Source organism: Ixodes scapularis, unplaced genomic scaffold (assembly GCF_016920785.2).
Source record: "Ixodes scapularis isolate PalLabHiFi unplaced genomic scaffold, ASM1692078v2 PGA_scaffold2__306_contigs__length_199485367, whole genome shotgun sequence".
In the NCBI taxonomy this organism is placed as follows: Eukaryota; Metazoa; Arthropoda; class Arachnida; order Ixodida; family Ixodidae; genus Ixodes; species Ixodes scapularis.
The window spans coordinates 6,368,838-6,438,548 of record NW_024609857.1 but is presented as its reverse complement, the minus strand read 5'-3'; the positions used below and the strand labels follow the sequence as shown (position 1 = coordinate 6,438,548).

At 48.3% G+C, this 69,711-nt stretch overlaps 2 protein-coding genes across 2 annotated transcripts; both read left to right on the top strand.

The window, feature by feature from the left end:
- The first annotated feature begins 10,392 nt into the window (after positions 1-10,392).
- Positions 10,393-44,013, top strand: LOC121836871 (T-box transcription factor TBX19-like). Its single transcript, XM_042292156.1, has 5 exons — positions 10,393-10,610; positions 30,436-30,703; positions 31,189-31,317; positions 35,189-35,258; positions 43,493-44,013. The coding sequence occupies exons 1-5, from the start codon at positions 10,393-10,395 to the stop codon at positions 44,011-44,013; spliced, it is 1,206 nt and encodes a 401-aa protein (XP_042148090.1).
- A 15,263-nt stretch (positions 44,014-59,276) lies between these two features.
- LOC121836870 (PR domain zinc finger protein 13-like) lies at positions 59,277-63,862 on the top strand. Its single transcript, XM_042292155.1, has 5 exons — positions 59,277-59,619; positions 60,954-61,042; positions 61,075-61,102; positions 61,227-61,272; positions 63,634-63,862. Exons 1-5 carry the CDS (start codon positions 59,277-59,279, stop codon positions 63,860-63,862), a joined length of 735 nt encoding a protein of 244 aa, XP_042148089.1.
- The last annotated feature ends 5,849 nt before the right edge of the window (positions 63,863-69,711 follow it).

Here is a 69,711-nt window from a genome sequence, read left to right as displayed (position 1 = left end):
TTTGGCCAGCTGCAGTAGCTAGGGACGATTAGGCAGAATCCTTCGAGCGGCGGCAGACTGTTGCCTTCTGAACAGATGTCTCTTTCCAACGAGACGGCTGTTCCTTCAAAGCACGGCTACGGTGGTCTTAGCAGCTTCGATACAAAGACTGCACCAAGGACGATTACGAATTTCGCAAAGCGATAATCTCGCGTCTTTTGGGCCCGGTCGTGGGAAAGTTGAAACTGTCTTCTGAGGGGGTTTGAAATGACGCCTTTTATGCATAGCTTTGTTGGGGTTTCTTTGCCACTTTGTAGTGCGCAGAATAAAAATTATTTTTGCTTTTAAACAATCATGTGGTCATTTTTAATAAAAAGTAACGAGTAACGGCTAACGTAATTTGATAGCAGATACCGTAAAATAGTAACGACATTACTTTACTCGTTACTCATTTGGAATTCTAACGAGCACGTTAGTTAAAAAAACTAACGCGTTACCAGTAACGTCGTTACTTGTAACGCGTTAGTTCCAACACTGCACATACGGCCAACACAATTAAACTGAACCAATGATAGATATTCGCACATAAGGCTCAAAACCCCAGTCGCTTGACGGCCATTGGTGCCCCGTCTGGCGACTGGTTTCGCATGTTGCACCAAGGGCCCTTCCACCACCCCTCTCCCCCCTTGCAGAAAATAAAGAAACTGAAACCGAAGAAAAGGAAAGACGTTTACAGTTCTCCGTAATGCCGAATTAGAGCGCAGCTTTTGACGAGAAGGAGGGGAGGGGATGCCCCTCCTCCCTCTCCATACCTTCCCCCTTCTCTCCTGCTCCCCTCCCATTTCGCAGGAAATTTTCGCTCAATTCCCCGCTAAAGTTAGTGGGGAAATTTTTCTGCTAGATTTAGCGGTGAAGATTTCCCGCTAAATTTAGCGGGGAATTTCTTCCGCTAGAGTTAGCGGGGCAATTTTTCCGCGAAATTTATCGCAAAAATTTCCCCGCAAAATTTAGGCGCCGCGTGACGTCACGAGGGCCCTCGTGACGTCATTCGTGACCCTCGTGACGTCACGTGTGATGTAATTATGGGAACTTCCATAATGCAACGCGCGGTGATGGCGACGGCGACGGCGACGCTGCTCAAGCCGGAAATGGCCGCCTAAGAGCTGCGTTTTCAAAACATATACACCCGCACCTACTCAAACGTGATTAGATGACCAGACTAAAACCCCATTCACACGATCATAAAGGGACCTTTAGCCAAGGAACCTTTATTCTCCGCGGCGAATCAATTCACGATTCCGCGTGGCCTCTGCTCGCGACCCAAGAGCGGGGCTTGATTCGCTGATTGCAGAGGGTGGTACCTTCGTGATGGCCGTGTGAATGAGGGACAAGCCTGTCTACTCACTCCGTTCATCCTGAGACTGAAAGCTCTGCCTTCGGCCCAAGCTCTCTGCCCTTGTTAACACAAGTGTGAACGTGCAGGCACGAGCAACCAAGGCACTGCAAAAGCCAGCGAGCTCGCGCTTCAAGTCTCAGCTTAATGGTGAACTGAGTATAGACGCTTTACACACGCGCCAAATTACAGCCGCCATGGCTGACCTTCTCTTGTCTTACCAAGATGCCGAGCAACTGAAACGGTAGTTGACGATCCTCTACAAAAGCCGATGCTTTAGAAAAGAACACAGTTGAATCTAATCTGGCAATAACCTGGCCTGCTATGGTAATGATGAAGTGAAATAAACGAAATAAGAGGTAACAAAATCTGAAGGTCAGTTATGGCGGCGTCCATGCACAGCTGCTGCAAAGTGTCTATAGATAGGGGAATCGGGTAGGCCGAGTGGGTTAGCGCACCTCAGCTCGGAGCATGTGGAGCAGAAGCTCGCGCTACAGAGCCCAGGGAACCCGGGCTCAACCCCACCCCTGCCCATTTCAATTTGAATGAACATCGTACCGGCGTGCGGTCGTGTATCACTACTGTGTAATGCACATTAAAAAGCCCAGGTTAGCGGTTGTATACCGCACTGGCTAAATTTCGCCTCTAGAGCTGAGACACCAGGCGCACATTAAGGTTGTCTAACTTCCGGCTGTATAAACATACATAAAATACACTTAATATTATTACACGACTAAATGTGTTCACATGTTATAAGGTACATAATTTGTCATGAAAGGTTACATGCGGCCCGACTTGAGAATGTTGACCTTTCCCGGAATGGTATACCTGCTGTAATATTATAGCAAGTATAGCAATGGAAGAAGGAGTATAGCAATGGAAGTTACCAACAATCTCAATTAACAGCCCGGAATTCTAGTCTGTATGTTTACATTTTGGTTGGATTATCTCTGAAAATGTGGGGGGGGGGGGGGGGGGGTGCGCTTGTTTGGTATTTTTTTCGGTAATCGAAGCGCTGCGCTACAAGATGTTAAAACGAGAGCATAAATACGTGGATGATAATGAATCGCTGAAGTATAGACCTGCCAATGAAATGTGAAGGAAGCACATATTGTGCTCTAAATTTTCCTACCTGTTTCAACCTATCCAACACTTCGGACAATTGCCAGACATATACAGACGATGGCATTTCAGATGTTTCTTGGCTGATAGTAGAGCGAAAGAAATATAGAACAGACAATCTGGCCGTAGTTTTTACATTTTTGTATTTTGGATGAATACCCCAAACAAGCTTTGACTTCTGAATTGGGCGGCAGCTTGCGCCATCTATCTAGAGTTGTCACATTTTCACATTGTCATGGAAAAACATAGTAAGCTCTGACTTTTTACGTCGTCTATTAGCGGCGAGATGTTTGGATGGCGCCCGCCTATGGTTACCTCTCGTGACGTCATTACCCTGTAAACAACAAGTTCGATGGTGTTTGTAATTAGCATGGCGGAAGCTGGAAATCATTGCGCTTTTAAAGCAATAATGCCAGCACCGTCAAAATCGAAGTTCTTAGATTAATTTTATTTCCGTCGATGAGGAATCCTTTGCTGACGTCAAAGTCAGCATTCGGCCAATCGTGGAATTAAATTCCTCGCCTCAATATGTAAGTCAAGAAGAGATGAAGTCGTCTCCCCAAAACGCCAACTCAAGCAATTGCAGTTGCTACGCCGAAAACCCAGGTGAACCAAGCCACTTCAATCACAGCGCCACCAGGCCAACTTCACCAACTTTCCACATTCTGAGCTTCAAGTCAAGTGAAAGAATGAGCGGAGCATGTAGCTCGCCCCCCACTCAATCATTTCTAGTTCGCTGTACCTTGGAAGCTAATGACGGCTGAGCATGCACCGCTCGTATCACGTGTCTCGCGCGTTTCCAGAACAATGGTTCGCAATACTTGTAAAAAAAAAAAAAGTTTTTATCAAGAGTTTTTTTTTTTTTTTTACTTGTGGAAGCGGCGCACCTAGGGTGCCTTCACGTGCGCTTTGCTTAGGGTGGTGGCATCTCGCCATTTTATCACACACGTTTATTTATATTTTTTGTTCAGAAGCGCGTGAAAGAGCGTGTCCCTGCACGCACTTGTGGCGCTGACTGTGCTATGGCGACATTTTGTTTTCGTCGATTTCTTTGTATTTTTCCCGTGAGCGCGTGCTGTCGGCATCTGGTACTACAAAGGGTGGCATCACCCTAAACAGAAGGACATTGAGGCACCCTAGGCGCACCCTTCTGGTGATAGCTGACAACAGGCGATTGGGCAGACATTTTCAGTAACACGTAATTCTCTTACTTGTACGTTACACCTGTAGATGAGAAATGTAGCCAGTGCGGTACAACCGCTAACCTGCAGGGTCTTTAACGTGCGCCACGCAGTGGTGATTACACGAACGACATTATCAGTATACAGGGGGCTCTAATTAGAGTAACGTCGAACTCTCAACTTTGACGGCGTTTATTTTATGCACACGATGGCTTCATGCTTTTGCCGTGTTCGTCACACATACTGGCGATCTTGCCGTTCACTTTCGATAATCCTAGTGGTGGATGGAGTCACATTGCTCGCACATAATACAAAAGACAGGTGTTAACTGCAGACGTGATGAAAGAATAATCTACAGAAAACTCAGTCACGTTCGAAACATCCCAGGTATGGTTGGAACCAGACCGTTTTTGTATGGCCAAAGTCACCGTCATGTATCTGCAGACTGTCTTTTGTACGTGCAGTGTGAGCCTGACGTACGCTCCCGAAATCCCAACAGGGACAGCTCGCTGTAGACACTCCCGAGGTCTCAAAAAGGGGGCTTGCATTTTTCTTTGGACGGCCATGCCTTCAGCATAAATGCCCCTTGAAACACCCTTGAAACAGAGGTATCCGAGGCGGAAAGGTGTGCTCTTTTTGCCACTAAGGTTACGGCCACGCACGGCTGTTGGAGCACAATACCTACTGTCGTTACCATTGGCGGAAGGGATTAAAGCGAAACCTACGATCGCTGCTCGGGGTTCATCGTGGGAAAGTATGCGAGCGGGAACTCAGGACTCAGGAGACGGCACTGAGGGAGGCGTCCACGTCTCCGTGCATGGAGGACCCACACGAAGACGCCCCGGGCGCCTTTGCCCCCGCTTCTGCAGGCGACAACCCCCCCCCCCCTCCCCCCCCCCCCCCCCCCCCCCCACACACACACACACACGCACACACAAACGAGCAAAAAAGTAATATTTTGCGAACTGCGAATGGGGCTTGCACCGTGAAGGTCGTCTCGTTCATTCCTTTCATCGCCGGGACCCGATTCGAACAAGATGCCGGTGTCCAGCGCGTCCAGTCCTTGAGCGCGGCCATATGCGCGTGTCTGTCCTGGAGGAAAGACTTCCGCGAAACAGGGTAAAGCGGCTCGAAGCCAGGCGGTCACCGTGTCCGGCGGCACGTTGGGGGGGGGCCTCGCCCTCTCGCCGAAATCTTCCTTTGTTTTGGGCCAGACGTCGGCGGCGAGCTTCCGCAGGGACACGATGTCGGCGTCCACCAGTACCGCTTGGAAGACAAGGCCCGAGTTGTTCTTCCCTAAACGTCATTCATAGTGGTTCCACGCAGCAGCAACATCGCCGCGAGCGCAGCTAGCAGCGTCTCACAACGAAAGCCACGCTAACATGCAGCGGCGCTAAGGCGGGCGCGTCTGCCACTTTACGGCGTCTCTCGATGAGCTTTAGCGTGTTTCCCGCTTGAGACAGGTGGGGGGTACGCTAACGATGACGTCACACGGGGGCCTTGTCTTCTAGGTGGCATTGCGCCCACCCAGTGGCGTCTGGCCCCTCCTCCGGTGGTGAGAGGACAAGCTTTGGCGGGGGTTGCCATTGGGCGCCGAAACATTTTACGGAGGGAGACGATGCGGCTTTCGAGCGCGACCTTCTCTCTCTACGCCCTGCCCAGGCCGCGGCGATGCCTCCCACAGGTAAAGACCAGAACGCTGGCTGAGCTCCCCTGGGGGGGCACGACGTCTATTCGGTGGCGACGGCAGGGTCTTGGCTTTGATCTCGCCGGACTAAGCTCAGCTCATCACGTGGTCGGGCCTGAAGCTGGACAGCAGGTGCACGCAGCACACCAGGACGACGTGCTTGGAGTTGAGGCTGGTCGCTGGTGCAACGCATGATTGAACTGAACTCGTAAGTAACAGTTCTTTCTTCGATATATTACGTAAGCGTCATTAATTCAAATGAAGTACTTTTTTTTTATTTGAAACGAAAGTAGAGTTAAAAGTAAATCATGATATGATTCTTTTTTTGTTTTGTTTTTAAGTTGAAATGAATTACGTAAGTGCTGTGCTAGCTTTCATATCCTGTATGTGGTGCCCCGCAATGAACTCGGAACTGGGGACGAAGAGTAATAATTGGTCGTTTTTTAATCTGCCACTCAGAAGGGCTATCGCCTCAGTAAAAAAAAAGATAAACATTCTTTCTTTTTTTGTTATCGAGCCGAGGTGATTATTACAGCATAATACCGACCACCTTTCTTATTGGTTGAACTGACTAAAGTAGCACCGGTAATTGATATTTCGAGTTCTTTGTGTGCAGCATACATGCAGGAAGGTTTGAAAAACATTTGATATTTTTGCATTTTTTTTTTATTAAGTATAACTTTTAGAGGCAGTGACAGGTTTTCAATCATATAATTTGTTTCCATGGATTCGGCCTTTCAATGGCAGAACAAAATAAGCTGAGAGAATCAAAACATACGCCTTGCGTATTGCGCACATCGCTAAACCCTTCTTTCGAGACGGCTTCCAGAAACGTCGCTGTGGCCAGTCTTTCATAATTGGTCAAACCTTCAATAGGACGTCTTTATTAACATTAATCACTGTTTCATCGTCAGAAATAAGACCAATGTCAGACAGTCAATTTCGACAGTGTTGATTTAAGAACGTTATGACTATATGATTCCAAGAATAAATAAAAAATAACAAAAACGACGAAGATAGGACAAGCACGTTTTGTAAATAGTCAGAATGTTCGTGCTACCGTGGAAAGGTGACTCGTCCTCTCTTTGTTCTTTTTGTTGCATTCTGTTTATTCTTGCAACAAGATTCTGCCGTTCATTATTTACACACTGTCGAACCTTTCGTTTGCAACTGGTTATCTTGCTCGTGACGTCACCAAGGGTAAGAACTGAAAAGGGGCGCCACCGAGGCGTCTCGTTCGATATGCCATCTGACGCTTCTGCAAATTTGATCAATCAATTAATTAATTAATTAATTAATCAATTTTATTTGTAAGAGGCACTGACTCTTGCGGTTTTTCATGGGAGGAATACGGCTCTGCCAAGCTTCATTATCACTTTATCTTGGGAGAGTTCCTTGAGGACGCTTCAGCGCGTAGGCATTGGACTCCAAGACACTTGATCGCAGGGACCTTCCATACCACTGGAATTTTTTTCGCCAGAAAAATGTGTAATTATAGAATATAGGCATTTTTTTATGTATGAAACATTTGGTGTTTATGTGATGTCAGTGGTCTGGAGCGGTTTGGAATGGGATATTTTTGAGAAAACCGTTTTGGGGATTTAGTGAGCGGACTTCGAGAAATATACTGCTGCACGAGTGGTACCTTGAGTGCCCCACTGCGCTTCCCACGAGCTCAAAGTCTTTCTAAAAATTAAGAATTTAGTGGTTTTCGACGACGCTCAGCAAGTTCCTATTTGGAATCGCAAGTTTATTCTTACTAATGAAAAAGTGATTTAACGAATTTTAGTTAATCGTTCGACTTTTAGTACCGATTAGCCCCTATATTATCTGCCCCTGACCGTATATAACTCACCTGTACGTACCCCATTGGTGTAACTTTCACGGTTTTTATAAATCAAATCTGCATAGCCTAAAAGCAGTAGTTGTCAGATGTCCGGAAGAGTCTTTGCAGACTGCGAAAATATTTTACTAAGAGTAAATTTAGCTTATACTTTAAGTACTTTATACTTTAACTTTAAGCTGGCGTTGTATAAGAGACATTGGTGCCATGTTTTAAGCGACACGCAGTCTCAGTGACAAGGAGGCCCGTCCACCGCCTTTGCTACTGAGATCACGTGGGCTCGGCTGAACAGATGGACAGCATTGGCAGGTGGCGTGTGACGTCGAGTCTGACGAGCATTGACTTCACCAAAAAGCGGAGGAAGCGAGGAGGAAAGTCGTGATGTTGGCTCGGTGGTGTGCAAACAGACATCGGACTGCCGGACTGCCGGATGCTTCAACTTTTACACGTGTCTCCTCACGTTTTATGAAGTGTCCTGTTTGCACAGGCCTTTACGCGGTCACGTGCGAGAGATCAATCAGGGGTCAAGAAAAGCACGGGTGCACGTCTTGTCAATTCTTGATGTTGATAGGCGATTAGTCAAGGCCCGGACCACGGCGGCCCTGCTGCGGTCACTGCTGTTAACGCAGCGAATCCACGTGTCTGAACCCCTCAGACTCCGTTCGCGCTGGATAGAGATGAATGAATTTGGGCATAGCCCTTCCATTTAGCTGGTGGCTTAATTAGCTGCCACTGTATTATACAAACTTTACCCCGTGATTTTTGTGCCTCCGCAATCAAATCTTTCCGGCTCCATCAAATCACCTCCCTCACCATTGCCCAGCAGTGCTCCAGACTTCTTTTTGGGGTACAGTGAGCGACACTGTTAGCGCGAACACGACATCGGCGCTTTTTCTTTTCTCTTTTTCCCATTTTGCTCAGACAGTTTGTTAACGTGCACCAGACTTCACCGGATAGGTTACTGCCCTGAATGAGGACTTTCCGCGACGCTAGTAATTTATATCACAATACTTTAATTTAGACAAAAAAAAAAAAGAAAGAAAGAAAGAAGAGACTGGCTATTACTTGTTTGCGCTAAAAAAGTCGCGATGTATACTTCACCCTTTGATAAGTTTGCTTTTTCTCATCTCCCCAAATTCCATCGCAGCGAATAGGTCCGACTCGTTCCTTCAGAGTGCCGAGCTCCGTACATTATATGATGAATAATATAGCTAAACCCATTAAATCTTGTGGCGGCCAAGTATTAACTTTATTGTCTCATTAAAAAAAAATCAATTTTTGTTGATGAGACATTTCCTGGCAATCGGGCTAACAAGATTGCCCTCGATTTATGCCACCAGTTAAATAAGCTCCTTCTTGTCTACATCCTCCCAATTTAAGAAACAGTCACGCCTTGGACCACTGGAAGGTGAAGTCCTTTGCAACAGAGTACAAGTGCTTAGCCGTCTCATCCTCCTCTCCACACGCTCCGCATGACTGTGTCTGTGTTTATCTCTTCTGTAATCAAGCGGTGTAGTCCTCAATACTCCAGTCCTGGTCCAACAAACAACCTCCACTAGAACTGTAATAAATAGTTTTTGTTGCAATATCCGTCTTGAACAATCTGTATACGTCCCGATTGAGTCTGCTTCCTTGCTTCCCACATATCTATCGTAGGCAGGCCCGTAGGCAGGAATTTGTTTCGGGGGGGGGGGGGGGGGGGGGGGGGGCGCAATTTCTGATGCCACGACTTCCAAGTTCCAAGCATTGGAAAAAAGAGGGGTGGGGGTGAGGGTGGGGGGATGTTTTAGGGATAAAATGGCATCAGTCAAGCCGCCGGGGCCCCGAGGTCTTTCTGAGCAAAGGAGACGATGAGCCTATGATTTGCGGGCTCGTCACCATTCGAAAGGCTTCTATAATCTCCCTCCCGACGGCTTCTATAATCTATATAGAAGATCTATAATCTATATAAATCTATATATCTATATAATATATAAAAATTATAGAAGCCGAAAGGCTTCTATAATCTCCCTCCCGTTCACGAAGATTTACCAGCATCATCGCGAGTCGGGAGCGCAGCCGCGACATTCTCGTCTTTGCCTGTCTCTCGGTTCCTGATCGTTGGGTGCGGCGTCCTCTACATCTTTGTGAAGCTTCCGGAGCTGGTCGTTTACGCAGCGACCCGTTTGGCCGATGTATTCAGCGACCGCACGACGTGGGCCTGAAAGGTTATGCTCAGACTTGCACGTGGCGAGCCTGTTAGCATGTTTCTTGGAGGAGCGGGGCGGCGGGATTGAGTACCTTTCTTTTTACCGTCTTGCACCACAGGCCTCCCAGCCTAGATTTTCATGTGAAAACTACATCTGTGTCAAATCTGGAGACTATGGACGTAAACCGGTGCGCCATCGTGCGCACGTACATAGCTCGAATTAACGTGCTTGTAAAAAGCAAGGAGAAAAAAAATAGAGCCTTTCACTTGACCTCCACGATACCGTCCTAAAGCCGCCGCCCCCCCCCCCCCCCCCCCTTTCTGGCTACGGGCCTGCTTGTGGTATATCCCCTATATTACCCATACAATTTGCAATTTTCAGCGATATAGTTGCCGTCTCGCGGATATCGAATGAACTACTTCCAGGGGCCGTCGCGACAAGCGCCTTTGGCCGAAAGTTTAATTTTCCCCGGAAAACTATACAATATTGTAAACTTTCTCGCGTTTCTGAATGTCTGAACTGGAGAGACAGAGACATTTTTGATGCGCATGGTCTGGTGCTTTTTGGCTCTTGGCAACACAGCAGTAAGCTTTATACTAATTCCCTGAAAACGAAAAGGCATACGTGGGCAAAGCCGGGGAAAGTTGCTAAGAGTGCGTAAAAATCTGTGACAAACTGCGCGGCAAATGGTTTGACCTGCGTGAAACCCCAGTTAATTGTCTAACAAAAAGGGGTTTTCAAGGCTGTCCTCACTTCGTTTGAAATAGCACTAGTCTGATTTAGAGCAACATGCGATTTGGGATAAATCGCAGGCTTCTCCGCTTACAAAATTAACCAATTAAAAGAAAGGTCTAGTTGAACGACAGTGACCCCCGTAGGGTCATTGGAAAGTACAAATAACAACGGACCAACCAAGATCTGGGGGAGCATTTCGATGAAGCATGAACTGATTTGAATTTTTTGATCGATGGTGATTTCAGACTCGCTTCAATCGTGACATGGACCCCTCAGAGGAAGACCTCATCCTGTCCCTGATCGAGGCCGACGTGGGTCCTGGATCCCGCGAAGCCATGGCCGCCGCGGTCTCCAAGGTCCCCTCCGCCGGGGACAAGGCGTCGGAGCTGTCCACCTCCGCCAGCGTCGTGCTCGAGGACGTGGCGCTGTGGAACAAGTTTAGTCAGGTCACCAACGAGATGATAGTCACCAAGTCCGGCAGGTCAGACTTCCGTACACTGAACGCGAACTCAGAGCTTTCTGCCCGTACAAAAAATCTTTAATTTCTTTAATTATTTATTTGTTCAAGTAGACATATTCCCCAATTCTGGGAAATATGTCAAAAGGTAAAGCAATGAAAAAAAAAATAAACGAACGAAAATACAAAGATAAACAATGAAATTTGTGTGATGCAGAAGATTCACATATAAATAACATTTTACAGTACTTTCAACGCAAAAACAAAACAAAAAAGGAGGGGGGAGGCATTATTAGGCGATTAAGGCCGTAATTATTCTAGCAACAATCTTTGCAGGATAATAAAAAAAAATGAGAAAGATGTAGGAACAACTTCAGCTGGCAAATTATTCCAATCGTGTACGGTTGGAGGAAAGGAAGTGTACTTGAAAATGTTAATTCTGCACTGGAATTCGCGCACCCTTAAAGGGATGCTGAACCGAAATCTGGATTCCCCAAAACACGCGACAAAAGCGTGCAACGGGATGCTAAAAACACCAAAACATCACTCATACAGCGATATCTCAAACGGATTACCGCATTTTTCAAAAAAAAGAGGCGCATTTGGCAGGAATGTTGACGTCATGTTTCTCCGAGAAGGAGAGGGAACGGCCTCGCGTCTTCTCCGCCTCGCGGCCTTGAGGGAGCGAAACTGGCGAAACGAAGAGAAGAGGAAACTAGGTATCTTGACGTCACGCGCCTCGTCGGCCTGGTTCAATCTCGACTTCTTTTTCCCAAAATACGGCCGTCCATTTGAGATATCGCCTTACTAGTGTTGCAGAAATTGCAGCGTCCCGCCTACATCTCCAGCATTGTTTTTTTGAAATCTAAATTTCGGTTCACCATCCCTTTAAAGTTTAAAAGGATGGTGAACCGAAATTTAGATTAAAAAAAATAATGCTGGAGAAAAAACATTGGTGTTCCATGAGAAGTCACTAGAAAACACAAATCCCCCCCCCCCCCAAAAAAAAAAAACAAGAAAAAACAAGAAAAAAACCAGAGAGCCCAGATGGTCATGTGATTGCGACCCTAACACGGCTTGTTTTCGAACTAAATATATTTGAATTTAACAATAAATATTTTAGACAGGTTAGCGGTACCGCAATGGAAACCAAGATGGCACCCAGTTATTAACGGAAGAAGGGGCAAACATTCTTTCGATGTTTTGCTCTGTCGGTTTCCTTGACGCGCGCGGCGCTCCAGGCAGGACGGGACGACAGTCCTGCCTGGACCTTCGCGGGGATGCAGTGGCTCGTTGGGTGCCCATCAGTCACGAAGACGTCGCCCGTTTACGGCCCATTGTAGCCACTGTTGTGTTGTAGGCGTTCAAGCGCACTTTGTATTGCGCCTCCCTGCAGGAGGAGCGGGCTCAGGTCAAGTTGTTTGCTGTAGAAACGCGTACCTTGCTATTACACTTCTTTTTGAGTTTGTGTCGTTACGTCTTTTTTTTTTTTCAGTTTTCAACTTTATTTCCGCCAGCGCGTGACTTCGTTTTTTTTTTCTCTTATTAAACGTTTTACATACACATATTTCCGCAGCGATATGTCCTCACTTGTAGGTCATCTCCTGTCTCTCGGCGAAACTGTTGATTAAACATCCGCAGTTTGCTGTTTCTCACCGTGAGTTTTTGACTTCGTTATATATATGTATTATGAAGACAGTTTTGTCTTTAAACGAGAAGAAGGCTAGTGTTTGTGCACCTTTATTGGATTTTAATGCACGGAAAGACGTCTCTATCGGTAAAGGTAATAACGCGAGCAGAGTTGGAGTCGCTAGGGTGGGAAGACAAGCTTTCTCCAAGTCCGCTACGCAGGCGATTTTAACAAAATGCAAATGTACTCCCGAGTATTTTGGGACATCGACATGCACTGCAAAAATACAGTGCGTTTACCCGTTTATTGCAGAAAGTGCTAAAAGCAGGCACACGGTAGGATGCAACCCTTCCTGCGTGTTACTCCGTTTACACTTGCACTGCGTACTTAACACTTGCAACGGAGTACGACCGAGAGAGACAAGACCAGTTTTCAGCCTCTTGCGACGGCGTAGGACCAGATGCTCTGCTCCGGAGCAGGTTGTAAGCCGTTGCAAGAGGCTTAAAAACCGGTCTTGTCTCAGCCGGTCCTACTTGGTTGAAAGTGTGTGAACGAGCTTTAAATAGACAGTTTTAGTGGATCGCATACAGAGACTGCGTTGCTAGCGGGAGCTCGTGCCGTCGCTTTGAGCATGGATTGAGCACGCGTCCGAAAGGCCCGCAATCCCTAGCTTACGCTATATACTAAAACATCCTACACTCTACCTCAGGAATTGCGTTCAACAAAGGCAAAGGCTTAGGCGCGGGTACATGGCTTTCAGATTTGCTTTCCTTTCGCGAGTACTCGTGAAAAGAAAGCAGATATGAAAGCGACGTGGTCGCCTTCAGATTTGCACAGCGCGCCAAACCCATGACTTTTCGGTAATTTTTAGCATAACCCATCGTTTTAACAAACCAGCAGCATCGTACACATTTCATGAACACCGAATACTACGTGCAACTGTGCACATGCGGACGGATGAATATGCGACGTCTGCTATTAACGCGTCGAGTGCATTTAACTAACCATCGAATACCCTCACCTCCGGCCCTCGGAGGCAGTTTAAACTTTTCCGACCAATCTGGTGGAGTCATGGTGATAATGCAATTAAATGAAAAGGTGTAAGCGCTTTGGACAAGAACAACGAAAATATTCCCATTGTCTTCGCCGCTGAAGATTTTCTTTTCTCGTCGGGGTAGCAAAAAAAAAAAAAAAAAAAAGCGTCTTCCCTTTCGCAACCCTGTTCTTACAATCCACAGCGCGGCAAGATGACATCGCAGTGCCACCAACGCCTTAGTAAAAAAAAAAAAAAAAAAAAAAAAAAAAAATTACGGTTGGATTGTAGGCAACGGAGCCACAAAAATGGCGCCGGTTCAGACTTCAGAGCAGACCATCGAATCGCGTGGGATCATGGGAAGGTAACGGTCACGTGTCGCGCCCGATCCAATTGAAACGAGGGGAAATATAAACTTTTAGAAAAAAAAGGGTATGGACCAGGAGGAATTTCTCTTCCTTATTTTAGACAATGGTTTGCTCTATACCTTTCAGTACATAGGAAACTTAAAGGGGCCTTGCAAGGACCATTTTACTAGTTTTTAATTTGCACCGAACCTGAGCGCACTGAACGTATATAGTAACTTAATGAAACTTTTCTTTTCTCGAATTGCGCATTATTTTAAAAGTTATAGGCATATTAAAATTACAGAAACAAGCAAAAAATAACCTCCTTCATGACGTTCTTGGTCGCTTGAGTGTTGAGCTCAGCGAGCGCTCACGGCTGCCGCACTCCGTGTCGACGGCTCGAGAGGGCGCCACAAAAAGCATGTGCTAGATAGGCTGTATGAAGGGGGGCGGCCAGGGCGGCTCGCATTCCATTTGCTGCGCGATTAAACACTAATTCGGCATGACACTTCAGTGGCCACGAACGACAGCAAACACGGGGTAAAGATCAGTCCAGAACGGAAGCCACTTCGCGCTGCCATACCGCCAAACGGCCAAACCGCAAGCCAAACCTGCTCGCCGAAGGCCTTCGGAACGCTCGGAACCGGTCGGATCCTTGAGCCCGTATAAGACCGCAGCGCCGCCGCGTACATCCGGGGCCTTTCTACGCTCGCCGCTCGTCGGTGCTTCATCCCACTACCCCTTTCTAGTAAGCGCCGCCTTTTTCCACCGCTTGGTGGTAAGTACGTCGACGGGTCATTTCTTGTTTCCGTACTTTATAAACTGCATTTGTCTAGTTTATGGTATAAAATACTCAACAAAAACTACTTTCTTAAATAATTGAAACGGTTAGCGCCTTTTATATTTTGTATTTCGTCTAAAAAGAAGCATTTAGCTGCTCTGACCAGTAGTAAGCCCAGGACCAAAAACGTCACATTTTGCGCGCTTTCGGCACCGCGGGTCGCCCCCGTAGTTGGAGGAGGTTTCCGCCTCGTCCAGTTAAAATGTGATTCACTCATATTTAGTTACTCTCTCCGTGCCCGGGCTTGCCTGAACCCCAAGAAATGTGGAAACCGCAAACAAGGTAGACGCGTAAATATGATTGCAGTGCCCCTTTAAGTATCACAAGAGCCATTTCAACCTATCACAAGGGTGATCGGTATCATAATACAGTGGTCACGCGGTGCCTGCCACTGAGGCTGCATGACCATTGGGCCATGATACCGATGACATTTGATAAGCTGATTAAAGACCAACGACTGGTGTCTCGAACTAATCGTGGGTGTTCGCCCAGAGGATTCTTATGCACCGTTCACACACTTTCAACCGAGTAGGACGGAGAGAGACAAGACATGTTTTTAAACCTCTCATGACGTCTTAGGACCAACTCCGCAGCAGCGCACCCGGTCCTAAGACGTCGCAAGAGGCTTAAAAACCGGTCTGGTCTCTCTCGGTCGTTCTCGGTTACAAGTGTGTGAGCGAACCGTGTGTTAAGTAGTCCGTAAGCTACACAGTCGAATATCGTGTCTTCTAACTAAAAACTTCCTTCTCGCTCTTACATTGCTGGAGGAGATGCCGTGTTCAATGGAACAGGGAACTGCATCATCACTTTACTCTGCGGGCGATACACCGATCCCTCGGTCGTTCCTATGAACCAGTGGTTGTAGCCTTCCCTTTGGTCCTCTGATCGGAGCAGACGGAATGTCATGGACAGTTAAAGAGAAGCGGGGCGGTGTCTTAATGTTCATGCTTCTTGATTCATTATTTCCCATTCTTATTTTCTAATGCTATAACATCATTGTGGCGATAATAAGATTTTTAGAAATCGCGTTTCTTAAGTGGCCAGGGGCTACAGACCTTTAAAAAAATCGTCTTGTGCGCGCTGCCATCTTTGTCTGCTGGCCTGTGGAGCGCTTTCTGAGCATGCGCTGTAGCTCCGTTTATCAGACGCTGCGCGTACGTCCACAGCTCAATGGTGAGATATGAGCTAGTTGTTACATCGTTCCTTTTGACAAAAGCACCACAAGACAAGGACATAAAGAGACATAGCACAAACGCTTGGTCGAGTTTTGCAGTGTCTGGAAAGGAGTTCAACTGGCCTTTTGTTCTCTATACATTATCAGAGCCTCCTGCATGTATGCTGCCCCACGGTGCACTCGAGACATCAATCTTCGTTATTTTCTATATACTCGTTTTCACCTCAAAAACCGTAGCAAAAAAGAAGTATGGGTCCTCGAGGAACATTACTAATTTGCTCCTTTATGTAGAGAATTAAGATGTTAGTGAGTGCACTCTAGATTAGATGTATGCTATATTATCAAGACGTACACGTTTAAAACGCCAAGGGCATCGCTTGTTAAATTTTGTTAGAACTACCTCGCACGGCGTATGAACAATGAGTAAAACTTCCCTTTTTCCTTGGGGTGAAAACGAGTATAGTTAGATTAAAAGGAAACAGAAGCGGTTCTGTATTTGAGGAAGAACACTTAAATCGTCTTTATTGTGCCTCCAGGATAACGAATATCGAGATTGTAACGAGGTGTTGAACTGGGCGAGTTGATAAAAGTTTGACAGGGTGGGTGTAACAGCTTCAAGAAACGAGGACGATAAGAGGAACAGACACGACAGGATAACAGCTGTACTGTCGCAGTTGAACAGCTGCTGTCCTGTCGTGTCGGTTCCTTTTATCGTACTCGTTTTTTGAAGCTGTTACACCCATTCATGTCAAATATCGAGATTATGTTTCAATTTGGTGCACGGAGGCTGTGCTTCACCTGTAATGGAGAGGTCCCGGGTTCGATACCCGGACCAGGCGGATTTTTCTGGTGGCGCACCAGACACCTAGCTGTGTTTGGAGATTTATGTTTGTCCTTTGTCCCTCTTGTTCCCCTTCTTCAGGGATTTTTCGCCATTCTTGTCCAGCTCGCTTGCACCTTTGCATTTAATTGCATTATAATTGCAGAAATTAATTTTCAAAGTAGCGCCGAAGCCCCTCCTTCCCGAGGCGTGACGTCATATTAGGATGTTTTTAGAATCTCCGCTCCCGCGCGTGCTCAGCGCTTGTCAAAGCTAGGCACGCGCACTCTTAGTATTTTCAAAAAAAGGTCCGAAAAAGACGTCACGCCTGGTGTCAGTGCGGGGGAGTATATTTGGCTAGCTTGCAATGGCACGCGCTGCACACACGAGCGACACGCGCTTGGCGCCCCAAAGATATAGTATAACGTCACTACTAGTCGAAGGTTTTTCGTGTTTTCTGGCGTTTAGTTTTATATTCGGGAAAAACAAACGTTATATTCAGATTCACGGGATAAAGATACGTCAGAATTCACCTCTAACTTTTTTTTTTATCAGGAAGTGTTTCAGGTTCCCTTGTATAGGGCGATTGTATCATGTATAAAGGGACATGTTTGTCTTACGGCAATAATCCTTAAAAAATATTAATGAGTTTCAATGGTGTTTCTAATGTATTTTATAGAATACATTAGAAACTCAATTGAAACTCATTGATCACTTTGGTAAGGGAAGGCGTGCACCCGTCTTGCAGTGCGTTGTGCTGTCGACACCGCAGATTTCTGTGTTTTTGTGTGTATGTTTATGCAGCCTGAAGTTAGTCTGCCTCAACTGGCTACTTGTCTCCTAGCTGTAGATGAGCAATTGAGCCAGTGCACCACAACCTCGAGTTTTTGAGGTCTTTAACGTGTACAACGCAGTAGTCATACAATTTCTGTGAATGTAGTTGATGTTGTGAGTATTCCCATTGAAAATAAAACCCGTTCTCTTCAGTGGCGCTTTGACCCTACTGAATAAAGGAAATTTATGAAGCTCACAAAGACGAATAAGAATGTTTAAGCCTTGTTTAGAATGTTTAAGCCTTGTGAGAGTACTATCCAAGAATTGACAAAACAACGCGCTAACTACAAAAAAAAAAGAAAAAAAAAAGCACGGAATACTGACAGATAAATAGCTTCGCCACTTTGCGAACTCTGCCGTTATTTATTTATTTATTTTTATGAGAATACTGCCAGTCCTCTCTTGAGGGCCACCACAGGGAGGGTACAAGTTACAAAAATACACAAAACAATGCAGGGAGCAGTCGCCAAAGACATACATTTACAAGCAGTAGTTTGTGACCCCATTAGGTTAACAGCTGAGTGATGCAATGTTCAAAGGTTAATACACTGAATCTATATTCACAAATTCGTTTGGTAGCATGTTCCAACCTCAACCGTTCTCTCAAAAAAAAAAAAAAAAAAAAAAAATTGCTCAAAGGTGTTTTTTCGGCTATTGAATGTTTGGACTCTTTTGAATTGAATTAGTAGCCTGCCTGACCTCCTTATACTTGCTGGTCAAATGTATGTATTTGGGCTCAAGTTAAGCTTGCTGTCAATAACAAAAAGAAGTAATTTTAAGAGTGCGTTTTCTCGTCTTTTCTGCAATACTTGTAGATTGTTCGAATAGAGGATTTCTGTTGGAGATGCCATCCTCTGCAGACGCTTCAACGCTCGCGATCGCCACAACCGCGCGAGGCGTGGCGGATTCATGGAGGAATATCCCACGACGAGGACCCCGACGTGGAACAACAGTTCTGTCCCAGATTCACGCCTCCCTCGCTCGGCGCGGTCTAACGCGTGAGGTATATACTCCCGGGGAGTTTAACTAAACACTCGTAGGGCGACGGTGGTTGCACGAGCTCGAAAAGAAGCACGCAGCACCGAAAGAAGGCCCCCACCTCCCTCTCGTCCTTGCCAATAATTTTCGCAGCGGCGGATGTTGCTCAGGACGGCAACGTACGACGACGGGGCGCCGCGCCCGCTGGCCTGTCCTCCCAATACCGCATAGGACACAAGGCCTCTGCCTATCCCTCCCCGAACGTCATCACTTGTGGATCTACGCAACGCTACCTAGCTTGAATCAGCATCGCCGCCAGCGCGTCTCGTAGCGTCTCTGGTCCAGCTCGAGCGAGTTTGCCGCTCGGGTCGGATCGGGGATCCACTAACTATGACGTCATGTGGAGGCCTTGTCTTCTATGTGGTTCTCCCCAGCCCTCCCTCCGGAACTCGCGTATAGTGCAGCCGGCAGCAGGCAGACTTGGAGCCCGACCAGAGGCGGCGCTCGAAATTCATGTGTCACGAGCAAACACGGCGCAGGTTTTATGTCGCCGCGTGTGCGCTCCAAGGACCATCTAGGCTTCTCCGAGGAAACAGGTCTTGTGTGCCGCGGTCGGCACGTTTCCCGGTTGATGTCGGTTCGGCTCGATTTGGGTTCCTTCCTTCCAATGGGATTCCCTTCTACGGCCAGCGCGTGGTCTTGATGCCGCTGCCTGCTCACTGTTTTGGTTCTGCTTTTTGGAGTGGGGCGACTATAAATTCAGACACGACCGCTGAGACCATAGCAGGGGATGGTGCTGGCTTGTGGTGCTCGTCGCCTTTGCCTGATTCTGGCTTGTCTGACTCGAAGACACCTCGGTGCCAGGAAAAGCGCCGGCCTACAGATTCCCAAGTGATAGGTTTAAATCCCGGACCAGGTGCTTGCATTCTGATGGAGGCCTATTGCAGTTGCAGAGAAGATGCTGTGTAGGTGGGATTTAAGTTGCAAGTCATACTCAGCAGCCCTCCTCGGAGACGTGTCAGATATCCTTCGTTGGTTTGGCACTTTAAACCCTCAAATTAGACATTTTCTTGGCATGTCTGACTGATTTCGAGAAGCAGACACCAGGACCGGGTTGATCACAATAACGAGTCTTAAAACTGGGATATTTTACTCGATAAAGGATACCTATTGACAAACACTGCTTGACGCAACGACACAAATAATTTACCGAAACGTTTCGCCGGAGCCAGGCGACCCAAGTTTGTAAATGGTGCAGATACATCTGAGCTACAGCGGCGCCAGTGGACCGATTAGCCGAAAAGGCGTCGTGCCACAAAGGGGCTTCTCGGAGCTTCCATTCTACATGTCGGTGTACGCTAGCCCCGTGCTTCCCTCACTTGCCAAAGTGGCAAATGAGGGGAAAAAAGGTAGACTGTCGCAAGCTAGACTTTTGCAAGCTTGTCTGTTTTTTTTTTTTTGTTTTTTTTTTTTTTAAATATTGGAATGTGTATATTTTGTCCTCCGCTTGCGTCATTTTGTCTTTACGGGGTAGAAAGGTGCAACGCCTAAAGCAGAAAACAAGCAAAGCGATTGTTGTAACTTGTAAATGGTTTTTATTATAGTTGTATTTAATTTTAAAATAAGGTAGGTTATATTTAGGAGTTCGGGTTTTCGGCGTTTATTTCTCGTGAAAATCAGAGGATACTTTTTGGAGTTTCCTCTTGTTTGTTACCCTGAAAATCTGGCATTTACCGGAACTTATTTTTGTTATATTTTCAATCCTTTCAAATTCGAAATTTAATTTGGTTGTGTTCCCAGGTTTTCAACAACAAACGTGCCCTACATTTTTCTGAACCCACCTGTAACGAATGATTTTTCTGCAGCCGCCTTTGGCATATCGGTGCCCTTGCGAAACTGTACTATCCCACGACAAATATTTGCGACGAATTTTTGTCTAAATAACAGTAAATACTTAGAATTAACTTCTGGATGTAGTCGCTGGGAAGCATGCATACAAGCTTCAGCAATACTCCCCCTCCATTGAAATCTACGGGTTCATAGCTTTCACCTCTGCTTTCACTGTTATGAAAACACTACCCCTTGTTCCGCTAAAAAAGCACAAATTATGATTCAAACTAGATCATATTATGCCTATAGCTGGATCCTGGCATACAATCGCTTTTGTAGTGACCCGGAGGTACCATGACCTATTTTCCCGAATACAGTGAACTTTGGCGAGCCTACTCCGTTTTGTCAGTAGTCCGAGATTCAAAAGAAACTGAAGCGGCCTTTGCTCAGGACTACTGACGCTGTGCCCTTATCATGTTTATTTGTAAAACACCCCTTTTTTTTAATGCTTGTTTTGCCGTCGTGACCTCGAAATTCGGAGATTTCCGGACAATTAAAATTGACGGAAATTTTACCGGCGAGTGTTTTTCGTTATAAGAAAACACCAGAACCCTCTTTATAAACTAATAACCTACGACCGGTCGTTGAACGCGAATCCTTGTATTTTTGGTCCTTTGCGCCAACTCAAATGGCTCATGTCAGGCGACAAGGCAGTAACTGTGAAACAGAACAGGCGCGAATGATTTACTTTCCGAAGAGCAGGGGCTAATGCACAGCATCCACAGGCTTCGTATGTACAGCATATGACCATGGCATTTTCATCTCATGGTACAGACAGAACTGTACATATGCTCCTGTTGACAGGGACCAATAGTTTAGTCAGACTTGATTATTCACTACCTGTGTTAAGAATTTACTCACCACACATGACTAGTAGATCAAAGCTTCTTCGGAATGACACCCTTACAACTCAAGGACATCTCCAAAATCAACAGGTTCACCGGGAATCTTGTATACTGCGTCAAACGTTGGACACCCTCGTTACACGGGCACACTTAACTGCAGTTACGCTAAGCCACAGTTAGCGCACAATACTTGCGGACAACATCCTGCGGCTATGAAGTCAAAGCTATATGGGCGAACGTTCGCTTGAGCACCATGAGCACCCATCAGAGCAGTGCACACGAGCCCTTCACTTCCTCTAAAATAGCTGTCCGAGAGCATAGTGCGGTAACTGTGGTGCCGCGTAACAGCAGTTAAAGCTGAGTTAACCACGGTTAAAAGTTCCCGTGTAACAGGGGTATAACACACTACGCTGCAAGGCCGTGGAAACACCAAGCAGTGCTCGTCCCTCAGTCAGCTAGACCCGTGAGAGGGGCGGTCGGTATCAGGCTAAATGACGCAAGACGTGGACGCCTCTTTTCCACTGAGGCTGCGTGGACATTGAAGACTCGGCTAAGCTAATTAAGCGATAATTAATTATCGTTGTGTCAATGACGTCAAGGCGCACACTCAGGAACTCTTTATTAGGGATGCCGCGAACCACCCTAGGTTCGAATGCGAAAGGTTTCGATATTTTCGAACCTAACTGATGTTCGATTTCGAAAAGTTTCGATATTTTCGACTGTAGGGAGGTTCAAATATCGAAAAATTCGCAACTTTCCAAAATTGTGGGGTTTCGAATTCGAAAAGTTTGAAGATTTCACGGTTTCTAAAAGTTCGGGTTCGAATATTTTGAATCTTTGATTACTTGAGGTTCGATAAATTTGAAGATTTCGAACTTCCCTAATTTGAAATCGAGAGATTCGATTGTTTCGAATTTTTTTGGATCTAAAATCGAAAAATTCGAACGTTTCGAACTTTTAAAGACATAAAGGTCGATAAATTTGAAGATTTCGAATTTCTTTCGACATAAAGTTTGAAAAGTTTGAAGGTTTCGATTCTCTTTTAAAGCTAAATTCGAAAAAAAAAATGCGAAGGCTTTTGATTTTTTCGAAGTCCAAGTGCGCACAGTTCGAAGTCCGGTTTTCATGTTCAGCCACAGTTTCAGTTTCAAATAACGCTTTCACGCCACACTGGTTTTCACGAATTCAGGTTTAGAAAAGTTCGGGTGTGATATTTAGACTGCGCGAAGTTGGTCAGGCAATTAAATGAGACGACGAGTGCACCGGATGTGCTGGAATATTTGCCAGTGCAGTGACGTGTAACAATGGATGAGTAATTGTGACCGCCAGCCCGGGGTGGTCATTGACGTGCATTACGAAGTAGTGATCGTACGAACGCACTGTTTAACGATACTCATCCAGTTTGAAACGGCCAGGGGCAGGCAGGTAGTTGAGGCTCAGGAAAACCTTGAAGCGATCTGGCAAACTGCCTCCCTACCCCCTTGCACGCTGGTAGTAATCCGATCGAACGCCGCCCGAGTGACGCTGGCATATAGTAAGTTTAGTCTGTACATGAAGCAAAATCCTGAGACTGGGAATGAAATTTGAAAAAAAAAAAACGTGTAAGAAGTCAGAAAAAAGGGGACAGGACAACGTCTCAAACTCAACTCAGCTGAGTTTGAGACGTTGTCCTGTCCCTTTTTTTCTTTCTTCTTACACTATTTCTTGCGAATTTCATTCCCAGTCTCGGGATTTTGCATCATGATCAACATACACCAGCTCGCCTGCACCTTGACAATTTTTTGTTTGTAATTGCTTTGGAGGTTTATTTTTTGGGGCGGAAGAAACGCCGAGCAAAAAGCACAGAAGCTGACGCAACTTGAGGTCGAGGAGCGTTCTAATATACCAGTGGCGTCAGAAGAGGAAAAAGGGTGGGGGGGGGGGGGGGGGAGCTTCAGTCTCTCCTCCCCCCCCCCCTCCCAGATATTTCGAACTGTTAAAGAAAACAATACGGGGAAAGAGGGCATGGTTGAGCTTATTTTAATCTAAAATTATTTATGCGCTCTTCACTGCATAAAAGATCGCGTAAATTGTCATTGTTGTTTAGAAAATTTTATTTACAACAGTGGTGTCATGCCCATAACAAAACCAAAACCCGAGAACGCGCTATGTACAGTATATAGTCTTTCAAGCTAGCCAACCCCGTGCCTAAGGCGCGGGCACGCACCCACCGCTCGGCAAAGCGCCCGTCCGCGCGATCACTCGCGCAAAGAGGCCCCCCAACCGGTACTGTGCTCGCACGTCCCGACCCTGCGACGCCTCAAAGAGAGGGCCGCATCGTCGTCCCGTTCCCCCTTTCTCCGCCTAACGCGGTCTAGATATGATCAACATATTGAAAACGGAGTTCAATGCGAGAGTTGTGCACGTGTAGGTATCGGCAGGACCAGCGCCGCAGGAACTCCTGCTCTCCGAGGAGGAACAGTTGCGCCTCGAGGTGGGACACGAGCTCCCGCCGTAGCCTGAACAGAAGCGGCCAGAGCGCGCGCAGCCTCCGTCCCTGTCCCACGGCGCAGCACCGGTTTCGCCACAGGACGTACTCGCTCGCGGCGAGCAAAAGGCACGCGAAGAGCCCCGAAGGACATCGTCCGCGCAGGAGGTAAAGTGCCACGCCCAGCCCCCGAAAGCTAGAGCGAACGACCCGCCAGAACGGGCGCGTCACCACACACTCCGACACAACATGCACGTTCGTCTCTCGGGCGTCGCAGTTCGGGCACTGATCGGTGCGACACACACCCCACCGAAGTAGCCGGTCTCGTGTGGGAAGCACTCCCCAGCCTCGCTGCCACTCGAAGTCTCGAAGGTGTCCTGGAAGGTTGGAGGATGTGAGGCGGACCCATGGGAACGAATCCGAGAGTCCAATCTGCACGGGAGTGAGCTGTGGTTCCAACAGGGCCTGGGCGAGGCGTGACGCTGGTGTTGTCGTGATGTCCAGTTGAGGCGCCTGCTCCACGAGGCGGCGATACAGCTGAAGCGCCTTCCAGTAAGCCGGCGGCGGTGTCTCAGCACAGGCACCCGACGGGCCGGTGAGGTCGACACCCAGGTCTCGGCGGGAGTGCCCCACGAAGTAGAGAGCGAGAGATCTGGCCGGGTTCTCAGCCTCGTGTAGGATCATGAGCATGGTCTTCAGCTGGAGTAGCGCGGGCGTGCCATCCACGCAGGGGAAGCCCCATCCTCCCTTCTCGCGTGGGAGGGAGAGCACCTGACGGGTGACGAGCTCGGTTTTATTCATCCAGAAGAACCTGAACAAGGAACTTCGCACTTGCCTGGTGAAGCTACGCGGCGGTACTACCACCTGCGCTAGGTACCAGAGGCGCCCGCAGAACACCGAGTGGGCCATATACCGGCGCTCGGCCACGGGGAGAGCGTAGTCGCGGGCACGATCCACACTTGCCGTGATGTCGCGCGCAAGGCGGGTCCACATCTCGGGTGAGATTCCCATCGCGTTGTACGTTACGCCCAGTATCTTCACCACGGCAGCCGCCGGGAACGGGGAAGCTGGGTCTGGTGGGCGGTTAACCCACAACGCTCTACTCTTTTCCTCGTTGAGGCGTGCCCCCGAGAGCGACCCGTACGTCGCGAAGACCTGAAGCGCCGCGCCAAGGTCGTCAGCGTCGCGTAGGTACAGCGTGATGTCGTCGGCGTACGCAGTCGCCTTCACCTCGCCGCTGCCGGGGAGAGGGAGGCCGCGTACCAGGGAGCACCGGTCGATGTTGGCGAGGAACGGCTCGAGCGACAGGACGAAGAGGAGCGGCGAGAGTGGGCAGCCCTGGCGTACGCCTCGCGTGACGGGGAAGCTGGCCACCACGCGGCCGTCCACGCACAGATCACTTTTCATGCCAGCGTACAGGACCTCGAAGAGGCGAACGCCCTCCGGGGGGAAACCAAAGGCGTCGAGCGTGGCGAAAAGGAAGGGGTGCTCAACCCGGTCGAACGCTTTCGCCTGGTCCAGGGAGGCGATCAAACCCCTGGCGCAGCGGGAGTTCGTGTAGTGAAGCACGTCCCTCGTGAGCGATGACAGTGTGTGGACGCTGCGGCCCACGACCGAACACGTCTGGCGCGTTGTTACAATGTCCGGGAGGATGTCATGCAGCCGTTGTGCAAGCACCGAAGCGAGCAGCTTGTAACTTGTGTTGAGCAAAGTGATGGGTCGCCACGCCCCTGGTTCGCTGGGGTCTCCTCCCTCTTTGGGTAACAGGATTATCCTGCCCTGCCGGAAGGACTCCGGCAGGCGGAGCTCCGTGAAGAAGATGCGGAGGACTGCACACACATGCTCCCCCAGCACATCCCAGAATGTGCGGTAAAACTCGGTCGGGAATCCATCCGGGCCGGCGCAGATCCAGTCTTCATTTTCAGGAGAGCGTTGTGAACCTCCTCTGCATTGGGAGGCTTGAACAGCTGATCGCCAGTGGTGGGTGGAACTTTGGGGAGGTCGTGCAAGAAAGGGTGCATGACCAGGGTCACGCGGTCTATCGTTGACTCCGAAGTCGCCAGGGCCTCGAAGTGGGAGCTGAAGCTTGGGACAGAAGGTTGGCCAGGCGGAGGCGTCAACGGAGGAACTGGAACGGGCGGGACTCGCCGCTCCTTCACCTGTGTGCGATGTGTGTAGCGAAGCACTTCGGGGTGTAAGGAGGGTCCGCCCCTCCCCTGAAGAACTGTCGCTGCTGTCGTCGACGCCCGTAGTAGGCGTTGGTACCGATCGAGGAGCTGCGACAGGTAGCCCCTCATAAGGGGAGTCCCAGCGCCCCCGCGACGTACGATGCGGATTCGCAGCGATGTTTCGCGGAGCTCTTCAACTTGCCGCTGGCGCAGGGCACGGCCCTCCGTCACGCACGCCACCCGCCAGGTTTCCAGAAGGTGGTCCCAGTTCGCTGGATCTGGCGTCACTCCATGTAGAGACCGGCGCAAAACTTCTTTCAGGCGGTCGCGGCTCGTCGGGTCCTGCAGGACGCGGGAGTCCAAGCGCCAGAAGCGTTGGTGCCCGGCCGAGGGAGCCAGACAGAGCTCCGCTAGCACTGGCCGGTGGTCTGAGATGTGACCGATGGCGGGTGGGAAGTTCACAGCCCCACAAGCTTGAACGGCTGAGGCCAGGGTCTCGGTGACGTAGACCCTGTCCAGGCGGCTGCTTGACCCACCACGTTGCCAGGTGTGCTCGAAAGTAGCACCGTGGAGGAGGGTCCAGCAGTCCACCAAGTCGAAATGTCCAATCAGCCGTCTCAATTCGCGGGCGTTCCATGTAGAGCGGCCGCACCCTGGTCCCCTGACGTCGCGCCGGGAGTCGACGACGCAGTTGAAATCTCCGAGTACCAGGCAGTGCCGTGCGTCGAGGAGGTGAACATCCAAGTTCTTGTAGAATGCCGTGGAGTGCGAGCGTTGTGCCGGGGCGTAAACACACACGGTGCGAAAACGGGCGGCGTCCAGAAAAAAATCGAATGTGATGAATCGGCCATCGGGGTCAAAGCAGCACGAGCTTTGCCGCATGAGCGCGCGATTAAAAATAATAATTCCTACCCCGGAGCTCCGGGTAGTAGCAAAGGAGAAGAAACAATCCACTGCATAACGTTGCTTGAAGAGGGTGACGTCGCGTTGCCTAACAAAATTTGTCTCCTGGAGAAAGAGAAAGTCGCAACCGACAGTCCGGGCAAGCTGGAGAACCTCCACTTGTTTGGTCGCACTGCGGAACCCCTGGACATTCAGGGTGAGGACCCGTAGCCGTGCGAAGAGGAGGAAAATGAGTCACCGGCACTTCGTTAATCCGAGGGTGTTCCGGACGATGGCTGGCTGCTGGGGCTTCCAGTGGGCGAAGGGGAGTCGTTCCGCGAGCGCTTGAGGCGAGCTGCTGCGGCCGGGATGCCTTGCGGGGTCGCGAACTCGTCGCTGCTGGAAAGGACACGCTTCCCTTCCTCAGCACCACCGTGTCGGCTGCGACTGCGGCTGCGAAGTCTCCGCGGTTCCAGGCTTGCGTTGCGGCGGCGTTCACGGTAACGCGGTCTTGAGCGGGTTTCCACTCCTTTCGCGGCGTCCCCGGCGGCGTCCCCGGCGGCATCCCCGGCGATCTCGTGGATGACGAGGCGTTCCTCGTCCGAGCCCTCCGTGAGGTCGCTCCAGTTGAGGCTCGGACTGGACTGAAATTCCGGCGCAGTCGGGGACTCAAGTTGTATCGGCTCTTCATCGGAGCTGGCGCTCGAGGGGAGTGGAACGCTAGGCTTAGCGTCGCTCAGAAATGTGGTTGCCGGCGCGTTCGAAAGTATGGCTTCTGGCGCGTTCGAATCTTCACCTGTGGCCATGGAGGTAGCCGGCGTGGGTTGCGGTGTCGCCGCACCAAGCTCAGGCGAGGTTGTCTCAGTGGGCTCGGACGGGGAGGGCACGGTAGACTCGGTGGGGCCGACGGCGGGTGTCGGGGCGGGTGCGTTCGACGCTGCAGGTGCGGAGGTGGCAGGGGGTCCATCCCGAGGGGTCGATGTCAGGGCCGGGAACTCGTCCGGGCTCTGGCCGGCCACGGAGGAGTAGGTGCGACGTTGGGTGCAGTCCACCGTCACGTGGGCCGCCCCGCAGCGTCCACAACCAGCCGCGCATCCGGCTGAGTCGTGGCCGAAAGCGGCGCAGCGGGTGCAGTAGGGCACATTGCAGGCCGCCTTGATGTGGCCGTCTCGCTGGCACCGTCGGCATACGCGTCGGAGGCCGCGGTAGTCAAAAGTTGCCCGATGCCCGGAGACGCGGAGGAAGTTCGGGACAGGCGTCGCCTCTTTCATCTCCATGCGAATGTAGCGCGTGCCCGTCCGCAGGGTCGGGTGGTCTTGATACACTCCAAAACGGATGTCCAGGACCTTCCCGTAAGGTGCGAGGGCAGCGGCGAGCGCTTCGCTCTTGACGTAGACCGGCAAGAAGAGGCATGGAATGGCTGTTACTTGCGGTCCGACGGGGACGATTGGAACGAGGGTTCCACCGATGCTCAGGGCGCCGGCGTTTACGATGCGGCTCATGGCCGACGACGAGGTGACGGACAATTGGAAGTTGGTTGCTCCCAGGTGTTGCACAGAAAACAATTCGGCGGTGCCGACAATGCCCGTGGCCGCGTCGAAGATAGAATCCACAGACGCGCCCGGCGGACGGGAGACATCGAAGGTCAAAGCCTTCGTTGGCTGGGGCGGGGACGCTGGGTGCATGACGCACCTGAAGCAACCCCGGCCAGAGACGACCGGTCCGGGGTTGCAGACGAAAAGATGCTACACGTCGAACGATACTACAGAGGCCGGTTCTCACATGCAGCGAAGCGCTGATGTAACGCTGCTCACGTGCCGTCAGGTACTTATCGTATGCCATGAGCAACAGTTTTGACGGTGCGATACAAAGCTGGTGAACGCTCCCGTCGGCACGTGCTTAGCACGAGGTCAGCGCTATGCTTGTAGCGCTCCGCTGCATGTGTGAACAGGCCTTTAGAAACTCGTCAGGAGGCACTACTCGTCACATGCTCGGTGGCTCGAAAGTTCAAAGCTATGTCTTTTCGACCTAAATAACTGTGCCATTGGTAAAAAATAATCAGTAAATAAACATAACAATAAACGCAAAAATAAAAAGCTGGAGAAACAAAAAAACTATCAAGAACTCGCCGGAAGTGTTGTATTCTTGTATATTCAGAGGCCCAGAACTATGAAAAAAGTTTCTTTTACCAAAATGTGTACAGGCCAAAAGAAACACATCCCAAGAACGTAAAATGAGAAGAAAAAAAAATCTCTTTTTTTTTTATGACGTGCTGAACTTGAACAATTTTAGAAATCTTCCCCCATGAGCTAATTTATTCCTCAAGTAAAAACAAAAAACAACAACATTATTTTGTATTTTGCAGATGGTAATGATATGTACTACCTCTGGTGTTAATTTAAATGCGATACCCCAAACAATGTAGGCGAAAACAATTACCAAGTTTAGGACATAATTGTCCGAAGGTACATGTTTGGATATTATTCGAAACTCGTCTTGAACAACAATAATCATATCTTAAGACGACACTCACCTAGGCTATATATAGATCATTCTTAAAAAGTTTAACATGTCTACCATAAATAGCTTCGTCTATAGCGCGCTTCAAATATGGCACAAACGACAATTGTCAAGAACCCGTCGTCCTTCCTCGCTCCTTCGGGAATCTATTTTTCTAAAACCAAGCATGCCAAATGATTAAAAGAAACGGCATTGTCTTTCGCAAGGAATGCGGCACCCCATGTAAAATTCAAAAAAAAAAAAATTACAAATGTACCTCACTGCTTGAATCCAAATGAAACCGCCCGCCGGTCTTTCGAAGTTCGACGAACTTCGAACTTTTACCCTAAATGTTCGAAGTTCGTCGAACTTATGACTTTTCAGGAATCGAGAGTTCGGCAATTTTCGAATCCTTTAAATTAATAAGTTTGAAAGTTCGAAAATTATTGAATTTCTTAGCGTAGGAAGTTCGAAAGTTCGAAAAGCTTCGACTTTTTAGTGCAAGAAGGTCGAAAGTTCGAAAATCATCAATTTTTTAGTCTCTCAAGTTCGAAAGCTCGACAAGCATTGAATTTTGCAGCGTAATAAGTTCGAAAATTTGAAAAGCATCGAACTTTTTAGTTTAATAGGTTCGAAAATTCGACTTCCGTCGAATTTCTCGATATGGAAAGTTCGAAAATTCGAAATCTTTCGAACCTTTCGACCGCTCTATTCGATCATCAAAACTTCGATTAGAAAAAAGTTCGCGGCATCTTTACTCTTTATAGTGTAAGGAGATTGCGTGCCCGGGTAAATCCTAAAAGGTTTCTGTATGCTAGATACTTTCGCGTTGTTGTTGTAGTGGTAGTGATGTATGCGTGGGACGATGCTTGTATCACGTATTGATTGGTTTCAGACGACTGCTGTAGTTTGATGAGCATGAATGCCAGGGGGGGGGGGGAGATGACAATAAGACAGCTATACGGGTAGCAGCTGATGGAGAGGACGAGATGAGGGCGCGCGGGGATATTAGAGTATACCGCGAGCTGTAATTGGAACATTGATTAATGATTAGGGATTGATGAGTTAGTGAACACAATGCTGGCTACCTTTTTCTTTATTCACTATTCGCACGCGTTCTAACAAAAATTAGAGACAAAGGCTTTAGGTCCACTAAGTATTCCAGCCAGAACTGGGAGCTCTGACGTCCCGCGCGCTCTCCCTCAGTCCCTGTCCGTATTCAGCGATGATGAAACAGGCAAGCTAACGCCAAAATAATTTTGCAATAGATCACTCACCTGCACGCGAGTGAATGAGCGTGAAGTTCACTTAAAGTCACGCAGGAAAACACCCATAACACGATGTATACAAGCATAGCCTATGGTACAAGCATGGTACATAAGGTAGGGTAAAAGCATGATGATTTATAAGCCTTCGTTCTTCGGTGTCACGTCTGTCGCAGGCGCATGTTCCCCGTGGTGCGTGTGTCCGTGAGCGGCCTGCACCCTCGCGCCATGTACAGCCTGGTGCTGGACTTCAGTCAGGTGGGCTCGCAGCGCTGGAAGTTCCTCAACGGCCGCTGGGCCAGCGCCAGCCGGGCCGAGCCGCCGCCGCGCCAGGGGCTCTTCGTGCACCCGGACTCGCCCAACTTCGGCGCCCACTGGACCAAGGCTCCGGTGTCCTTCTCCAAGGTCAAGCTCACCAACAAACCCACGTCCAGCCAGGGATTTGTGAGTGCCCGTACACCATCTGGTATTGCGTTCCGAAGCAAGCCGGTCTTAGTCAACTATAATAGAACGTTCAGAACGTATCGCATCCCCCTGAAACACATAAAAGCCAGCGGCTATCACCTCCCGGATAACACAACCGTAGAGCTATATTTTTTACGTCATCTACTGTAGGCCAGCAAGGGGCGCAGATTGCACATGACTGCTGTGTCAGCATTCGACTTGTACGTGTCTTCACTCTTTCGACACGAGTCGCAACCGAATATTGACCTAGCACTCGTTTGTGCTCCGCTCTGGCCTTCAGTTGATGACGTAGAAAATCCAGCACTACGAACTTCTTCGTCCGAGCATGCAGACTGAAAAGAAGCCAGCTAACTGGTCATCAATCGTATTTTCGGTGACTGTATACAGGTCGCGGTGCTGACTGGCGTGTTTCGTTTTTCTCCTACTGATGACTCTCCATCCACGCTTCTCTGGACCATCCTCAGGTGGTGCTCAACTCCTTGCACATGTACGAGCCCCGGGTGCACCTGGTGCGTGTGGATCAGCGGCGCATGTGCAGTTTCCCCCTTCGAGAGACCCGGTTCATTGCTGTCACCGCTTACCAAAACGAACAGGTGACGTGTCCCTCCCCCTCCCCTTCACCAAACCATACGCAACACACACACTTTGTAGGTTGCGCTACTACGGACGCGGGGACGTGGCTTCAGAAAGTGCTCTTCTTGCGAACGGTTGATAAACCTCCAAGTTATAATCAAATATCAAAGATCCCTATGCAGCCTTTTACGCCCTTAAAAAATTACAAAAAAAGACGAGTTAAATGTGTATTCCAGAGTATTTTTATCCCGTGAATCTGAATATCACGTTTGTTTTCCCCAGAGATGTAGCTAAACGCGAGAAAACACGGAAACCTCCGACCAATCGTTACGTCATACCCAGACCTTTCGGCTGCCAGCGCTTGTCGCTCGTGTGGGCAGCGCGTGCAGTTGCAAGCTTGCCAGGTGTGTTCCCCCGCACTGACACCAGTCGTGACATCTCTTTCTGACCTTTTTGAAAATAGCAAGAGTGTGCGCCCACAGCTTTGATAGGCGCGTACAGATAAGGTCGTAGTCGATTGGGATAGGAACAACTTAACAATAAACCTTCTATACTTCGTCTCACCCTACGATGGACTAAAGGCAGAAGCTACAAACCGCCAGATCCAATCACGAGCCACTTAGACATTGCGTGGTATTTCGCTTCGATGCACGTATCGGTGCCCGCGTCTCGGATCACTGATGGGAACGGGCGGACAGTGGTTCGGATCGAGCAATGAGTGACTCAACGATTTTACATTGCAAAGAAACCCACGACGTACTGGCTCTTTGCAGTGTCGAGGCTATAAAAATGACGCAGCGTTTTTGGATACGAAGCATTATTCGTCCAAAGCTAACCAATGCTACGCGTGTCATAGTATAGCGTGGAACGTGATTGGACCTGGCGGCCCGTGGCTTTGGCCTTTAGTCCATCGCAGGATGAGATGAAGTATAGTAGCCTTAAAACGGCTTTCGACGTTCGGCTAAGCCATCTGCTTCAGGACCTAGAGGACATTAAGTCTCTCGGCTTAATAGAACCGTGATGAAAGAGCTTAGATCGTGGTATTTGAAATATAATTTCTCAATTTATTTTACTGTCTGTTTAGGTTGTGATATGCTTTAAAGCGGTAGCCTTTAAGGCGCATGCTTTCCTCACTTTCAGACTACGAAGACGCGCGTGCTGGGTTGTGCTCTTGTCAACATTGGGATTGAGATTCTCGCACATAAAGGCCTTACCACACTAGCGGCAACGGCGCCGCCGGCCGGTGCCGCTGGGCGGCACTGCCGTCCGGCGTCCCAATGCGAGGAGGCTACATTGGCCTCCGTTTGGCGGGTGTTATTGATAAGTGGATTGCATGCACAGCACGAGAAACGCTAATATTGGCGAGGAACGCTTTCAGTACGATGATGCTGCATAGGGATCTTGGTGCGCCTGGTTCATGAAGGCCCTTTCAAAGCTTCGCAGATTTGAATGGCCATGGCAACGGAGTCCGATCAGCCTATCACCTTGCGAGCTTTGGTCGTCTGCATGTTAGTATCGGTTTGTGTCCGGCTAGCAGGCAGGGAAGGCAATGGCGCTACTTACCCAGGATCCAGTGACTTTAGGAGCAGCGATTCTCGTGTCATCGAAATGATATGGAGCTTCGCGTCGAAGATAGCTTGCACTGACACTATCTGATTCGCCACGCCGGTGGCTGAACTTCTGCGAGCGTTCCAGTCGCCGTACTGAATTAACAACATTAAAGTGGCATACAAAACTTGAAAGTATAAAACAGCGAGGACGAGGACGGGAATAGGACATCTTTCATTTAGCAACAACATAGAATGGACAACGATAAAACCGCCTCCCAAAGGTCTCAACGTTTTCAAAGAGGGAAATGAGATAATGGCTATAGACCCTTTCAGGCAACATTTCATGGGCGCCGCCATCTTGACGTCACGTGACCCTGCCGCCATAGCCGCCCTTCAGTTTCTCGCCGCTCCTCCGCGTTGTGTGCTGCACCGGCCACTACCGGAGCTTTGTTTTCACGTGCTTTTACGTTCCGCGTTGAAATTGCGTGTTTTCTTTAGGTCTTTTCGATATTTCGGGCTTTCATTTAATCATTTGATATCTATATTTCAACATTAGCTCTTGTATTTTCTTATTTATGAAATGGAATGGGACAGCGAATGGATCGACGATACTAGATTATGGCTTCAGAGACCATGTAAGTTCCTCCCATTCTAACGCTTTTCTGGCTAATAAAGGGCAGTCAACACCATTGCGGCATATGCAAATTTGAACTGACTATCCAGTCGTGCTTCTCGCTGCATGTGCGCGCTCGTTTCCGTAAAGCCGACCCGCATGTAAGCGAGTTAGCGTGCGACGGGACGAGCGACGGCGACAACGATGAGAGTCAGCGACGAAGATTTCTCACTGCCGCCTGTTGCATCGCTCGGTTTTTTGGGTTTCCAGAAAACGTCGCTCACCGTCTTGGTCGCTTGCTCCCGTCGCTTCCATGCGATTTGCCTCGTCGCGCGACTGCCCGAGCGACAGCGAAGCGGGTCACCGTCGCTTGTCTCGTTGCTCGCCGAATCGCTTGCATGCGGTTTATACTTAATATCGAGGCGCCAATGGTTCAATGGTGTGTGCATAGAAATTAATTGAGTATAAACCGCATGTAAGCGATTTGGCGAGCGACCAGAAAAGCGACGGCGACCCGCTTCGCTCTCGCTCAGTCAGTCGCGCGACGAGGCAAACTGCATGGAAGCGACGGAGCAAGCGACCAAGACGGTGAGCGACGTTTTCTAGAAATCCAAAACCGAGCGATGCGACGGGCGACGGTGAGAAATCTCCGTCGCTCGTCTCGTCACGCTCTAAATCCCTTACATGCGGGTCGGCTTTACGTAAACGAGCGCGCACATGCATCGAGAAGCACGACTGTCATAGCCTTACTGCTCAGCTGCAATTTACAGATGTCGCAATAGTGTTGACTGCCCTTTATTAGCCACAAAAACGTAAGAATGGGATGAACTTACATGGTCATTGAAGCCTCATAATCTTGTATCGTCGACCCATTCGCTGTCCGATTCCATTTCATAAAAAAGAAAATACAAGAGCTATGTCGAAATATAAATATCAAATGATTAAATGAATGTCCTAAATATCGAAAAGGCCTAAAGAAAATACAAAATTTTAACGCGCAACGTGAAAGAACACGAAAACGAAGCTACGGTAGTGGCCTGTGCAGCACACAACGCGGAGCAACGGCGAGAAACTGAAGGTCGGCTATGGCGGCCCGGAAAGCGCGCGAAGGGCGCGCCGACTGGTGGCAGCTCGAGTAACTGACTCGCTGAAAGCGTCTATAAAGGAAAGGGAATACACTAAATATAAAAGTTTGAAAAGTGCTGGCGTCACGACGAGGTATTACTAATCTCTTTATCTCTGATTACTTAGAATTAGACCTTTGTCATTGACAGTGATAATGAAGGTGCAGAATTATTGTTGTTTGCAGTCCCAAAGGTAAATGTATTATAAATATAAAAGTTTAAAAAGCTGTAGTGTCACGACGTAGTGTCAGTAATCTAGTCATCTCTGGTGTTAAGAATTCGAGCTCTGTCTTTGTCAATGATAATGAAGGTGCAGAAATGTTGTTTACAGTCCCTATCGCAAATGATTCAATGATTTCTCTCCCAAATCTGTTGTGCCCGCCCAGTATTCTAGTATCTTGTATCTATTAACCAACACGCTCGTTTTCAATTGTAAAGTAGTGTACTTCAAAGCAAGTGATAAGTAGGTCTGCAAACTGACGTCACGTGCAACTGGTGTTCACGTTTCATTTCATCCCGCCGACGTCAAGTCAGAACCGTGTTCACAGAATGCTGCACCCCCAGAAGTCAGCTCTGGAGTTCGCATGTTGTTCCCGCCGCCCAGGTGACGGCCTTAAAGGTTCGGCACAACCCGTTCGCCAAGGCCTTCCTGGACAGCAAGGAGCGTACAGGCTGTGAGCATCCACTCTCGCTGTGGACCCCCCAGGCGCTCAAGGAGCCAGGGGTCCCCGACACGCTCCGGGGGACGAGGCGTCCCTGCAGGCCCTGGCTCGAGCAGCCACGGACAGACGCGTGCCGCGGCACGCCGTACTCCCGGCTGCAACCACCCAGACACGCCACCTGCTCAGGTGGGACGCCTGAGCGCATCCAGAGTCGCCTGCAGCCCTCTTGTGCCATGCCGGGCTAGAGAAACACCACCTAGAAGACAAGGCCTGCGCATGATGTCATCACTAGTGGATCCCGCTCCAAAAACATGGCCTCGACGAGAGTCGCCGGTTTGTGGCAGACGTTGTCCGTCGTGGCGTCGCCGCGTGATAGCGTAGCGCACGTTGTGAAACATATGCAAGACGTGCTGGCGGCGATGCTTACGCCAGCTTGCTGTTTTGATCCACTAGCGATGACGTTTGGTGGGGCGCAGGCGTAGTCTTCTACGTGGCATTGGCTACAGTCATGGTGGTAAGAATAAGAGGAGGCAACATGATGATAGTGCAATTCATCCAAAGGTGCAAGCGATCTGGACAAGAATAACGATAATATTCCCTTGAGAAGGTGAACAAGAAGGACAAAGGACAAACAAAAATGTCCGACTGGAATGGAATGACTGGTGCGCGACTGAAAAAATCCCGTCTGGTCCTGGTATTGAACCAGGGACCTCTCCATTTCCAGTGGAGCGCTCTACCGACTGAGTTAACCAGGAGTTAAACGTCGCAGCGCGCCGTGACATCCGCTTGTCCGCCGAAACGGACCTAGCTCTGTTTGGAAATTTCCGTTTGTCCTTTGTCCCCCTTGTTCCCCTTCTCCAGGGATTAATATTGAGGCGACATACGGGCTCAAGCCAGCCAAACGAGAATATCCCAAGTGAAGCCAGAACTAGAGGTCGCGGTCTGTGGGAACGCCCCTAAGGGGGTGGCTTTAATCAACGTCGGGGGCGTGCCCCTCCAAACGAAAAGTCTCCGCCGGCTTTATTTCTGGTGGCGGCATGTCCATTCCAGAAGCTTCCTACCTCCATGGCTACACTCCTCGCATGAGGGTTTGTTTTTCTCTCCTGTCGCAGGTGGATGGGATCGCTGTGAGCCTACCCTTTTCTGACTCTTTCTACAACGCTTTAACTCCTTCTCAAGAAGCACTCTAACTTCTCCGTGTTGGTCTCCACGCTCAGAGATCGACATATTTCCAGACTAGTTATGGTCATAGGTCATGAGTCATGACTCACGAAGTTAGACTATTAAACCGTGCGCGCCTATTGACACAGTCAAAGTTTTGAAATGGAATGCACTGGCCTCCATTGTTTCCAGGCCAACAGGCCAAAGGCATGCGTAAATAAAAACAATTACCCCCCTCCACACACACACACACACATTTCTGAGTGGCATGCCTTGACGAGATGGCTCACATTTGCGGAGCAGGATTGGCCCATAGCGACTCAATGGGCGTTCGGAATTCCTCCTGCTTCATGTATGCATGATCAAGAAATGACGGCGTTCACATCGCGTCTTGCATCTCGTGAGTGTCACCGATCGGTCTTTCGTATTATATAAAAGATTACGAGCGGCATGTTTGTTCTGATTGGCCATTAGTTTGCTCTTCATTCATCCACGGAAAGCGTCAGAGTATGTTGGTGGACCGCTTAAATAAATTATGCCCACTTATGCCCGTGTCCCACTAGAACGACAGACAGAGACAAAAGACAGCGACAAGCCTCAAACCCATGCAGCATGCTCGCGATGGTACCTTTGGCAGGCGTTTAGTCGTTCGGTGCTCGTGAAGTAAGCACGAGCGATTGCAAGCCTGCCAAAGATACCCTCGCGTGCATAACGCTCGTGTTTGTGCATAGCCTCCTTTATTCTACAAAGCCTCTCAAATTGCAAAAGACTCTGGTTTGAGGCTTGTCGTTGTCTTTTGTTTCTGTATGTCGCTCTAGTGGGACACGGGCATTATGGTCGATCTGAAAATACTGCAAAGCTCAAACAACACCATAAAAGTGGCAAGTCTATCAATTGCATACACTCTTCAAATCGAGTACCATATTAGTGATGGACTTGTCAGCTTGCTGGTGTTTTTTGCGCACAACACTTTGCAAGTATTTTCAGATCGACCGTAAAAGGGTGCCATTTTCGAAAGGGTCTATAAAGGCACATCGGAGCGAATTTGTAGGCCGAGTGTGTTCGCACTGCAGCTCGGAGCACGGCCTTGCGACCCAGAGTACAGTATATCCAGGGATCCTGGGATCTCTTTTGATATCCCAAACCGCTCCCTTTTCGATCGGGATGGGCATCGTACCGGCGTGCGGTCATGTAACACTAGTGCGGGGTTCACGTTGAAGACCCTAGGCTAGCAGTTGTACCGCACTGGCTAAATTGCTAATCTACAGCCGAGACACCAGACGCGCATTGAGGCTGACTAACTTTCGGCTGTCCTAACGTACACATAACACAGTTACTGTTTTGTAAGGGATGGTAAGAACAAAGACAACCGGTAGCCACAGATCAACGCGGAGGAGCGCGCACGTCAAAAGTGGATTGGTTTATTTTACTCCTTAAAATTTCGCGTTCGGTGATATTCTTAATTAACACACGTTTAATGTTACGTGGTCATATGAATTACGTTTTATGAGTCATTAGTGTTGTTAATAAAGGTGCGCCGGACGCGACCTATTACTCCTGAAATAATGCCAAGTTGTTTTTTTTCCTCATCGCACGTTTTTTCAAAGAAAAGGGTCAGAAAAGCAGCCCAAACAAGGCTCCCTTTCTCTTTCTGAGTAGCTTAAAGTGACATTGACACCTCCCAGAAATTCATTTGTATTTTTTGACAGGTGATTTAATATGGTTTCAGAAGACTACCCAATTCATATTTTGATACAGAGTCGTGTATAGTTCTAATTAAAAAAAAAAAAGAAAAAAGAACAACGTGAAAGCCGTTTACAATTCCCGGTAACACCGAATGAGAGCGCAGCTCTTGAGGAGCAGTAGGGAAGGGTATTGAGGGGGGGGGGGGGGGGGGGTCACGTGACCCCTCCCCTTCCCCGAGGTCACCGAAGGTACCCGAGGTCCTCCCGAAGGAACCCGAGGTCCTCCCGAGGTCCTCGGGGGGGAGTCGCGGTTACGCGGACGCCGACGCCGCTCAAGTCGGAAACGGGCGCCTAAGAGCTGCGCTCTAAAGAAGAAAAAAAAAACGCAACTACTCGAAACCGAAACCGAAACACGAGCACGGAGTAATGGCGCGACATGTCAACAGGAGAGGAGAGAGTTGCCGTTAGTCACGTGGCTACACCCGACCGCGTTTTTTTTTTTCCTCCTGTCTTTTGGTCGTGCGAAGCAGGCTGAAGTTTTAACATCGTAGTAGTCAAGCACACGAGAAAGAACTCCTCGTTCGCAGTAATGCAGCCAGTCGACTGTAGGTCAGAAAGTTTGCTGCGAAATCCCTGCTGCAAAAGCACTCCCGGGCCACATTCGCACCTAGTAAAGAAATCTTACGCATACATATTCAACACCAAGTACGCACTTCGTGCTTGACGCTTGCGCGTGTTTCAAGCTTTTACCAATCAGCGTTCGTAAGAAGAGCGATGCCTTCAGCCAGGAGAAGGGGCGACGACTCGGCGTCGTCCTCGTGCAAATCAGCTTGGTGGTCGGGCGTGTCGTGCAGAATACACTTAAATCTTTGTATCGGTAAAAAAAAAATTTTTTTTCTTCCGCGAGCGAAAGTTCTAAAGCAGAGGTCCCACGCCCGTCGTGAGCTGCCTTTGCCTTTGCGCGTTTCACATACTGTGGTTCAGCATCGCTGCAGTAGCTTACGGCGCCGCGGAACAAATCGCAGGTTTCATTTCACATTCGTCGTCCGCGAGCTTTTTCTGCCGCTGCGGTGCCCAACATTGCTTGCAGCAAGCGGACGTGCGCAATGAATTTTAGCGGTCTCCACCAACAATTTGAATACCTTATATTGCCGTTTTATTTTTATTCTTGCTTTATTCAAACAAAACAACAATTTAAAACGCAAAAAAAAATCGGTTTTATTTGTTTATTTGTTTTTGAAAGTTTGCTGTCGCGGAGGGTGAAACCTCGGTTGGAAAGTTGGAAAGACTTTACAACAAATATGGCCACCTCTATGGGGATATCTGTTCATAAGGAGGCGAAACACGACGACACAAGAAACTCTCAAACACACGCACACACACAAAAAAAAAAAGGGAAGATGAAAGCGGAACTTCACTTTGCAAGCACAGTGTAAAGGCCAACGGTGTCGGGAGTTTAGTGGGGGCAGGGGGTGCAACCGGTCCCAAACCAGGATAGGCCCGAACATTTCAGACATTCCTTGCAAAATATTTGGAGGGAGGGGAGAACATTTCCCTGCTCAATTTCCCGAACAGTTCCGACGCGACCAGCGAAGCAAAAAAGAAGCTGTACGCACCAATGGCAGCGAGGACAGGAAACAGCAAACCAGTCGCTTGCGCACTTTCTCTGCATGTCGTCTGCTTGAAAGACGTGAGAACGCCATCCTATGCGCGAGCTTTCCCGCCATGCTTTTCCTCTTGTTACGTTGTTCTCCGCCGCGCTGTGAATGGCCAATGGAGATACTGCCGCTGGCCAGAAGCGCCGTGGTGGCGGGAATCGCTCCGCTCTGGGAGCAAAATCGCTGCCTTTGAAACGCCGTTTCGTCCAGGCGTCTAGCCTGCAGCAACTCCGGCACTGCTCTTGCGATACGATGCCATGTTGAGAATTACGCTGTACACGCGCTTCCGGCACTCTGCAACTTTTACAGCGGAGCTGTTAGGGGCTAGTTTCCGCAATATCGTGTCCGACAGCGAACAAATGAGATGGCGGCAACCTTATGAGCCTTTCCACCCTGGCCTGCCTAAAGCCCCTCGATGTGTTTGCGGTTGTCTTGCAAGTAGCGTCAAATGCGCGAGTGCACGAGGCCCTTGTCTCGAGCGGCCCTTGGAAGCAAATGGCGGCGCAGCACTGAAATGAGCGGGCCTTGGAAGCGAATGGCGGCGGAGCACCCGCTCATGGCACGTGTCTCGCGCGCTTCTACAACAATGGTTGGCGGTACTTGTAAAAAAACGCTTTTATCAAGGGGCTTTAGGCCTGCCGACTTGCGGTCAGCAAGCCAGGCTGGAAGTTCTTTTTTGTTAATATTATTAACGTATTTGCGGCTTTTTAGAAGAAAAAAAAAAAGGGTTACATATTTTCTTGTATTTTAAATATTATCTGTGCGCCTTCGATGACCTACAACTTTGATAATAGTTGGTGATTGTCTTTGAACGGCACGTGACCGCAGTGAAGACAGTAGACAGTTTTATTGTACCGTACGCTATAGCTTTGCGTACGCAAGGAGATTGCGGGTCGTGAGTGCGCATGCGCAGAACGCAATAGAAGGGCTAGCGTATTGCGTACGCACGCAACGCTGGGGATTTTGCGTTGCTGGCTAGCGGGCCTTGCGGGACGCTCTCGAGAGATCTCGGACCCAACGAGAGCGCCAGTTTCAAGATGGCGGTTGCCTCGACTGGCGCAGCAAGGGCGACGTGGTGTTTTCCAAGTTCTGTGTTACGTGAAATTGCGTGGTGTTCAGCTCGGCGATTCTTTCTGGGACCTATCGCGGTCGAATCAGATCGCCCTGCAGCTGAAGGAGTGCACAGTGGAAATGTTCGCCGCTCGCAGTATGCGTCGACGCTGCGATCTGCTCAACGCTAAGCCTATTCCCACAGTTCATCGCCGACGGACGAGCGACTCTAAAAGAAATCGCCGAAGTTCTCGCTATGCACTGTACATCAGGGTCATGAATTTCATTCCGCGATAGCATTGGTAAAAGGTGAAGTTTCCACGGGACGACTGACGGAGGCTCCGCGATCGAATTTGGCTACGCACTCGTACTCGTAGCCTCTGTGCCCCGCAGAAAAGCGCGCTTGACGAGGCAGCAGTGACTTAATTGGTTTAATCTGAAATAAAATGATTAGACACTTTTTCTTTTTCAATATTTCTTTCCAGGAGCATGGTTGCGCATAAGCAAGTGGAATTCTACGGCTCTAGCGAATGGAACCAAGATCATGCGCGGTGTTCACTCGAAAACGTAACGCACAACTAAATCCGGTCCGAGCAGGTCATTTTTAGCGTACGCTATACTATTGCGTATTGCGTACGTAAGATCCAGCAACGCTATACTAAAACTGTCTAGTGAGCACGACTCAAACCAGACAGTTCTCGATCGGCGGTTTTCGAGAGGAAAAAAAAAAAATCGAAATTTGAGCCGAAAATTGTGTTTTGGAGAGCTAAGCTCCCGTCATCTACAAAAAAAAAAAAAAAAAAAAAAAACCCTTGTATAGCGTTAATATTCTGTCCCTTTAAGGAACGCATACCTTTTTGCAACCGACACCGCATGGTGATGCCGATCACCTTTCTCGCCAATTAATAGTTTTTGCGTTTCGACAGCAATACTACCTGCCCCTGCGCGGAAGGCCTTGGCTTTTGCATCGTATACGTTATCGGGTGGCATTACTGTTGGAGTACAGGAAGACACCTACTAAATATTCCTAATGATCGCTGTTCGACTACACCGGGAACTGTTAAGTGAAGTAATTCGTTTCGCGGAAGTTTATAAATGGCGGGAAACGTTAACCGCGGCCCCAAAAGACGTCTTATGTCTCCGCCGTAGACGAGAAATTTAGCCAGTGCTAGCCCAAGACCTCTAGCCCGGGATTTTTAACGCGCTTCGCGCAGTAGTGATAAACAAACGCGCAGAGTGATACGTGCACTGCACAACACGTCTACAACGTGGATGACCAATACGGAAGGCGTATATACAGGAGAACGCGGCGGCATCGGGAGGGTTCCGCGGCGCGGAGCCACGCGGAACCACTTTTGTCCAACGTCTACGAGTTGCGTCTAGTCCCGAGCTGGAGCATATGAAGAGGGCCTTGTCGGAAGCCGCTCTTGGTCGGATGCCGCCTTGGAGTGGTGGGCGCTGTTGTGTCGGCGGGGGACGCTGCCGAGATCAGAGGCGCCGCGCCGGGCCGCGGACGCTGAAGCGGCTTGTTTGCGCTGCCTAAACACGCGCCTTGAAGAGGAAAAGAGAAGCCGCTCCCCAAGGTGGCCCTGTTCGAGATCTGTGTGCACAGGCGGGCCCGGTTGCGCCGCCGCCGTACACCAGGTATTATACACCACGGGGATCTCGGCGCCCTGCCGCGGTAGCGTACGGTGCTTGCTGCGTTCGAAACTGCGCCAACTGCGCGACGAGTGCGGCGGGGCGGACGCGGTGCTCCACCCAACGCCGTCACCTGTGACTGTTGGTGACGTCAGGGTATGCTTGCGTGGCGGTGGAAGCAGCAGCAGCGCCTCGAAGCGGTGCAAGTATGGGACAGAGACGTGAGCGGGGTTTATGCGGAGATACTGCGCCTCCGGGAGTTTGGGGAGCTTGAAAAATGCGTGTGAGAGGGTATCGACGCTCTTATCCGATGAACCCTCGCGAGCAGTTTGATATTTGGTGTGTCTGCAGTAAAAAATTGGATATATTTGCGTTTTTTTTGACAAACGTCAATAAGATGCTGTCTAGATCAGAATATACAAAGAAACAGGATATCTGCTCCGTTGTTTTATTCTTCGCAACAATTATTCAGCGCCGTCTGCAAAACTCAAAACTCACCTCAACGTAAAAAAAAAGAAACTGGCGAGAGAAGAGTGCGTATTTTTAAGCCCAATAAGTAGCACCATGCATGCACTTATTGAAAAAAAAAACTTTTTTGCCGTAATTAATACTACCTGACGCGATTGAGCTTAATATTCCTAAAGAACCAATACACCATTTTCACATTTTCTTTAGATACTGCTAGGACATGAAACATCGCAGAAGCTTTCACTTCCAATTTGCGAGCCTCATCGGCTGTGGTGTTTTGCGACCGGGAATACCACCAATTCAACCGCAAAAGGAAAACAAAAAAACTGGTATGTTATATATATATATATATATATATATATATATATATATATATATATATATATATATACCGCTTATATATTTTGTAATTTCTCAACGGAAATCAAATGTCTGCCATGATACATTTACGTTCTCGAAGAGGAGGCTTTGGTTTTGGTTATATGTAGTTCCTAAAACGCCAACCCGAAAACATATTATGGTTACTTTAATAGTTGGCACCTTGCGGTTTATTAATCAAATTGCATTCTTTAATCAATGTCCTCAGGCCGAGCTCTCAGCGCTCCCGTAGCCGACAGTCTGCAAGACCCAGTAGTGAGTCCCGACAGCCCGCCATCCGACAACAAGCCAGACCTGGGCACCGACCTGCAGAACCAGTTCCCTCTCTCCTGGCGCCAGCGCCAAGACCGAACCCAGGGAACGTCGTGCAGCCACCCGTGGACGCCTCCGAGCGTGCCGAATCCTCCCGAAATCCATAGCCCCGATGGCGCGGTCGCAGCTAGGCCAGAGTTACCAGGACCTGTGCATCAGCAGCAGCAGCAGCAGCAGCAGCAGCACCAGGAGGCGGCGGTGCTGCGCAGACACTTCAGCCACGCGTTTCCTTACATCCCAAGCAACGGAGGCTTCTCGGCCGTAGCGTCGGTCGTGAGCATCAGGGAGGAGTGCTGCAGGCCGTGCGAACTCGTCAAGGACATCGGGGATGGCTACGGTAACTGTGTGTCTCCAGTGGCCTCGATGGCGACATCTCCCGACGGAAATCGCTGGAGCCCTCCGACACCGCCGTCGTGACATACACATCTATTGTGGAAATGTGTGGCTCGTGTTTACGCTTCTTAGATTCTAATACCTCCACGTTGTACGTACAAAAAAAAATAGTTATAAGGAGAATGTTAAAAGAGTGGGTGCTTGTTGCACCAATTTCGGAGAGAAACTTGGTGCACCCACAACAAAATGGCAAAGAGACCAGTGCTCGTCTCAAATTCCCGCATCGCGATTCACTCCGAGCAAGAGAATTGGCCTTGCCTTGATCGGCTTGGCCACTGACAAGAGCGATTGGTATCAGACGAGATGGCAATGCAGCTGACAGAAAGAGTGAACGCTTCTTTTTTTTTTCTTTTGCCATTGACACTGCGTGATTTTTGGGGCGCGAATTTCTCACCATTCTTATTGGCTAGACCGATTAAAAGATGAGTCAATTATTGGTATTCCGTGTGCATTGTGGGACAGGAAAATACATGCAGCAACTTCTGAGAGCGCACAATCAAAACAAAAATAAGGGGCAGGGTCTGAGTTATGATTTCGTCACAGCTAGATTATTCTAATTGTAACATCTTCAGCTGCATGTGACAAATATTGTTTTGAAGGTCCGCACCATAGTTGTTTTTAACAGTGTACATTATAATTGGAGATTGTTAACTCGCAGTTGAAGTTTGTCGGTGAGAATTTATCGGTACTGGGCCATAGGATGTGACACTGAAAAGGTCAGACATACCAACAGTGTCTCTGTCTTAGTGTAGTATAGACTTGTACAAGATTTTCTGCGGTCTAACTATTTCCTCTGCGTTTATTTTTTGTTGCATGTAAGTGGCTCTTGACAAGATGCCTGTGTGACGATGACAATATGCATTTAAAGCATACACCACGATTTCTAACGATCTGACGTGGTATCATCGGAGTGGGGCAAGTTTCCCTGGAACGAGTTCAAACTGCTCATGCGTGACGCGATTATTACCTGAGAAAATAATAAGTTCGAACACTTAACTGCAATAAAACGCGCATCTAAGAATACGCTATAGTAACTCGCAGATCAGGAAATTGTGGCCGCCCCTGATTTTAGCGTTGTTCACTGCATCTCGACTGGGTGCCTTTTTTTTTCTTCTTCGTATTAATTGATGCTAATAAAGGCTTTGGAGAAGCTTCTCTGTTTTTTTAAGTATTTTCTTCCAAATAACCCTTTCAGAATTCACAGAGCGACATTGTTTTATGCAATTCAGTTCCCCGAATGTGCTATTCCCATATCTTTTCTGCTTGTTTTATTTACTTGATTGCAAACAGATATCCACTTCGCAAAAAGACAAGAACGTACCGACAAGAAATCACAATTGTCACCTCATCTTTTTTTTTTTTTTTTTTTTGACACGTAGTTTTTTGTGTTGGGCGAATGGGGGGGTATTACGAGGTTTGATTGATAAAGGAAAAACGATAGTTCTTGTGTTTGATCTTAAATTCATATATGGGAAATTAGCAGCGCTTCGTGAAGACCCGAACTTTTTTATTTATTTTTATTACGATTCTTGAGATGAAAACTAGTATAGCATTTTTAGGCTTCTTCGAACCAGCGGACGTTTCATCTCGTTCCGCAACACGTTGTTTAGTGTAGTTTGGTAGTGATAGTTTGGTGGGAGCTTAATTAACTTTGCCAACAAATGTTGAGCAAGACTCACATTCTCCTGGCAGGACTTAATTTCCAGACCCTTTGAGCTTGAGGTGCTTGACCGTTTGTTGAATGGCCAAAGTGCAGCTTCTCCCTCTTCGTGAGTTTATTTCTTGGTGTATTGTAGCCCTACAGTTAATCCAACTCAAGATATATCTTCGAACTTTTGTGGTGGATTCTAGCGAAACCTTAAGGCCCAGTCACACTGAGGCAACAGTCGGACTACTCTGTCCGGCAACAATTTGAAATGCTGTTGCCGGCGACCCTCTCACATCGCGGCAACAACAACAGCGGGACAACATGTTGTGTTCGCCCGCACCGTGTTCGTCGATTTGCTGTCCGACCGCGCTGACGGCGGGGACAACACGGGGAACACTCCGCCATCTTGATTGTTTACCTTCGTTCATGTGCGTCGCGGCGTCGCTGGAAATCGGTCTCTACAAAGTGCTAGTGCGTTCGAACTTCGAAGGGCCGGGCATTACCACGGGACGACATCAACCACTGACTGTGATTAGAAAACTTGACACGTGTAGTATTTTCCACCTTTTTTTTTTTATCAAAATCTTTATTTGTTGACAAAGCAGATACCCTTACAGAAGAAAGTGAAATCGCCGATATGTTTTCGGGATTTACGCCACCGTTTGAATTGTTTCTGTCCGGTTCTTTCAATTCCGATTTCTACTGTAAAATTAAGTTAGCACCGGCACAACACCAAAACGTCTTTTGTACCGCGGTGTTGAGGTGAACTGACAGTGCTTAAAAACTCCGACAATCTGCGTAACAAATCTTTTTCAACGCTGTCTATTTGCCTACCTCCTGGCACCTGCTATGTGATCGCTTCATTCCCCAAAACGTCCTGGGTATTTTTTTAAACAATTCAGGTGTCTGGTAGCGGTTGTTCTGGTTTAGTTTTTATTACAATTTATCAGCGGGTTAGTAGGCATGCCATTTTATTTTACTAGAGGTAATTTGAGCTGGTCGCTCGGCAGTTATAATTTCAACACCAGTCTGAGCGTTCACGACCGTAGCTGTGACCATTTAGACAATCGCTTTCCATAATTATGCTGTAAAATCATTTATCAAATTATTTTAGCTGCACGCGAGCCTTACTTATTGTTGAATAACGTTTCCCAAGCCTTTATTTGAGTAAGACGTAGTTAATAGGGAACTAGCTCTGCCATTGAAGCTATTTGTGTTGTCGTGTTTCCGGCCCGAAATTCGCTCAGCCAGTGATCAGAACAACATATACGTTGTCCAACACAAGTTGCTGCTGCTTTCGTTGCCGAAAGCTCTCATACCGAGGAAACATTTTCATTGTCGTCTATGTTGTGCTGCTTTTGCCGCAATGTGGCAGGTTTGTCGGGCAACACGGAGAGCGAGCAACAAGTTTCCCGACTGTTGGGCAACATGTTGTGTTGCTGTTGCCGTCGTGTTGCCTCAGTGTGACAAAGCCTTTAGGAATCGTGTGCTAGAAAGCACCAAGTACTCGGCTTTGATGTGGTAAGTCAACTAAGAGATATGCATAAAAACTTAGCTAAAGAGCAGCCCAGTTTCACCTGGTCGAAACACACAAATGCCTAAAGACTCCTTTAAAAAAAAAAAAAAAAAATCACGACCTATAATGAACACAGTAGGACATCGCTGCCTATCCTATGTTTTTGCATTACAGTCACTCATTTATTTTTAGAATTTTATACGAGGTATAGGTTGTCACAGGAACATCAGACAATTACACATATATATATATATATATATATATATATATATATATATATATATATATATATATATATATATATATATATATATATATATATATATATATAACGGGCATGGTGGTGGGAGGCCGAAGGCGTGGGTATATAACTGAGAAGAAAAAAACCCTTAGTGAAAACAGCAACAACAGACGATTTAATCTTCGACGTTTCGGCCGGAGTCCGGCCTTCGTCAGGAAGACGAAGATATATATATATATATTTATTTATTTATTTTTTTTGGTCAATACAGTGCTTGCTTGCGCGCTCCGTATCCTTCCGAGGAAGTGCGTTTTTCCTAACACGTAGATGCGCTGCGGCAAAGCAAGATACACAAAATCGCGTTGTCAATGTTGCAGGGGTCGCACCTCCGCATCGCACCCGTGTCTTTGAAAAGAGAACTGAGCGGAGCAAATGAATAACGAAGCTTCCGACTACTCTCAGTGTTCGTTACAAGGGTCGAATATTTACGTTATTACAATGTTATTTATAATCGAGAGTTCCGAGCAGATTACCAGGTGGAGATTGTGACTTCCACAATGTTTCTTACGCATTGTCTTATAGCTGAAAAATGGGTATCACAATTTACAAGTAGAGATAAGTAATTTAGTTTGCGCAGGGAAACTTTCGGAGCACTAACCCGGCAGGTAAAATTTGGTACCCGCCAATACCCTGTAAAAAAAGCAAAAAAAAAAAAAGAAAAAAAATCACCGATGTCGTCTTTGTTTCATCAACTGTATCGCGCACTGTTGTACATTTTTATACGTGTTCATTCGATAGAAACAAAATAACACCCGGAGTATACAGGGGAGACATGGGAAGTAAAACCAGCACCTGCACGAGCACGCGGTTGCATCATCGAACCGGCGTCTCCAAATAGTCGGCGCCGACACTCGTACGGAACACTAGCCCGTAATGACGACCCAAGCCGATCACAGGCAAAAAAATGCAGGTGCTCACTGTTACGCCACGGGATTAGCCGTGCTTGATCCCCTCGCTCTGTGTTTGCGGACCGGCGGGGTCTTTGGAGCGAGCCGACGAGGGAGGGGTGCTTAAAAACCCATCTCAGCATCGGGGGCCCATTTCGACTCGTGTTCCTGGTTAGTCCGCCAGGGGCGCACGTGCGGCTGTCCCGGCCGGGCAACACTGGTGGGGGAGCAGCAGGTGCGCTCCTGATTGGTCGCGCCGGCGATGACGTCGACGTCGGTGGTGTCGATGACGCTGCGTCCTTTTATGCCCAGGCTTCCGGCGTCCGCGCCGATTCGCCGCACGTAATTAAGATCGCGGCTGCCGTCTCACTACGAAAGCGGCGTCCGGATACGCTACGCCTTTTTTTCTCTTTTTGCTTTTTTGATTCGTAGCGGGAGAGCTTACACAGCTGCGGTTTGCTCGCTGGGTTGGTTGGTGCCACTCTCTCCCTGGCTTATTTTACTTTTTGTTTCATTACTTTCTTCGGTCTTGGTGCGTCGCAAACCTGTGAATGGGACTGATAGAAGGTTAAAAGAGGGGGGAATTGGATTGTGTCTTCTTTTTTGTCTTTACGTTTTGGATTTCGACTTTGGGTGCGCGGCAGGTTCGGGCCCCGAGGCAGCTCGGCGTTTGCGCCCGGAGGTGGAAGGAAGCGCGGGGGGAAATTCTCTAAGCCGCGGATTCGTTCGACCTCATTGTATTGCTGCCTAATTCTTTTCTTTTTTTATCTCTTGATTTTGTTTTGATATGGGGGTGAAAGAGTCACGAGTTGGGTCTCCGTATTAAATCGTAGTTAGACTGCTCTTTTTTCCTCTCCCCACGCCTTTTGGGCATTTTGTTTTTATTCGATCTTTTGCTTCGTTTGGTTGGATTATAGGATAGCCTGGTTTCAGCCATTAGAATACCGCCCTATGACGCCTGATTTGGTTATCTCCATAACTGCTCAAAATACGACACGATGTTGTTTCATCTCAAGGGTAGAACCTTTGTCGTCTTGTGGCGGTCGTGATCGGCATGCAGGTTCTTCCAATCCAACAAAATGTCAAGAGTGACACATTTCTTGTTGTTTTTTTTTTCTGCCTGATGCGAAGACAGATTTTTTATTCATCCATTGTTTATTCTTCTTAAAATTTAGAAATAAATATTTTAACTCTCAAAGAATTTAAGAATGTATCTACGTCCGCGTAGACGGTTCACCAGGGACCTTTAAAAAAGGTCACACCGGTTTACACAGTGGTTTCAGTTAGCTGCACGATTACATTCCGAAGTCATACAATGTTAGAAACTGCTTTATTCAATAATTGCACAATGATTCGATTTAGAAAGGGATATAAATGAGCCGGCAAGGACAGGTCAGGCACGTAAATTACGAAAATGACATACGCCGTTCAACCCAAGGCACACGTGAATAGAAACTCGTAAAATCAGCGTCGCTCCTTCGTGTCGGTGAAGGGCAAGGATGCTTCAAACTTAAAGCAGCGGGGATTGGAACTGAATGGTGCACGAATCAGACAAAAACAGGGAGCTGTGAACTGCGTGCGATGCAGCGAAATGGTATACGTCATTTTGGCACAATTTATCACGCCTTAGTCTTTTCCTACTTTATTTTTAATTTTTTTCCCCAGTTACCTTGGGAACGCCACTGGCTATGTTTCTGGAAAACAAATATGGTATAAGCGAAGTCGTGTAAACTAGACATGCCCGAAACAGACGTACTAAAGAACATTCGCGATCGAGAGGGAAAAAAGGACACACTACAACATTTGACGTGTCAAATGTTGTCCTTTTTAACTTATGCTTGAGTATTACTATTATCACACTTTCTGCAATGAACAAAACGTTGTGATCTACGACACAGAAAAGGTAGACAACATCGAACATGTTGGTTAGCACTTGAGACGCGTCAGATGTTTTGACATCTCTTCTACCAAGGTTTTGCATGGAAATTGTTGTTTAATTGAGGCGGTGATAATTGCAGAAGTACCGATTTAGTATTTAACATTGAGCATTGTTTTTATTTGTCACGTAAGTTTCCAAAAACACATTAACGAGCCGGGTGAATCCTCGGGGGCTTGTGTGCCCGGTTCGGCAGTTGACAAAATAATAAAAAACAAAAAAACAATTGCACTTTAGCAGTACAATATAATCCATAAAGTATCAATATAACTGGAGCATAGGTAGATTAACAATAATGACACCCAGATCTCAGAAATGCAAACATGTAGCGTAAGAAAAGAAAAAAAAAAAAAAACTAAAGGTAAAAAAAGACAACAGGAGCGTTCCTTCCACTGTTCGAGGTTTTTAAGCGATTTTTTTTTTTAGCTTTTGCTTCGACGTTAATGTCATTGCATTATCAGGCAAGTTGTTAAAAACTTGTGGCACATAATACATCCGTGTTCGTTCACCATATTTGGTCCTGATACGAGGTATATCAATTCTAAGTGATGGCCTCATTGGACGCTGTTGAATGTTGGGCGTTTTGAAATCAGAGGTCCAGAAATGTCGGAGGACCACCGTTTCTCTAAAGCGCCCCATAAAAGCCGGTAAATTGAGTTTATGAAATATACTGTCACTCGTGGTATCTTGCCTATTGAAAGAAACACTTTTGAAAACACTTTTAGCAAGGAATTAATTATATTGCTCTAAGAAAGAGCATCCTGAAAAAAGGGTTATACCATATCGTAAATAACTTACTATACGCGAGAGCGTGCGCTAAAGTTGTACGAAAGGAGAAAAGAACAATTTAATGTTATAGAGAGAGCCTGACACGCTTAACCTTTTGCATAAATGTGCCATGTGTGCGTTCCAGGCCAAATCACTGTCAAAATATATTCCGAGATATTTGACCGCGTGTACATATTCAAGACGTTCACAATTGCACGGTCTGCATATAGAATTGTGTTGTACTATCGAAACTGAAAGTTCGGCTTCCTTAAGCGGGTTTCTAAAACAGACCAGTTTGGTCTTTACAGCATTCACTTTGATAAGATTAGACTGAAACCAGTCCATAATGAAAACAAGATCATTTTGGAGTTTTTGTATCGCGACATGATAATCCGGATCACTGGAGGCTAAAACCGTATCATCTGCATATTGAAATACTCTGCAAACTGAGACAACACTTGGAAGTTCATTTACATATAAATTAAAAAGCAAAGGCAATAACACAGAGCCTTGCGGTACTCCGACCGTGACTCTTTTGAGATTTAAATGCTACTACATGGGATCGTCCTGAAAGATTTTTTTTAATGAAAAGAATGGATTTTTAAGTACTAATTTGTATAGTTTAGTACAAAGAGTATCATGATGAATGCTGTCAAACGCTTTCGATCCATCTAAGAACACAGCGCAAGTGAAAACACTCTTATCGAAGCCCGTGTGCAAGCAGCCACTGAAATCTTCCAACAAAGCCTGCGTTCCCCGCTCCGCTATAAAGCCGTACTGATTATCAGACAATAATCGTAAACGTTCTACAAAACTAGTCATTGTTCTTAAAATATGAACATGATTGTAAACCTGAGACTGGGGCAGAAAGAGAACACAACAGAAGGTAGTAAAAGAGGAGGCAACGTCTCACTACCTTCTGTTCTGTTCTCTTTCTGCCCCAGTCTCAGGTTTACAATCATGTTCAACTTACACCAGCTCGCCTGCACTCTGACTATTTTTTTTAATATGTTTTTCTAGCACCTGCGCAAGGCAGGGCAGTATTGATATGGGGCGATAGTTTTTTAAGTCATTAGTTGCGCCTTTTTTGTACAGTGGTCTAACTACAGCAGTTTTCATTGCTATAGTATAGGCCATTCTCCAGACTCAATGATGTCGTTAAACATTTCTAGAAGTACGTATTTTAGCTTTTCAAAATTTCTTCGCAAATCACGTATATAAATTCTGTCAGAGCCTGGATATATATATATATATATAAATTCTGTCAGAGCCTGGATATATATATATATATATATATATATATATATATATATATATATATATATATATATATATATCCAGGCTCTGACAGAATTTATATACGTGATTTGCGAAGAAATTTTGAAAAGCTAAAATACGTACTTCTAGAAATGTTTAACGACAATTCAAAATTTCTTCGCAAATCACGTATATAAATTCTGTCAGAGCCTGGATATATATATATATATATATATATATATATATATATATATATATATCCAGGCTCTGACAGAATTTATATACGTGATTTGCGAAGAAATTTTGAAAAGCTAATATATATATATATATATATATATATATATATATATATATATATATATGTATTATCTTAAAAAAAAAGGTCACGCATCTCCCGTTTCGATAACGAAGGAAGAAAAGCCGAAGCTTGATTGTAGCCATGCAATGTTCCAACTGAAATATCGATATCTTGAACCGCGTCGCATCCACGAGCAAAAAAAAAAAAAAAAAAAGCTGAAATTGTCAATTGACCAATTCAATTCTAGAAAGCATACTACAGAACTTTTTCCCAGAACCATCTATGGGATTAGAAAACGAACTAATACCCGTGCCACACAGGTAACTCGAATGCCATTTAGAACGAATGACATTTGAACGATCGGCCAATCAGCGCGCGACACTCCGAGCGTGGGACGTTCCACACGCGAGAGATCGCGAGCCGATTCGTTGATCACACAAATGTCAATCGTTGTAAATGACATTCGAGTTGCCCGTGAGGCACCGGTATTAGTTCAAAAACGGAAATGACCTACGCCAAATTAGAACAGCTAATGGTATGGAGAATTCGGTACATTCGAAATGTTCGAAACTTATTAGCGAGTTTTAAAATAGGGGGCCCCAAAGCTTTGGGTGCCCCAAACAGCTCGGGGCATCGCAGTGGGCATGCGCAGAAGTTCTGCGCATGCGCAGTGGGACGCCCCAAGCTGTTTGGGGCACCCAAAGCTGTGGGACCCCCTATTCTAAAACTCGCTATTATTTTGCGACGTCATTCTTCAGAATTCTTGAGGCAAGCTTTCATAACGCACTCAAAGTCAACAAAAATTTTTAGTCTAAGTTCACGGTGTCGCCGTCAACTTGCCTAGTTTCTAGCAAACAGCACTCCCGTAAAACAAAACGAAGAGGAAAAAAAAAAGGAAAAAAAATATAGTCTTCTTTTTGCCAATCATCCCAAATTTATATTTACGTTTTACGTCTAGACATCGAGTGTCCTTGAACTCCGCGGTTTCGTCAAAACCAACAGTACTCTCGTCACTTTTAATGCTTTGTTATGTGAAAAGTTCGCGTCACGCTTTCTTTTGCCCTTTCCCCCTTTGCACAAAAAAAAAATATATAAAAAAAGAGCGCAGTACCGCGTGCATCCAGCTCTCGAAAACGCGTCGCGCACTCTAGGCTTTCACGCTCCTCTGCGCTTGCGCAGTTGCGCAAACACCGCGTTTGGGCCCCGAGAGCGCACCCAGGGTTCGCAGAAACAAAGCGGTCAACGAAAACAGCGCGGCGGCGCGTTTGGCGGGTTGGAGCAGGCCCGCGGCATTAAGCGGGGGGTGGGACCCTGTTTGCCGAGTGGCGGCAGCGTGGCATTTGCTGGGAGAGCCGCGAGCAGTCGTCAGCTGGTGCACGTCGAGGTGGTCGGACGGCGTTTCCCGGGACGTCCTGGTGCCAGCTGACGGCCCGAGTCGGGGACCCCCAGTGAGTCACCGACGACGAGGAAGAGCGAAACTCCGCCACCCTTGGGCCGTGCCACCTCGCGTTCAAAACCCCGAGCGAGCCACCCGCGGGTAACAAGACGGGGCACCGGAGGGGAAGACTCTTCCTTCAAACGTACCTCGAAGCTTTCGTTCGGATGTTTTTGCTGTGTATTTGTGTGTATGAACCGTAGTCGCTGACGACCTAAAGACTCGCTTACGCTTCTAATAGGTCATACAAAAGACGGTTCGCGGACACTGAGGCGTGTTTGTCCTCTGTATGACGGTCACACCCGTCATACAAACAAATTGTCAACTGTAGTCGCCGACAATCTAAAGTCGTGCTCACGCTTGTAATACGCCATACAATGGACGGTTCATGGACACTGTCTGGGGACAAGTTTGTCGCCTGTATGACGGTCACACTGGTCATACAAACAAATTGTCCGCAGATATGTTACATGAGGCAAACACGCTTCGAACAAGCTCGAAACGTGTCCTCACATAATTTTGTTATCTTGTTTGCAGCTTGAGTTTTGTATGCTGTTTGAGCAGCCGCTTACTATATTCTTGCTTCGCGATTGGTTCTACGGCGTTGTTATCGGCGAATTCTGCACTCTCATTGGCTGAAGAGGAATAATCAGATATGCTCGGAGACTTTACACGCCCCTTGTTTCTTAAGCTGGCAGTGACCACATATAAATGGCTGCGAACGGTCGAAACCTCGGATAATTCTAAAATACAATGTTTACTATTCGGTTTCATTCGCGGTACAGTTTTACTGCTTGAGGTATTCGAGGTTTTTTTCGAATATCTTAGAAAATTAAGAATAATGTCTTCAAGATTCTGCAGTTTGTCGCGTCACGCCCGTTTCGCGCCAGCGCTCTGGCTGGCGGCCAGCTTCACCGATTCAAACCAGCGCGCGAGAGCGCGTCGTGGCTTCACCGCTTTGCACCGGTGTTCTAGGAGAAGTGGCTGACGAGCCGGAGGACCTCGGTTGGTTGGATGCGCCCGGGTGTTTCCTTTAGCTACAATTACAGTTTGGTCCCTAATTTAAAATTTGTTTTTTAAATACTACTTAGTATCATACCCTAACGTTAAAAACGGAATAAACATGCCTTAGTTTTTTTGTTTTTTTTTTCCTAGGCAATGGCAGCCGATAAAAAAACATTCGAGCAATATGAGCATCGTTCATCCCTTCAACTCGGCGCCAGAGCAAGCGGCCACGTGGCCTGGTGCCTATCCTATACCGCCAACGTTAGTCACACCCACGCACTGGAGTCGGCAAAGTAGAAAACGCTAGCTCCAGGCATTGTTAGAATTCGGCTGTTCTCATCACTGCAGTGGTTGGACACGAGCCACTACCCGAGTGTCAGCCGAGGCATTGAATTGTTACGAGCCGAAGTCGAGTGCTCACGCAGTTTTCGTGTCTAACCCATAAGCCGCGCTCCATTGTCGGAAGGCTGGTGGTTTCGATCCCACAATTACGACATCAAGCTTTGCGAAGGCAAGACTGAAAGAAATAGTCCCTTTTTATCCTCGCAATTTCACAGCGCCAAAGACGTTTCTGAGTCAGTGGCGATCTGTGCGAGTATACTTGGGCCAGACTAGGACCAGTACACCTCTGCAAAGTCACGAACATTCCAACCCGATATCGTTTCATGACTCCTTTAGAATACAGCGACGGAAGAAAATATTATTCGAATAAATAAGGTAGTCATTTATTGCTTAGCTAGCAATGTTACCTTATGTTTTAACCAATTTATCTCGTCATCGCGTGTAATAAAACTGTTTCTTTTCATCGATATGTTTTCTAGAAGAACATTTAATCCGCATATGATTAAAGTATTCGTGTTCAATTTACAGTAGATGCTAAATATTCGTATTCGATACGCTGTCAGAGGATTCGCAAACCGCTACACCGTTGACATATATGCTGTTTATTTGGTCAATCAAAAATTAAAAAAAATACTTCGCATTCTTTTTTAGTATTAAGGTCAAGTTGGTGACGTTGACGGCCAAAAGAAAAAAGGCGACATAATTTATTTTGTTAGCAAACTGACTAAAATATCTATAACTTTATAATGTTAGGCAAAGTGTAGTTGGAGACTTGACGCTCAACCTCAATACGGTCATGAGTGTAGTAATATTTTGATTAAAAAATAACAAAAGACAAGTTGTAGCGGTCGCTACGGGGCAAGCAATGCCATCCTTGTATACGCGGGTTCAAACCGAAACTAAGCTGGCAAAGAGCGCCAGTGATGTCGATCCTTCTGCCGGCTCCGAAAGCGAAGTAGGTCAGGATTGCAGCACGTTTTGCCTGCTATCGCTTAGGGTAGCAGAAATAATTTTGTGCAACACAGACATGGTGGGTTTATATGTGCGAGCCTGGCAGCCCTTGCCAGACTCGGCGTACGGATTGCCCCTTGGGTTTGTCGTCTGTTCTTGTTAACGCAACTTGGCTTGACTGCTAGGAGTATTATCAACATCAAGGATGCTCAAAAATAGGTAGAGAACTGTTTCTCCTCAAAGCCAGGGTGCAACACCCTGGCTTTGAGGCGTAGAGGTAGTTCGTTACTACACGCTTAAAAAGTTGTAGTTGTAGTCGATTTGAGGCTTTGAGTACTTAAGGCTTTGAGATCATTCATTGTTACACGCTTAAAAGTAGTTGTTGTAGTTGAGTTGAGGGTTTGAGGCCATTCATTGTTACACGCTTAAAAAGTGGTTGTTGCAGTTAAGTTGAGCCTTTGCGTAGTTGAGGATTTGAGGTTATTCATTGTTACACGCTTGAAAACTAGTAGAAAACTCGTTCCCCAGTATAAAAAAATAAATAACAAAAACATACTTGGCCAAAAACTAATTCGTTACTTTTGAAGTTGGAATGAAATGTGGCCGACGTGAAGCCAGGATATGCAGATGCAAAATAATATGGATAAGAAATCGCTGAATGGCTGGCCGTACGACCGTCATTTTCAACTTTTAGTAGACCGTACTCTAAAGTTCTACGCTCTTCTAACTGGAGCTCGTGCCGTCACGTCGAAGCATGAATCGAGCACATGCACGCTGGGCCCATTTTCCGGATCGCTTACAAGGTGCAAGGTTCAGCAATGAGCGCGGTGATGCTTTCCAACTTCGCGGTTGCGTCTTTGATTCTCGTTTTTGCACTTACTCATTTGACAAATCCAACTCGAGTGGAAGTGCAGACAAACTTAGAAAGTACGCAAACATAAAAATAAAAGTGCAACCAGAAGAGGTATACGTTACAACATCAACATGACTCTGAAATACGTTACGCACTTCCGGTCGAAAAAAAAAAAGGAACCAAGTCGTTGCTTCATCACCAAAGAAATAAACAAGTTACCAGCGAGGTTTTCGCTCGCAAGGCATTAAATACACGTTTGCTCTCTAGCTACCACCGACCATAAACCTGACTTCCAAAGGTTGAGAACCTTTCGTCCCCAACGAGGGTTGAGCACGGGAAACACTTGCAGCAGGCAAGCTGCACCCCTCGTGACTGGTTAGCGGTAGCGAACCATCACCCCGTTCCGCAGTCGGAGCAACACAGACGCACGCACGCGAACCCCGGCAGCCGACGACAGCCGCACCGACTCGTAATCCGCGTCGCCGCGGAGCTGCAGAGGTGTCGAGGGCTGGCGCGTGGCCGCCACCACGAGTGCGCCACGTGCGAGGCCCCCCTCAGAAGCCCCCGGTCAAAAGAACACGGCCGTAACTGATACTAATGGCGCGTCACGCCCGGCCCCCTCTCCCCGTGGCCCCCTTGTCCCAACAAAACCGCAGTATCCCCCGTCCTACGCTCAAAAGGCACCATCGGGTCCCCTCATCGGCTCCCCGCGCGAACCCCGACCTCCCTCGTCAAAGCGGGGGATGACTGCGCTTTTTGAAAGCGGTGGGTGGGGGGCTTCGGCCTCCCGATTAAAATGTCTCCCGAGTCATCGGATCAGCGGCAGTCGATGCGCTGTCCACGTCGCGTGCCCGGCGCAAGAGCCGCTCTTCCGCGGCGAGAGAGTGCCACGCGCCGTACACGTGCGACGACACGCTGGTGTTACGCTCATTTTTCCACACGCTTCCTCGGGTCGAGGAATTTCTCCTAACGATGAACGCCCCTGAGCTGTTTACGAGTCGAGGTCTCTAATTCATCGCGGTTAAATTGTGCGTTGAATATTATTATATGTCATCGGGAGCAGAAGTATGTCCCGAAAGGGCCAGCTACGGTGACGTGCTTGAAGAGACAAGATCGGAAGTCTCCGATTGATTCTGATTCCGCGGAAGACGAGCCCGTCGAAGTTGTCGGCCGGAAAACGAAGAGTGCGCGCCAGATGCAGCCCAGGCTCCCGAAGCAGGGGTTCGAACCGTGCCTGGAGAGCGCCCTCGTGGCGGCGACGCCCATCCCCGCCGGCACAAAGTCCAGGCCCTCGTCCGGAGGCTGCGAGTCGTCGCTCCGGAGGCTACTGCACCAGCGGCCGGTCCAGCGAATCGTTCAGGTAAGCGCGGTCGGGCTGTTTTCTGTTCACCCGTAGACTAAGCAGACACACTCTCACCTGGGAGATGTGCTGGCGGTTATTGTTTATGAAAACGAAGCTAACCTGGAGTTAGACGTCAGTAGAGCAAACGGGTTTTATCAGCTGCCACTAGTCTAACACCAACGAGTACGTGAACGGCCTGCATTTTAAGGTTATGGCGATAATGAAATTAATGCAAAGGTGCAAGCGAGCTGAAACTGTTGACTTGAAGCACGCGGCGAGGTGTCTATGAAGTCGAGGTCTAACAAAAGATGGTCTGCAGACAGTAGGGAGTTTTAGGGAACCGTTCTTGCAGGTCCGGTAGGGTATACGATGGGCCCTCCGGTGCCAACTGCGCATGCGCTATCATAGAAGACTTGCGCATGCGCAGTTCGTACCGAAGGACTCATCGTACCGTATCGGATGTGCAGAAACGGTTCCCTAAAGCTCCCTAGTGCATGAGGCGTCTTTCCACCTTCTATACGACGGTTCTATCACAATGGCCATACAACAACTCCCTGTAGGCAGTTCCGAAGAATGTATACGAAGCAAACATTCTTCGAACATGATTGGGGAGTGTCCGCCGACACTTCTCTCATCGTGTCTGCTGCGAACAGCGCGTCTTTTGTGTCATGTACGAGCAGATGGAGTTTGGCTTCAACATTGCGACCACCACACCGCTTGGTCCCTCTTGATGCCCGGGGTGGTCCGCATGTCGTTCTGTCGACTACGCGAGAGAGTGACAACTAGTCTGCGACTAGTTTGCAACTGGATGGCCTGTCCACCCTGTGATGCCCGGTATGGTATGCAGGTGGTCGTCCAGGACGGCGTGCTGTCGGCCAAGGAGCCCAGCGTGGGGGTGTCCCTGTGCCGCGGCGTGCGTCTGGCGCGCGACTGCCACGAGCAGAACGCGCAGTTGGGTCGGGGCGCCGACGGCCGCCTCTGGCTGCAGACCTCCAAGGCGCTGGTCGCGGGAGAAGAGCTCCGGGCATGGTTCGCCGTCGACCTGCTGGCGGAGTTGGACGTGCCCATCCTCACACCGGCACACATACGAGGTGGGTGACGACAACGACTAGGATAAACTCTAAATGCATCATCTATATTGGCGCGGATGGAGACCCAGTTGTCCGCGCTGATGCTTGAGGACTAAGCGCAAAGTTCTGCGTTAGTATTTCCTGCATGCCAGTCGTATGTTCAAAAGGAGCTCCCGCTTGATACGTTTCCTCTGTCATGAACGACGATCTTGATTATGTAAATTGCATGGTTGTGGAAGTGATGTTTAAATTTGCTGTCGAAGGCGTTCGGTATAACTGGACTTTTCAATAGCCGTCGATGAATACCAACTGTAGACGAAGCATTCAAGATTAGCCAAACGTTCAACCGGAGTGTCTGTCTCAAACGTTCCCTCCCAGACGTTCGTGCATTAGTAATACCCTATGGTGCACTCGTAACCGATCACATGTTTTGTTTTAATCAGTTCAATCAAATATAAAGACGATCGGTGGGCCTCAGTGGCAGAAAGACTCTTGCCCGTGGAACTGCATTGCCGTTGGAACAGTACCTCTTGTCCTACTCATTGCTTGAGTTGATAAAGGAAAAACCAATGATTGGTGCTCTGAGTACATTGTAGTGCAGCATTAATTGATTCAGAGACTTATAAGATGGTAGATATTGAAACTTCGGGCAGTGAGCTACCAGAGAGAACGTTCTCCCTCGTAGCCCGGTACCTTGGTACCTCGAGCCCATGTGGTACCACTTGCAGTCCAAGTAGTACACTCTAAGTAAAATGCCGGTTATTCGGGATCAACATTTTTTCGGCTACAAGTGGTGGTTTCGGCGCCTTCCTCCCCGGAATGGAAAACCCGAATAAAAATTATCGTGTGTTTTCCCGTTTTTTTTTTCATTCTTGATTGAGAAGACATCTTTGCTTTCGTCCTTAAAGTTAGAAAAAGAGGTCTCCTTACCCTCTAGAACGCGAGCGAAGACGTCCTGGAATTATTGACGTTACTGCTCCATAGGTGAAAAAGAAAAAAAAATGAAAATTGGGTAAACGCACGACCTTTTCTGTCCGGCCTTTTCATTCTGGGAGGAAATGGGCTGACACGGCCGTATGTAGCCGGGAGAAAGTTGAGCCCAATTAAATAACCAGCATTTTACTTAGGGTGTACCTCTTGCGGTCTGAGTTGTATCACTCGCAGTTCAAGTGGTACCACTTGCTGTTCAAATAGCACTAAACTTGCGGTTCAAGCGGTACCACTTGCAATCGAATTGGTACCACTGGACGTTCAAGCGGTACCACTTGCAGCCAGCATAGTATCAATTGAAAGACCAATTCATCTTTTCACTTGGGGACATCAGAGAGAACGTTCTCCTTGGTCTCCGGGTGCAGGCCACCAGTCGTACGTGTGCCTGGGCTGCGGCGCCAGCTTTCCGCAGCCGAACCCGCTCAAGGCGCACCTGATGCTCGAGCACTGCTCGGCGAATCGCGCCCCGAGCCCCGACGAAGCCAGGGAGCCTCTCCGCGCCGGCTTCGGCCTCGTTACGGGCCTCGCCAGCGGGGCAGCCGTGCTGGCCGCGTCGGCTGCCCTGGGCGCTCGGGCCAGGGCACACCAGGGCACTCCCAACGCGCCCGGAGTTCGCAACCAGGGCTCCGAGGGAGGAGGACGCGGTCACGTCTGCATGTTCTGCGGGAAGTTGTACTCTCGGAGGTAAGACGCTATCTGCACCGGAAGGAAGCTTCATGGCATGCTCACAAGAGCAGGGCACATTGCACATGCATAGGAGAGTATATTTTGGCCAAGCGAAGCACTTCCACATGCCCTGCAACCAGCGTTACCACGTTGGAGGGACGTCAAACGCACGAGTTGCTCTATGACAGGAGTCTCCAAACGTTTCGGCTAAGTGGCAGGATTGGGGTCCTGTTGCACTCTCGAGGGCCAGAAATTGTATAAGACAATATAATCGAGAAAAGAGTAAATAAATAGGCATTTAAATATAAACTTTTCAAGTAGAGCAAAAATATAAGAAATATAAGGTGGGCAAGTCCTTAGACTTTATTTTTAAGTGGCTTATTTTACTATTAATGACATTACAAACTAATTCTGACCCCGAGAACTCAGTAGACAAATCAAAGCGCACAGGAACTTTGGCATATTAACACGGGGCAGAAGACCAAGGAAAATGGTAGACCAGATTATATATGCGCGATATACACGTAAACTCAAAGGAATGTTTTCATAGTAACGCAGACATCCAGCAGGGAACTACAAATAGTAATTATGGTGATGACAATTTACAATAAATATTATGCCGAAAGAACCGGCGTTTTTCGTCCATTTGTCTAGACATGTGCGTATAGTGGATTTTGAGCTGGAAGCGAATAGTGGTTTTGGCCAAATATCTTTGAATGGAATATCGAATAGTTTCCCCAAGCTGTTTTATTAGTGTAACATGCCCAAAGAAAAGCCCATCTCAACTCTTAAAAGTTGTTCCCAAGCTTCCACCTGTCCATATATAAGCTAATTTTAATCTAGCTATATTTACTAACTGTGACCTCAGAAAGTCCATTGCCGACGGGAATGGCAAGTAAACTGTGCATACGACATAAAATGAAACCTATAAAGATGCGCAGTTATACTTAATTAGGGGCTTTATTAAATTTAGAATTTGTGGGGTAAAAAAGGGACAATCACGAATGATGGACGTACCCTGTCAGGACGTCTCTGCCTTACATACATGTATGCCTTGCATCATAGCCACAGTTTGATTGTAAATATTTTACTGTAGTGTAGATATCAAAATTCACAAAGTTTCCATTTCTTTAGAGGCACTACGCGCGGGCGTGCATTGGGCCCGATTTGAAAGTGGGCTTTCCTCTTGATTTTTACTTCTTGAGGCGTTGGTCGCGGCAGGTTAGCCTCGTAGAGCCCGCTTCTTGCCGAGCACCGGTGTGCTGCGGAGAAGCAACACCAGCATTTGGCGTTGGTAGCAGCGGTCCGCGTGCCGGCCGTAACGCCTCCGGGCGCCGGGGTTGGGATACTTCTGCTTTATTCAAAATAATTTTTGCACAAGAATTGCCTCGTTAAATTTTCACGAGTGGGGCAACAAAAGAAGTAAAACGTTTCCACAGCGCCACGTGAAAAATGAATGGCGGGGAAAAAAAAAAGCTATGCTCGGGGCCAACTTTTTCTGGCGTTTCAGAAGTAGCAAAGGCCACGGGTGCACAGCTTTGCTCGACCATCAAGTTTCGCGAGCGCACGCGTGGGCCCATAAATCTGACTCCGTTGTCCCCAAAAAATGTATCTTCAAGTATAGTGGTATCCCTTTCAATTGTAGGGTCTTCTCATTGGCAAATGAAGTAATCTTTTGTTCCCCTCGCAATTCAGCCGTGTCAAAATGCAACGTGGTCGCCGTCACGATAAAACGGGTGTGCGAGGAACCATATGGTTTCCTATATTGGAAAAATGGTTTACAATGTGGTGCCTCAACGTGACAATGAAACGAAATGCCTCAGTTGTGATTTCTGATGTGTATCGGTGGGGCAACTCAAGAGGCTAACAGTTCCGAAGAAGCCGGCTGTTAACACGGTTAGATATCGACTGCGCGGGTGATAATCACAGGGGGCCATAGCCGAGTCCGTTGCTGCTCAGTGCATGCTGAACATGTGCTGTAAACAACGCGGTAAAAAATGGCGTAAAGAAAACAAACCTAAAAAAAGGAAACTTATTAGGTTTGCTTTATGTTTGTGAAGAAATTGAAAATGCAATCAATTTTGAAAGGTATTACTGTCTACAACAAAAAAAAATATTGCACGAGTCTTCAAGCACCGCCGTTTCTCTTCCATGTCGAACTAACTCGGAGTTCCTCCGTCAATGGCTGAATTCCGTTCAGCTCCTTTTGCGTGCGAGATACTCTCCTATCGTAAAGGTTTGTTTTACCCTGTGCGGTGGAGTCGGGCCGGGGAAGGGGGGGGGGGGGGGGGGTGACCCCGCAATCTTTTAACCACTTCCGTCGCTCCTGGCTCCGCGTTTCTCTAACGCCGACGTGTGCTCCGGCGCGTGTGGCCGCAGGTACGGGCTCAAGATCCACGTGCGGACGCACACGGGCTACAAGCCGTTGCAGTGTCGCTTCTGCCGGCGGCCCTTCAGCGACCCCTCGAACCTGAACAAGCACGTGCGCCTGCACGCCGAGCTGGACTCGCCGTACCGCTGCAGCCACTGCGGCAAGGTGCTCGTGCGCCGCAGGGACCTCGACCGGCACCTGCGCTCCAGGCACGGCGCCGCACTGACGACCACCTGAAGAGGAAGCGCTACGCCCCCTTCACTCTAAACAGACGCTGCCCGTGTTAAAGAAAGACCAGTCATTGGTCAATTTTTCAATCAGTTTGACCAATCAGAAGGGTGAGTGCGGTATGGCGCCCCAATGTTCGTGCAGTATCAGCGGCAAAAAGGCGTCGGCCGCTTTTTGCAAGTGAAATCGCGTTGCTACTGCAAAACGCCACCAATCGACCTTTACATTGGCCGAGCTTATTAAAGGAGGACACGTGATTTTTGTTTCGAGTGCAGCGCAGGAACAGTGTACGGACCTCTGTGATGGTGCTCGGGACGTGACGGACTACAATTGCCGCTGGACTGACTTCACAAACTACGTATTTTTGGGGGTCTAAACTATTTTGGATTAATAAATTATCAATAGTATTCACTTTATATAATAATAAAAAAAGATGTTGACTCGTTTGATATCGGCGCAACTGACAATCAGTGTACGTGGATCGTTTCTTAGCCGAACAGTCCAATTCAAATCAACTGAAAACACGTGTAATCTTTGTGTCCTGCTAAACAAACGGCTGGTTCATTACCACATGTTTATGCTACAGAGACGTCCCTTTTCGTTCTCTCTGTCTCTTTCCGTATATTGATGTAAGGGCGCCAATGCAGGTACGCGGGCAGTGTTCAATCAGCGGAGCACTCGAGCTACCCAAGTTGTTGTTGCCACTCCGGTGTCGGCCCACTTCTAAGACGCAACACTGGCCTTAAATCAGAAATCAAATTCGCGTTTGAAAGCTTACTCCATTTGTATCAGAGGTGGAAATAAAATAGGCTTGTAAAGAAAGCGTAAAGAAAGAAAAAGACATATTCGAGAAGAACGTGGGACAGTTGAATTGACGGCGTTTCTAGATGAGGAAGAAGAAGCGACAAAGTTAGAGCAGTGCTCCGTATGAGCTCCGTCTCAATTCATCCCGGCTGACTAATAATCCTCGCTATCCACCCCTTCCAACGTTACCAAAAGTTGGGCAAGTGTTTCAGCGCAGTGTGAATTTTCTATTTCATCTGTGTGGGGATTTTTTCGCTTTACGAGACGTGTGTTAGACCACGCCGGTGGAGCTAGGCCTAACACTGGGCGAGGCCGCTCGAAACGCGAAGACCCAAGCTCCACGACATGGAAGTGACTGTCGAGGGCACTGAAATTACTCCGGAGACGCTCCGAGAACCTGGTTGGCTTACGGCGTACCGGAAGCACAGGCACAAGAGCCCGGACGCCGAAACTACACCCGCCACGCGGCAACAGTCAACGCCGAGCAGCAAGTTCAGACCCCGAAAGTTACCACCGCTACCTCAACTACCTGCGGAAGACTACAAAGTTGTCATTCGTCTCCAAGGAGGATTCAACGCCAAATCATGGAGCGCTGCACAGATTTCCGACAGCATCCAACATTGCGCCCAGCTTCGAAGTGGGGCGGACGAAGATATCATCCGCACCATGCCTGAACAAAATATCGTTATTGCCAGTACGCCTGAGGAAGATAACGCGGTCGCCTACTGCAGCCTTAAGGAAGTTAAGATCGGTGCCAGAACGTACTCCTCGACTACTTACGTTACGGCGCCAGACAACTCGGCAAAAGGGGTCATCCACAACATCCCCTCGTACGATAGCCCGGCGGACATTGAACCGAGCCTAGAACGAAATACGCCCAGGGTACTACAAGCGCGACGTCTCGGAGAAACGGCATCGGTGCTCATCGTCTTCGAAGGAAAATCGGTGCCCTACTACGTAAACTACCGTAACACAACATACAGGTGCTTGCTGTATAGAAGAAAGATTGAAGTCTGTGAAAACTGCTACAAGGTTGGACACAGGAAGGATATCTGCCCCACACCAGACGACAAACGCTGCTCAAAATGCGGAACCCTCGCCCCAGAGGGAAGCCACGAATGTACGATGCGCTGCGCAATATGCGGTGGGGAGCATATGTCTGGTTCGAAAGCGTGCCAGCACCGCTTCCACGCCCCACAGAGGGCCGCACGCAGGCAACAAACTGCAAACGAAGAAGCTACAGCACCCACTTCAAGACCTAGCATCGGAAGGCAAAGCCGCTCCAAGGACCGGCGCTCTGCCGCTGAATCAGCATACGCAAGTCAAGGGACCTCTCGCAGTCGCAGTGCGCGAAGACGTAGTCAGAGTGCGCGTGGCTGCAGTCGCAGTGCCGGCGGTGGGCGAGGACTGATCGGGCAGAAAACTGATCGAGGTGACAGTAACTCCGCCGGCGGCGAGGAAAACCAGAGACCCTCCAGAGGCTCAACAACCACTAAGGTGACCTGGGCATCGGTAACTGATCCCTCTACTGACCAACGAGCTAATAGAGATAATGAAAATCAAATGCTACGCGCAGAAATCATGCAGCTCCGACAAATGTTACAGCGACAAAATGCTCTAATCGAGCAACTTCAACGCGAACGTCAACCATTGGCATCCCCAAATCTTGTACAAGTTAACGCACCGGCAGATACAGAACAGATGGACGTTCCGAGGTCAGCCCCTAAACGCAAAGCGGTAGAGACAGCCGAAGGGCCACATGAAAACCCGAACACTACTGCTCCACACACAGAACTTGCACCCGCTGTGAAACCACAGGACATAGCGAGACTGGAAACTATGATACAAAACATAATGACAGCCATCCAGACTCAGCATCGAGAAAATACTGTCCGGCATCAAGAAACGACAGCGCAGTTGCAAACGCTTACCAGTAACACTATCGACCTAGAAAAGAACATGAAGAAACTTGAAACGCGTCTCACGCCACTAGAAGGTACTGTGCAGCAGATGCAGCAGCAATGCCGTCCCTCTCGTTTCGAGTCGCCCTCCCGAAGTACAACACCACAAGGCATGGACCCCATGAGGCTATCGGAACCTATGTACTCCACTAGAAATATATCCCACCAAGATGACCAACGATAAATATACGGTCTGGCAGTGGAATTGCCGAAGCTACCAACGGAAAAGAGGAAACCTGCAACAACACTTAATCTCCCAACAAACTCCACCCGCCATCATCTGCCTACAGGAAACTGGGGGGACACCTAAACTCGCCAGTTACAAAACGTACCAGGGCGCAATGCCAGATAGTTGTACGGCCACCCTCGTACACAGGAACTCTATTGCTCTTCGACATGACATCGCACAATCAGAAATCGATCACGTCTTACTAGAAATTGTCCCACGCAGACCAGCGGAGCCGAGCCTATTTGTGCTTAACATATACAGTAGCCCCAAGTTCAAACAGCATCGGTTTCACTCACTCTTCCATGATACGCTACTCCGGGCTAAGCAGAACCCCTTGCTAATTGTGGGAGATTTTAACGCCGCCCATGCTGCCTGGGGGTATCGCACCGAAACACCCAAAGGAAGGCATCTATGGATGGCGATACAACAGGAAGGGCTTACCCTCCTAACGGATCCACAACACCCCACGAGAATAGGTAACAGTATTAGTGCTGACACATGTCCAGACCTCACTCTTGTTAAAAACATGGCAAATTGCGAGTGGTTTAACACTCAGGCGTGTCTCGGCAGCGACCATTATATATTAAGCACGACAATCCCAACCTCGGGATACAAACATAAGAAAAGAGGCGTGCGGATCACGGAATGGGATCGCTTGCGTAAAATCCGACAGGAAATAGCGCCCACCACCATCGATAATATCGAGGAATGGACGCAGCAAATGCAGCACGACGTTGAAACGTATACACAGGATATCCCAGAGGAAGCGGGTATTACGGAAATTGACAATCGACTGCTACATATGTGGCAGGCAAGACAGAGCCTCCACAACCGATGGCTACGACAAAAGCATAACCGAACGCTCAAGCTTAGAATAGCGAGACTAGATCAAGATATCGCGGAGTAGGCGACAAACCTCACCCATCAACAATGGCATCAAATATGCGACAACATGCAGGGTAGCTTGGGAATGGCCAAGACCTGGCACCTTCTCAAACACCTGCTTGACCAAGAAAATACGAAGGCAGAACATCGCCGCAACATGAGCCGTCTCATACATCACCATCGCGGTGACATGGACGCATTCCTACAAGAACTGCAAACCCGGTACATAGGGAACCAGATACCCACCACCGTCCCCGATTACTGTGGATCACCTAATGAAGAACTCGACTCCCCGATACTAGAATACGAGGTAAGAGCCGCCCTTCAGAAGCTCAAAACCACCTCGGCACCGGGAGCCGATGGAGTGCGAAACAAGACTCTACGGAACCTCGACGACAACTCGATAGAGGCGTTAACCCAATACTTTAACCAGTGCTGGGAGGAAGGCACTCTTCCTGAGCAATGGAAGCATGGCACAGTGGTGTTCATACCCAAGCCGGGGAAACCTCTGCAACTTGAAAATCTAAGGCCCATATCCCTCACATCGTGCATCGGAAAGTTATTTGAACATATCATACTCGCTCGCCTGCACGCCTATGTCGATGATCAAGACCTCCTCCCACACACCATGATAGGATTCAGGCCGGGGTTATCCACTCAAGACGTCCTCCTTCAAATACATCATCAAGCAATTTGCACGCTCAACCAACAGAACTACCGAGCAGTAGTGGGCCTAGACATTAAAAAAGCCTTCGACAACGTGTCCCCTAGCTATGGCTATCATGGAAAATCTTGAATATCTCCAAGTCGGACCGAAGACCTATAAATTTAATTACGTGAAGGCGTTTCTGACAGGTCGTACAGCCACACTAAGGGTCGGAGACACCACCTCTCAGACGATATTCATGGGTGGCCGAGGCACCCCACAGGGGGCAGTCCTCTCCCCCTTCCTGTTTAACGTTGCTCTCTGTCGATTGCCAGAGCAGTTAAATCAAATACCCGGGCTCAAACACAGTGTCTATGCCGATGACGTCACACTTTGGGCGGAGGAAGGCACGGCTGGAAGTCTCGAAGGTATATTGCAAGAAGGCATTGACGCTGTACAAAAGTACGCAGGCATCCGAGACATGGCCTGCTCCACAGAGAAGTCGGAGTGCATGGTGCTCAGACCAGTACGGAGAGGCAAAGCGACGCGTGAACAACCTTGCAGACTGAAGCTGACTCTACAAGGCTGTGGGATTCGACTTGCCTTACTGCACCACGAGGTCGATCCCACTCCGTAGCTCGATGTTGAGGACTGCTACGGCCGGGTCCGTCCGGAGGCTGCCGTGGACTCCGAGGAGAGGATTCACTCCAAAACACAAAGATGCTGAAGAAGCGGGTTTATTTGGCTCCTGTGCCACCACGCTGTGCCCGTCGGCCAAACTAATAAAAGAAAAGAACGGAAAAAGGTCGGCGCTGTCGCATTAGACAGATTCACCTGGAGGGGGCCCACGCTGCCGTATTAGGCAGATTCGTGGAAAGGGGAAAGCTCCAAAAAGAACGAGGCTCCGTGGCCCAGAGCCTTCCCCGACGAGAGTCAGGGCCGCCGTTCGCGGCCGCTTATCTAGCCAGTGGAAATTGGACGCGCCCGGGGTAGGTAGTGTGGCTTATCCCGCAGATGGGCCGCGTCCACAATCATTTCCGAAGGGTGCGCCGGAGGCACTTTCACCCAAAAGGGCAAGGGAAGACTCGCCCTCTTCGAGGAATGCGGCCTTACCCCCGTATCCGGGATGACGTCGCCATAACGCTCCCACGGCCTGCTTGTGCTAGGCCTAGATAGGGAGACGGGAAACACGTGTTTCCCACAAGGCACAGAAATAAATGAGGTCGACACCATTCGCATTTTGGGTATGTTGTTCCAGGACAACGGTCATAACAGCGAAATGATCCGCAAACTGGATAGTGTCACACATCAAACATCCCGCCTCATCAAGCGA

Bases quoted from the DNA above. Each gene is read 5' to 3' on its own strand.
- LOC121836871 (XM_042292156.1), top strand. From the start codon at position 10,393: ATGGACCCCTCAGAGGAAGACCTCATCCTGTCCCTGATCGAGGCCGAC. The intron at 10,611-30,435 runs GTCAGACTTCCG...CGTCTGTCGCAG, and splicing joins ATAGTCACCAAGTCCGGCAG to GCGCATGTTCCCCGTGGTGC. The intron at 31,318-35,188 runs GTGACGTGTCCC...CCCGCCGCCCAG, and splicing joins CCGCTTACCAAAACGAACAG to GTGACGGCCTTAAAGGTTCG.
- LOC121836870 (XM_042292155.1), top strand. From the start codon at position 59,277: ATGTCGTTCTGTCGACTACGCGAGAGAGTGACAACTAGTCTGCGACTA. The intron at 59,620-60,953 runs GTGGGTGACGAC...CTCCGGGTGCAG, and splicing joins CACACCGGCACACATACGAG to GCCACCAGTCGTACGTGTGC. The intron at 61,103-61,226 runs GTTACGGGCCTC...CCGAGGGAGGAG, and splicing joins TCCGCGCCGGCTTCGGCCTC to GACGCGGTCACGTCTGCATG.